Source organism: Lissotriton helveticus, chromosome 9 (assembly GCF_964261635.1).
Source record: "Lissotriton helveticus chromosome 9, aLisHel1.1, whole genome shotgun sequence".
Lineage (NCBI taxonomy): Eukaryota > Metazoa > Chordata > Amphibia > Caudata > Salamandridae > Lissotriton > Lissotriton helveticus.
In genome coordinates, this window is record NC_136070.1 from 556108114 (window position 1) to 556180202 (window position 72089).

Sequence of the window (72089 nt, forward strand, 5' to 3'; positions counted from 1 at the left end):
CAGAGCACTTAGCAGCCCTGTACCTGCTCGGGGGTGGGGGAGGGGGGCGCGCGGACGCTGCATTAGCTTCCCGCTGTGAAAACTCGCTCTCTGGTAATTCAGGGGCCATGGCCTGCTCCTTGACTGTGCGACCCCAGGCCAGAACGTCAAGCTTAGCAGCTGGTGACAGGGCAAAACGATGTCAAAAGCGAAGGGTAATGTGGGAAACAAACGGAGACCTCGAGCTAAGAGAAAGGGAGGGAGTAGAGACGGATGTGCCCACGGGACTGACCGATTCACAGAGGAAACAAGCATTGGTAACGCCAACAGGTCTGGTTTTACAAGAATGTGGTATGGCAATTTAAAGCATGACAAGGAAATAGCATGGGAATGAATATGTATTTGTGTGGAAGCAAAGAACTGTAGAATACTATTAGTGGCAGGCGCGCAACACCCATTGGGCTCACCGGGCTTCAGCCCCCCCCCCCCCGTCGCCTCCTCTGCCCGGGCTAAGATGACACGCACTGAAATCATTAACTAACCCTGCGCATCGGAGCCGAGAATGTGATTTTTATTATGCATTCTGAGAGGCCCAGCAGCCCGAGCAGACAGCCAGCCTCTGGACAGTTTCCTCGAGTGAACCCTCTTGTTTTCCTTTAGAGTGGCGCAGAGGTGAAATCCTTGCCTGAAGGCAGGGATTCACCTAAGCACTTGATGGGTTATAAGCATGGGGTGTGAAGTGCACAGCAGGGAGGAAGGCATGGCCAGTGCAGATGACGCTTTTCTTTTGTATGGGAATTTCTGCTGGCGTCATAGCCCAGGGTGTGCTGTCTGTGCACTTGTAAGGATGTGTATTCCATACAAGTGCACAGACAGCAAACCCTGGGCTAAGACACCAGCAGAAATTAATTTTCAAAGGAAAAGCATCACCTGCACTGCCATCCCTTTCACCCTGCTGTCTGTGCACTTGGATGGAATTCACATCCACCGCACTGCTCACCAGATAAATGGTGAACAGGGCCATGGATCTTTCTATGTTCACATCCAAGGGCAGCAGCGAAGAAGCAGAGGGGACCCAGGCAAGGAGAATCCAGTAGACCTATCTACTCTGAGACCTTCGAGGGGCTGGATGCCAGGATGCAGTGCTGCTGAGCAGCCCGACTCCACAGTATAGTATCAGAGGAGCAGTCAGAAGTTTTTTATGTAAGTTCCAGTAACTTTAATGCATTTTTCAGCACATCATTACCTTTTGGGGGTGCTAGTGGGTAACTTTAGAGTTCAGAGTGGGTGTGGGTTTTAGGGAGCCAGTGAGTAATTTTATGGTTCATGGTGGGTTACAAATTGGGGTGCCAGGGTTTAATTTTAGGGTTCTGAGCGGGTATGGGTTTTGGGGTTCCAGGAGGCAATTTTAGGGTTTAGGGTGGGTATGGGTTTTGGGGTGCCAGGGGTCATTTTAGGGTTCAGCGTGGGTATGTGTTTTGGTGTGCCAGGGGTAATTTTAGGGTTCAGGGAAGGTGTGGGTTTTGGGGTGTCAGCGGGCAATTTTAGGGTTCAGGGTGGGTATGGGTTATGGGGTGCCGGGGGAATTTATGGTTCAGCATGGGTATGGGTTTTTGGGTGCCAGAGGGTAATTTTAGGGTGTGGGGTGGGTATGGGTTTTGGGGTGCCAGGGGTGGGGGGGATACTTTTAGGGTTCAGGGTGGGTGTGGGTTTTGGGGTGCCATGGGATTAATTTTAGGGTTCAGCGTGGGTATGTGTTTTATAGTGCCAGGGGTAATTTTAGGGTTTAGGGCAGGTGTGGGTTTTGGGATGTTAGGGGGCTATTTTAGGGTTCAGGGTGGTTATGGGGTGCCAGAGGGGAATTTATGGTTCTGCATGGGTATGGGTTTTGGGGTGCCTGGGGTAATTTTAAGGTTCAGGGTGGGTATGGGGTTTGGAGGCCAATGAGGGAATTTATGGTTCAGCATGGGTATGGTTTCTGGGGTGCCAGGGGTAATTTAAGGTTCAGGGTGGTAATGGGTTTTGGGGTGCCAGGGGGTAATTTTAGGGTGTGGGGTGGGTATGGGTTTTGGGGTGCCAGGGGGGGATACTTTTAGGGTTCAGGGTGGGTGTGGGTTTTGGGGTGCCATGGGATTAATTTTAGGGTTCAGCGTGGGTATGGGTTTTGGGGCTCCAGGGGGGTGATTTTAGGGTTCAGGGTGGTAATGGGTTTTGGAGTGTCAGGGGGCAATTTTAGGGTTCAGGTTGGGTATGGGTTATGGGGTGCCGGGGGGAATTTATGGTTCAGCATGGGAATGGGTTTTGGGGTGCCAGGGGTAAATTTAGGGTTCAGGGCGGGTATGGGTTTTGGGGCTTCAGGGGGGTGATTTTAGGATTCAGGGTGGTAATGGGTTTTGGGGTGCCAGGGGGTAATTTTAGGGTGTGGGGTGGGTATGGGTCTTGGGGTGCCGGGGGGATAATTTTAGGGATCGGTATGGGTTTTGGGGTGCCAGGGGTAATTTTAGGGTTCAGGGCGGGTATGGGTTTTAGGGTGTGAGGGGGTTAATGTTAGGGTTCAGCGTGGGTATGTGTTTTGGTGTGTCAGGGGTAATTTTAAGATCCAGGGTGAGTATGGGTTTTGGGGGGCAAGGGTGTAATTTTAGGGATCACTGCGGGTATGGGTTTTGGGGTGCCAGAGGTCATTTTAGGGTTCAGGGTGGGTATGGGTTTTGGGGTGCCAGGGGGGTGATTTTAGGGTTCAGGATGGTAATGGGTTTTGGGGTGCCAGGGGGTAATTTTAGGGTGTGGGGTGGGTATGGGTCTTGGGGTGCCGGATGGATAATTTTAGGGATCGGTATGGGTTTTGGGGTGCCAGGGGTAAATTTAGGGTTCAGGGCGGGTATGGGTTTTAGGGTGTGAGGGGGTTAATGTTAGGGTTCAGCGTGGGTATGTGTTTTGGTGTGTCAGGGGTAATTTTAAGATTCAGGGTGAGTATGGGTTTTGGGGGGCAAGGGTGTAATTTTAGGGATCACTGCGGGTATGGGTTTTGGGGTGCCAGGGGTCATTTTAGGGTTCAGGGTGGGTATGGGTTTTGGGGTGCCAGGGGTAATTTAAGGGTTCAGGGCGGGTATGGGCTTTGGGGCTCCAGGGGGGTGATTTTAGGGTTCAGGGTGGTAATGGGTTTTGGGGTGCCAGGGGGTAATTTTAGGGTGTGGGGTGAGTATGGGTTTTGGGGTGCCAGGGGGGGGATAATTTTAGGGATCAGGATGGGTATGGGTTTTGGGGTGCCGGGGTAATTTTAGAGTTCAGGGCGGGTATGGGTTTTAAGGTGTGAGGGGGCATTAACTGATCCTGATTATCTGCCATTTTAGCTCCGCCCCATTGATTAACATTAGCCACGCCCCTTCTTTTGCCATGTTAGCCCCCCCGAAATGAAGACCTAGTTGCGCCCCTGATTAGTGGGGTGCAATACTAGGAAATATTTAACATTACTAAGCGAGTCTGGACTGGAATTAATGATTCCCAAAGCAATTCCACATTTATAAGGCGACCCTCAGGACCACAGTTGTAATCCCGAACAAATGTAGCCTCCCCTAACCCCTAGGGTTTACTAATGCCCTTGTTATCAGTATCTCTGGGAATGATAGAGTTACTGAGAGGGAAAAGGAGGTTTTTGTAATGAAACCCACCATGGTGCTCAGTACCATCGTACTGTATCCCAGCAATGATCATCTTGCAATGGCATTTCCTGGGAATCCCTTTGGTGCCTTATAAGATGAGTGAACATTTTCAACACACCCAATGGAACATTATGAGAGTCAGATTCAGGATGCATGTCCAAAACATCGCACCAGTTGCTATTTTATATGAGGCAATTGCACTAGCTAAAGGCACCAAGCCGGGGAGTACAGTCCCACTCTTGCTAGGTAATATGGCAAAAGAGACACTCTACATCAAAATAAGAGACAAGTGTCCTTTCAGGAATCAAATACCAAAATGCCAATAAGGTGGATCATTGCATTTAACTTTCACTTACTGTATTTGATTGGCAGGTCACGAGTTTGAATTTCATCCTGATCCATCATATGGAGTTTAGTAAATTGAATATCATTACATAGGTGATTTTAGCACCTGTTATAACAGTGTGTTGAATGACCGAAATAAGCTATGAAGCACTAAATAAAAAAACACATTTTTATTATAAAGTGAGTATACATGTTGTTGTTATTGTGCGGATTTTATCATAGTTTGTCAGGACAATGCCATTAATACATTTGGAACGCTTTCTAGAAACAATATTGAAGAAGAAGCCATGCTTTTCCCACTTTGGTTCTATCAATATGGAGCTAAACCCACAGAAGTGAAAATCATTTCTACTTTTTCGTTATTTCGTAAATAACTTAAAAGGGTTTTTGCTGTGTGATTTGGATTCATACATTCAACCAAGATAGTGTATTTTCTTGTCTGCTTCCCAACTGCAGAAAGACTCTTTGGGGTAATGCTGTGCTGTTTATAAAAGTTACAAAGCATGACCAAACGCTTAAAATAGAACATTTCTCAAGGCTCCATGAACACATTTGAAAACTTTTTCCAAGCCTGAATTTTAGAGTGTCAGGATTTGTGTGCAAAATGTTTAGGAACTATTATCCCAGGAGACATCTTTAAAATGTGCACCATAAACCTAGAGCCCATCAAGTCTCAAAAAAGCCACATTTCTAAAATCATGGAACTAGATGTTTCGAGCCTTTGAGGAAAAGTTTAATGAAAAGAAAAGCAGGCAAAAAAGGTCACGGGCCCACAGAATGCCAAAAGGCCTTTGACACCCTGAAAGAGGCAATGTGCTCAGCATCTGTCCTTGAAGACACCACACTATGGAAAGGAGTACACTGCCCAAACCGATGCTTCTGAACATTGGGTTGGGGCAGTGTTGTCACAAACAAATGATGAGGGCCAGTATCAACCAGCTGCCTATATCATCAGGCAACTCCTCCCTAGAGAGCAGAGTAAGAGTGCCACTGAGATGTAAGACTTTGCTGTGGTTTGGTCACTGAAGAAGCTGAGACCATACGTCATATCTGCCAACTTACAGCATATTTTTACAGTGTGAGGAGTGGGTGGGGCCTTGGAGGGGCGGCCCTATTGCCGAGAGCTGAAAGGCACTCTGATCCTCATTAAATCCTAAGCCACTCCTCCCACAAAAAAAAACAAAGGGTCATCGAGGCTGTTGCTGATGTCCTGGGGTGTTTTCACACTTTTTATGGACATTGGTTGCTTATTACCTCAGAAAACGAGCTGGAAATACACTGTTTACAGTGGTTTTCAGCTTGTTTTCCCTGCCACCATGGGGTTTCAGTTCCCCACAGGAGGACTGTGTGAAGGGAGCCAAAATCGTGTGACACTTGGTGGCACCGTTTGAGTAGGCAGGTTGGATACTTGTTTGGGACTGAATTCAAAGTTGAAACCGACCACTGGCCCCTCAGATGGCTGATGAAGATGAGAGGAGAAAACTCCAAGTTGTTGAGGTGGTCCATTTCCCTACAGGGTGTGGAATTTTCAGTGGAACACAGACCATGGACTGACCATACCAATGTAAATGGCCTTTCTAGGTTTTCCCACTTAGATGATGAGAGATACCAGGTATTAGGTTAGTTGATGATCACATTTCGTCTGGGGGGGGTGCGGTCATGTATGAAAGAACCCTTTTTGTGGTCACCCTCCACGTTTTGCCCCAGTGCTGATGGTTATGACTCTGAAAGTGCATTGGATCCTGCTCACCAGACATCAGTTCCAGTGCTTAGGCCCAAAAACTGATACATGTGAACTAGTAACCCCAATTGGCAAGGACGTTAACCTGATTATAAGTCCCTGGTAAATGATACCAGTGGTACCCATGGCGTGGGAGTTTAAGGGGTCACCAAGGCCTGAACCACTGTGTGTACCACCCTGAGTTACCCAGGTAAACAGAAGACAGCAGCCCTGCCATTGAAGAAAGCATGAGCAGTGCAAACTGCTCGAACTCTGAAGGAGCCAAATAATATACTAATGGTCTATACTTACCAATTGCCCATATATCTCATTCGTCAATAACAAGTCAGTCGACAATGGAGAAGGTTCAATCATTTATTCTCAAAATACAAACCCTGACAGGGGAGCCCCAGTCTGCACAACCCTCAAAGGTGCACAGAGGAGACTGACTTCACACATACAGTACAAAGCATATATACGTTTCACACATAGCACAATGTCACCCTAGATGGAAAGATACAACTTGTCGAGGAGCCAACAGGAATACCCATATAAGGCACAATTGATTGCTAGTAGCTTGGCCTAAGCTATTCCGGGGGCAGGTCAGTAAGGTGCCTCCCCTTTCTATCTGAAGCTCGGGGAGGACAAGAACGGGCTCTGCTAGAATGTGCGCATCCCACTAAAAGGGCAGGTGTGACCTTGGGCTTCCCTGAGCTACAAACTAACAAGTGGAGCAGACAGCTATGTTTGCCATCATGGTTTCGTGCAGAAAACTTAATCACGTGACTTCAGGGAAATGATACTAGAAACGGAGAAATGAAACAGCAGGGCTCTGATCACACCAATAGGCTTGGATAAGCAGGGAGTGAATTGTTCCTAACTATAATAATGATGCGACTAATGCAAGGCTAATGTAAGGCTATAAGGTTATATTGTATATACTAGGCCAACAACATGTATTTATTGTATTTATATCCCATCAGACGGCCCTTTTGGCCTACTATAGCCAATATAACTAGATTTATTCTACAAACACCCCCTCATCAATCTGCATCAGATCCGACACCTCCTTCTGTATCATTTGTTTGTCGGCTTTGGCTTGTCTTGAGATGTTTAAGGCAGACGTTATTCTAGCTGCAGAGAAAGAACAACAGGCTGGGCCGCAATGGAGACATAGGCAGCAAGTAAATATTACTCCAAAGGCTCCAGCCAGGACCATAAATATCTTCCAACCCCAAGTAGCCAAGAGACCCCAAAACCAACCACTAAAGGACCAAGTACCATTTTCCACATGTGCTTCACTAGCTAATCGATGTCATTTCTGTATTGTAAGATGAATGGTAGGGGCCGAATCAGGAATGAACACACAGCAAGAGCTGCCAATCACGCGGCAAGCTCCGCCCCTATCTGCGAGGATGACGTCAAGAACCATTCGGTTCTGAAGCGAAACAAGCCTCGTCGCCTGAAGCTCAACAGTAATGTTGGTCAGGATCCCAGTTGTGGTTTGAACCACATTTTCCACTATTCTTGACAAACGTCTTATACTACGGCTATTAAAAATAGATCCCCAAAAAGGAGTAAGACCTTTAGCAAAATCCTCGAATTGTTGCAGGGAGGTGTCGGTCTGGTCAGCACCCTCAGTATGTATTTTGTATGTATTTTATACTTCTTAAGCGCAGCTGTCACCCAAAGGGTATCCTGGCGCTGAGACCATATCTTTCCATCAGATGAAGCACACTACATTGCTCTTGGAAACAGGTGGGTCTTAAGATCCCTCTTGAAGGAAGTCAGATCTTGTCTACTCCTCAGCGCCAGAGGTAGGGTATTCCATAACGTGGCGGCCGTGAAACTAAAGGCACGGCCACCCATCCTCACTCTGTTAATCCTGGGAACCGTCACCAGGAACGCTGAGGAAGACCCCAAAAGTCTAGCAGCTTGATACCATGACAAAAGATTTTGAAGCGGTATCGGTCCCAGTCCATGCAGAGCCCTGAAAACAAGGCATAAGGCCTTAAAGGCAATCCTCTGCTGGACAGGTAGCCAATGAAGATCAGCCAGTGCTGTAGATGAAGAAGCAGAACGTGAACGAGATAGAGCCAATTTGGTAGCCATATTTTGAATCCTCTGCAACTTTAGGATCAAGGTCTTAGGGGCTCCCAGAAGTAGTGCGTTGCAGTAGTCTAACCTACTGAGAATAGAACTACGCACTACCTCTGTTCTGGCTCCCAGGGGAAGTAACGGCAAGATCTTACGTAGGGCACGAAGCAAGCCCATACAAGTCGCCGCGGTCCTATTAACAGAGACGTCAAGCTGCAGATTAGGCTCAAACAGAACTCCCAAATTGCGGGCCGATACTGCGGCCTCCACCGTGCCCGGGATGGAAGTTGGCCAGAAGTCATCCGGTAGTGGGCGGGGGAGTCGGTCTAGGGAGCAATGGAGAACCTCCGTTTTTGACCCATTAAATTGAAGCGAGTTAGCTCGCAGCCATTCTGCTGTTGCCGACATACAACGGTGAAAGGTGTCCCTCGACACTGTCTCTGTACCCTCAAATGAAAAAATCAGTTGAGTGTCATCGGCATAATTGATGACTGATATGCCAAATGACTTTATCAGGTCTACCAGGGGTCGAAGATATAGATTGAAAAGGATCAGACTGATCGCTGACCCCTGGGGGACACCCTGATTCACCTGTCGTGTGGCTGATCGAAATGGTGGTAACGCCACAACTTGCTGTCTGTTGCAAAGATAAGATGTTAACCATCTTAAAGCCAGGCCAGTTACTCCCACGCTCCGAAGGCGGCCCAGTAGAACCGCATGGTCCACCGTGTCGAACGCGGCCGACATGTCAAGCAGCACTAAAAATGCTGACTTACCCCTGTCGACACGCGTTCGTAGATCATCCAACACGGTAACCAATGCGGTCTCGGTACCATGGGCCGGCCTGAAGCCGAATTGGGCTGCATCCAGGCAGGAGTTGGTTTCCAGGAAGTTGGACAAGGCTCTCGTGACCAACTTCTCGATTATTTTTATCGCAAATGGTAAAAGCGAAATGGGCCTATAATTGGCCGGACATAAAGGATCCAGAGAAGCCTTTTTTAGCAATGGTGTTACTATTGCCAACTTCCAACTGTCTGGAACTGATGCTGTGGTCAGTGACTGGCAGCAGATGGAATAGAGCGGGGGAAACAGCTCGTCTTGGAATGACTTCCAGATCTTGTGTGGCATTGGGTCAAGCGGTGATCCTGAGGACACGCCATTGGCCAGGACGCAAAATTCCTCCAGCGAAGGGATAGGAAAACAGGACAGCTGGGGGAGCTCTTCCTTGTTGTCATCCCACTCAGAGCTCGAGTGGTGGGGGAATTCTGAGGAGGAGGATAAAGATAACGCGGACTGCCCAGAAACCCGGAGTCCATTCAAAATTGTCCTGAGTATCAAAACTCCTAATGCTTCGATTAGCTGCTACCTCTCTTCGAACCAACTGATGGGTCCTGTGGTAATCAGGTGGGGCAATATAAACTGGGGGATAAAGGAATGAGAGGTAGCAACGCCCTGCCCATCCCCTTAGGAGCCAAGTATACGCGTTTTCTCCACACACAAAATATACATCGGGAGGAGTGATCATAGGAGGAGTACTATATGTCTGCAAGGTGAAAGTGTAATTACATTTACTCTTCCCTACCTTAACATGACCCCGTCCCTGTATGCAAAAGGGGGAGGTAGTGTTAATGATAGGGATTGGCAGGGCTTTGTCATTCGTGACATTTCGTTCTTTAAAATGCTGAAAATACATGGTGTAGTTGAAAAGCTCAAACTCCTGCATCTCCTCTTGTAACAAGTAACATTTTTATAATCAGTATATACATTCATGTAAGCATTTGGATCCAAAGATCCTTCTCCTCCATTTCCCTCGGCATCAAATCCTTGATGCTGTTCTATATACTTCAGAATGGCCTCATAATCCCTTTCAGTATATATCTTAGGTTCAGCTACATAATGAGAATACATCAATGACAATAATTGGAACCAGGCCTCACAGCTAGCTAGGTAAGATAATGGTAGGGAAATAAACAATTCATGTTGATGCATAACTGACGGAAGTAACCCACAAACCCAACAGTTTGTTTTGTTCGTGGTGCTGTGGGTCTGATGTAGCATTTCAATAAAATCATTCTTCACATAAGTTTCCCTATGCTGAGCCTTATGAGGAGGTAAGGAATAAAAGAGGTGTTCTTCCGGGGCAGGGGTAGTTCCTAACAGTTTCTGTACAGGGTGCTGAAATTCTAAATATGCAAATACACACATTAAAATCACTGTGATTATAACAATAAAAGCAACGAATGCCACCTTGACTCTGGTGGGCCATCCGGAAAACAAATGCATGTTATCAACATAACGTCGAGGGGCAAGTGGTCGTTTGTCCTCCATCGCAAATCAGGCAAAAGGAAACATGCTCTCTATAAGTCCAAATCAACTCGGTCCCTCTCTATGAGTCCAAATCTAATCTTTGTATCCACAAAGCACGCACACTACCAGAGGGTTCTTCTTCTTACTAAGGGATCTTCTCCCTGTGTCCGTTAGAGTCTCACAGGTAGACTCCTATCGTTCATCAAAAGAACCAACATGTATATTCCAGTAGTACAACCGCGACCCTTAACTCAGTCTTTCTTTCTGAACAGAGCTATTTAACACAATGTTCCAAGCTCTCAACGGGTTCAGTCCAGTGTCTCGCTCAGTACCCCAGTAGCTCTATCCAATATTCCTCAACTCAGGTCTCTGTCTAGCTCCTACCATGGGGAGCTGGGGTACCGCGCTGTTTTCGGGGCCGCAGGTCGTAATTACAACAGCCAGGTTGCTCTTGGTCAGAAAACAACTCTGTTGCAAAAATTTCTGATGCATTCGAAACATGTGGTGCCCTAGAAACAACAGTTTCTGCTGGTTGAACTGTCGCACTTTCCACGGTGGGCAACACCTCACGTGGTTGCCCTATTTCTTGGGCATCCGAAAAGGGCATAAAGCTTTGATTCAGCTCTCCTTCCTGACTCGGAATTCCTTCTCGATTCCTGAGATCAAATGGCAAGGGCAGCGGGAGACGTTTCAAATGACTGACGTGGATCCAGTGTTTTCTGCCATGCACCTTCACCGCGGTTCTGGTCACCAAGATGATTTGATAGGGTTCGGTCCACCTCGGCTCCAGACTCGATTTCCGTTGAAAATTCCTCACCATCACCCACTGGCCGGGCTCCAAGCGATGTCCAGGATCCTCCGGTGGCGGCTGCAGTGTGTCCGATACCTGTTGATGAATAGAACGTAAATCTTTAGTCAAAGCGTACAGATAGTCTGTCATCAATGGGTAATAAATGTCCCTAAACGATCGGGGTCTGGGGACTCCCCATACATTGGCGGGCCGGCCAAAAATAACTTCATAAGGGGCCAGCCCGGTTCTAGTATGTGGGGTCGTTCTTAGGGACAGTAGTGCCAATGGAAGGGCATCAGGCCACTTTAATCCAGTACTCTCACAGATTTTGGCCATTTTCAATTTTAGTGTACCATTATATTTTTCAACTAATCCAGCCGACTGAGGATGCCTAGCAGCATGGAACTTTTGCTTAATCTGCAACCCTTCACACACACTCTGGACTAGCTGGGCATTAAAATGTGGCCCGTTGTCGGACCAAATAATGCGGGGCAAACAATACCGGGGCAGATACTCCTTAATCAGAGCTTTTGCGGTTGCAACTGCGGTGGCTTCCTTGGTGGCGTAGGCTTCAACCCATTTACTGAAAGCAAATACCACCACAATACATACTTCAAGTTATTCACTCTTTCCATTTGTATATAATCAATTTGCATTACCTCAAAAGGCAAGGATGGCGGGGCAAAACTTCCACTCAAAACGGATTCTCTACCTCCTGGATTCTAACGCAAACACACTGGACAATATTTTACTATGTGTGCTGCAGTTTTGGAAATATTCAGGTTGTTCCATACTGGGTCCAACACAGCACAAATACCTTTCGTGCCTATGTGGGCCGGACCATGGGCCATGGTCACTACTGCATACACCAATGCATTAGGCAGTAACCATCGCTGTTTCTCGGAGAGGTCTATCCAACAATCATTCTTATCTAGTTTCCCTACTTCCTGTTCCCACCTCTGTACTTCATCTAGCGTGGCTTCCTTCTGCAATTCTTTCACACTTTCAATAGTGTTATCAAACAGGGATGTCTCTGCTACCCATCGGGCCGATGTACTTGGGAACATGGTATTAGTTCTAATCTGTGCAGTTTCCTTCGCTACTGAATCAGCAAAAGCATTTCCCTTTCCAGTAGAATCAACAGTTTTATTGTGGGCACTACACTTAATGATGGCCACTTTCTTTGGCAACTTTAAGGCAAGTAACAATCGATCAATTAAAGGACCATGTTGAATTTTCTGACCATGTGTGGTAAAGAAACCCCTTTCCCTCCACAGCCTCCCAAAGCTATGGGCCACGCCAAAGGCGTACAGGCTGTCCGTAAAAATGTTCACCCTCAACCCTTCAATCAATTCACATGCTCTTAACAAGGCTATTAGCTCAGCTGCTTGAGCCGAATGCTGAGAAATCCTTGCTGTTTCTACCACTGTCATTAATGTCGTAATTGCATAGGCAGCTGTCGCAGTGCCATCTGGTAACTTAAAACAAGAGCCATCCACATACAAGTTGACAACTCCCCCTGGGGATCAGACAAAGGGGTGTCAGAAAGATCTACACACCCCTTTGTTTCTTCTTCAGTTCTGAATATACAGTCATGGACATCATCCTGTACATTATTAGAAGGAAGGGGCAGCAATGTGGCTGGGTTCAAAGTGGCACATCTTTTAATCGTGATATGGGGTGCAAACAAGGTCAGCTCATATCCTGTTAATCTGGCACTCGTAAGGTGCTGGGTCTTAGTTCTATTCAAAAGAATATCCACAGCATGCGGTACCATGACTGTGAGATCCGTATTCAGGACTATTCCCTCTGATTGCCGGATGGCCATCGCTACTGCAGCAGGGGCCCTCAGGCAACTCGGGAGGGCTCGAGCAACAATATCCAAGACTGATGAAAAGAAAGCACAGGGTCTCTGTTTTCTGCCAAAACACTGTGTTAACACTGAAAGTGAGCAACCGTCCACCTCGTGCACATAAAGTGAAAAAGGTTTCCGGTAATATGGAGTACCTAAGACAGGTGCAGAACATAGAGCAGACTTTAAAGAATCAAAGGCTTCTTGACAGTCATCCGTCCAGGGTAGGGGTTCATGCACATCTTTGGTTGTCAAGTACAACAAGGGTTTAGAGAGAAGTGAATAGTTAGGAATCCACTGTCGACAGTAAGAGGTTATGCCCAGGAAAGCACGAACATCACGTTGAGTACGAGGAACAGACATGTTAGTAATTACAGATATTCGCTTGGGGGTCAATCGCCTCCCCGCTTTCGACAGCAAGTGGCCAAGGTAGGTCACTTCCTGTCGACAATACTGAAATTTAGAAAGGGACACTTTATTCCCTTTGTGAGCCAAATGATTCAACAATTTAACAGTGGCCTCCTTACAACCTCCCTCTGTATCGGAGGCCACTAGGATATCATCCACATACTGAATGATAGAGTTTCCTGGGGGCAAAAGTAATTCATCAAGAACAGTTTTTAAAGCGTGACTATAAATGCTAGGACTTTCTGTATAGCCTTGGGGGGCGCGTGTAAATCTAAAGCTTCGGCCAGCCAATGAGAATCCGAAGATATGTCTGCTATCAGGATGAATTGGAATGCTGAAGAACGCGTTCTTTAAATCTATTACCGAGAAATACTGAGCTGTAGGGGGAATCATAGTCAAAATTGCAGTGATGTCAGGCACCACCGGATATTGCGGAACCACAATCTTGTTTACCTCTCTAAGGTCAATTACAAAACGATATGTATCTTTATAATCCGGGGCACCATCAATTGGTGTTTTCTTCAGGATCGGCAAAATCGGACTGTTACAGACATTGGCAGCTGTTTCTTCCACTACCCCCCTTTTAACGAGATCTCGAATAATGAGCAGCAAGGCCTGGTCACCTTCTGGTGATATCTTATACTGGGGAATGCGAGGCAGCTGGGCATTAGGTTTCAAGGTTATTGAGATGGGAGCTATTCTTAACAGGCCAACATCAGTGTCTCCCGTGGCCCATAATGTAGAAGGAATAGTAGAGAACTCAGGAGGGAGGTTTTCATTTTTAGCAAAATACTGAGTTGCATTTAAAGGGGGTTTTTGCATTGTCAAGTAAACACCATCAGGGGAACAATACATTCGCGCATTTAACCTTTTCAGTATGTCTAGGCCCAAGAGATTTTCTCCACAATTAGAAGTCAACAAAAAGGGCGATTGTAGAGAAATAGGACCCACAGTAAAAGACAGAGGCTTAGATACGGGGCTCACCACAGGTATTCCAGAGAATCCTACTGAGACATTATTTTGGCCAGACAGAGCAGCCCCTGGGACCAACGTATGGGCAACCGAACTATTCATTGCCCCAGTATCCAATAGGAATTTTCCTGACGCTCCCAACAGTTCTCCTTTAACATAAGGTCCCTCTTGGTCGACTGGTACTGTAATGTGGCCCCCGCTCTGTCCGTGGCTGTCTCATGCATAATCCTGTCCATCATATCCATCATCCCTATAGGTCTCATTGTAATACTGCCGATTCTTGGGATTATCGAAATAATTCTTTTGAGAGCCCTCATGTTGCATTTCTTCCCGTCGCATACTATTTCGGTCTACATTTCCTCGACCTCTTCCTCGTCCTCTTATAGGACCCTTTCTGGCTAGCAATAGAGGGCAATCTGCTCTCCAGTGTCCTTCTTGTTTGCAATATGAACACTGATTTATGCCAATGTTCGGGGTACCTCCTCTACCTCTTCCCATCACTGCACCCCTTTGGAAAGAACCACAAACTCCCCGTCCAGCATTCTGACCTCTACTAACTTGTTGCAACAAAACTCTAGTTTTTAAGTCTACAGCCTTCTTCTCTGATTTTTCTTTACTTTCATTCTCCCGATGTTCATAATATTGGGCCATACTAAGAATCACGGACGGAGCAGCCGTAGTCCACATGCTCTCGGCTGCTTGGAGGCGGGACATCACTTCGGGGAGCAAATTTGTAACAAACCTGTAAACAAACAATCGTATTCCCCCTTCCGTAGACAGATCTTGCCCACTAAAATCTATAAAGACTTTCTCAAACCTAGTAAAGAAGTCCGATACACTTTCATCCTTCTTCTGTTTGCAAGCCGTTAATTTATCCCAATCAACTTTCCTAGGAGGTAGGAGGGTTTGCATATAAGTAACAATTTTAGCTGGTACAGCCAATACCTCGTCTCTAGGCTTTTCCCCGGGTTTTCGCTCCTTGTCCCATGCTTTCAATTGTTCCCATGTTCCTCCTAATTCGGGGGCATGGTCAGTATCATGTATCTGTCTCCAAATATCCACCGGGATCAAAAGACCAAAGAATAGCTCGATGTCAGGTATTGTCATGATAGCAGAATTAGCGGCCTCTGGCAGTTCTTTGTAATAGGCCGTAGGATTTTTACGAGGATCAGGGAGCTGAGCCTTTAAAGCACAGCTTTCCAAACTTTTCATGTTGGTGACACACCATTTAGACAATCTTCATCTTGCGACACGGTAATGTGAGCAAGTGCAGAGAGTGAGCCCGAACCACCTAAGGGGGGCTCGGGGTTTTCCCCTCTGAGAAAGTTCTGAAAAAATATGGGCAAATGGTGCATTTTCAAGCAAATTTGAGAAAGCAGGAAGGTTAATAAAGCAATTGTGAATCTGTTCTAACAAAGACAGTGACTGGCAAAACTGGGTGTAAGCAAGGTTAGGTTTGGGCCTGAAACAAAAATATAATCATGCACACATTGACACATGCCCCAGTTGTTTACGGCACAAAAACAAAATCGCCACCTCAGTTCAGACCTAGCTATATGACAATGAATTTACACTGGAAGAGTAAGCAGTAAACAAAGAGCTGGAATCTCAACCAATTTTGAAAGTCATAAATATAAACAAAGAATTTACTAAAGCAAAAAAAAACAACCAGCTTGCTTGAAGCGTGGCTTTCGGAATGTACAGACAACCAGAGTTGGAGGGTCGGAAAAATACCTACAGAACTGTCTTGCTATTTGACATGCAGAGCGAAGGAAGCACACCTGCATGCACAAGAAGCTGGTATATACCTGCCAGGAGGAGTGGCATGATCCAAGAAAGACCCAGCTGACATGATGGAATATCATGAGGACAGCTCAAGGAATTGAGACAGCCCAGGACCAAGAAGGCCACCCTATCCCGGCTGCATCAACTCTTGAAGACCCCACCCTTGTTCTTTTTTTTGTCTAAATTAGGGAAGGGATAATTGTTTTACTAAGTACAGAAGCCAAACTGAGGCAGCTTGCTTCTGTGACTACATGATTCACATTAATGGGAAAGTATCTTCTGAAATTTGGAGTAGTCTGGTCAGACAGCGGTAGCAGCAGTTCAGGCCCCCTGAAACAGAAAGCGCACAGCCGTCCAGGATCTGCTCACTATACTACAGCGTATGCAGCTGTTGTGCGAGAGAAAGAGAAACAGGCACACACCCACCCAGGATGTAGCTACTATAGGAGCAGCAAGTGCAGTGACACCATTGACCCCTGATAACTGCTGTATTTCTCTTAATCAACAGCAGTTAAAGGGTCAATTGTCCCTGGTTTCATCAGGGTCCGTGGCATCGCTGCTACACATAGGTAGTAACAGTAAAAACATCCCTGACACACAGCAGTGATGGATGCAGTGTTGGTTTATCCGAAATAGTTTTAAGTCGTTTCAGTTTGTGGCTCCAAAGATTCACAGGCTATCTTGTAAAATATTTTGTCTGACAGCCAGATGCCCTGAGGCCTGGTCTCTGTTCAATGGCTTTAAAACTGTGGGGCGCCCTACAGGAGGGTGCAGATGGGTGTCAAGGGTGGGCGCGATTCTGGCACAGAAGAGCACGTAGCTTGTCCCAGATGGGCACAGACCATGTGCATCATTTTGGTAAAGAGTAATGTCATATTATGAACGTAGACAACGTGTCATTGAGCAGAAATTAACAACTTTTTGTCACTCATGCCCTGCTGGGAGTAGGTGTCAAGGAAAGGATTCCAGATGACCTCTAAACTCCCACCACTTCTGTTCAGATTAAGGATCATAGTGTGACTATTTTATGGTAAAATTTTACCCAAGCGCCTGTTGGAAATAATGTATTAAATTATGCTTTAAAAAAAGATAACTGAACTTAACCTCAGTATCCGAAATATTAAAAAATGCACAGTTCCTAAGTGGCCCCATGTCTGGTGCAACAAAATAAGTTACTTCTGGCATTTTAGTAAACCGCTTATTGCATTTTGTGTTTAGATTTGTAAATATGGACTCAAAAATCCCAGCAGGCATTGTGCTTTTGGTTGGACTGGCTAAATGTGGCACTCAGTTGCTGGTTGCGCCCCTCCCCTCTCATCCCGTTCATACTCTAATTTTATCCCTCCAGGGTTCCGCCCAAACTGTATGAACTGTACTTGCTGTACAGCGCTCCAACGCCCCTGCAGCATGTTCAGCGCTATTGAAAAAGAACTCTCTAAATACGTGAAAGCAATTACCAAATATGTAAAATAAAGCACGTACAGCCACAGAATTTTCCATGTTGCCCCTTGAGGGTAAGTACACATCTTGCCATTGCCTGTCTCTGCAACGCGTGCTTTAAACACAGGAAATGAACATGTCACAACCGTGTGCCTTTCATTCAGAGCATACATACAGTGTCTGTCTTCTTTCCTTTATGTAAAGTGCACGCACTCGTGTAATGGCCCTTTGCATAAACTACACATTGCCATTCTTTGCTTGGTTCGGCAGTGCACCAAACAGAATACACTCGGCGCTCTCTTGGCCTCTTCTAAGCTGCTGCCTTCACAATATAGTGTGGCCTAATGGCCTGAACGGCCGACCTGGGAGTTGGGGAACCGGGTTCGAGTCTGGGCAAATCACTTCATCTCTCGGTGCCTAACACAATTAATGTGCCCGTCTGTAACGCAACTGATGCGCTCATGTAAAGAGCTCTGATTCCTTCGGGTCTACTTCAGCCCTATATATACAAAAATAAAAATAGCACTTTAGGCCCCCAAAGTCAGATATTACAGGCAGAGGAGGTGGTTTCCACGAATGCCGCATATCAAGAATAGGATCGGCTCTGTTGGTTCTGTATTTTTTTCTACCACTAGTTCTTGTATAAAGAATACAGCCGCCTGAGTTGAAGCAGTTGTATTTGTTCTTGAAAATTATATCTATATAGCGCTTGCTACTCGTGACGAGTTATTGAAGCGCTTTGCAGCGAGCTACATAACAAATTCCCATTTTACACTCCTGGGCAGGTCGTGTAACTAGATACGAATATGGTGTACTTAGGTCACGTTTCTTGCACACAAACACACACAATATGCACGACAGCGGTAGCAGCAGTTCAGGCCTCCTGAAACAGAGAGCGCACAGCCGTCCAAGATCTGCTCACTATACTACAGCATATGCAGTTGTAGTATATCGCGCGACACACCCACACATGGCAGGTGACACACTACTGTGTCTCGACACAGAGTTTGGAAAGCTCTGCTTTAAAGTGAGAACCTTGCTTCGTTTCCAAGGGGTATAAACCCATTGTTCCTGAAGTCTAGCATCAACACGAGCCCTAGTTACTGTATTATTGGCATCTCTTAATTCTGGTAATTCAGGATAAAAGAGGGGATGTACCTCTCTCTGAGTTCCCCAATCAGCACACTTTTGGTGCATTCGTTCACGATAATGTACCAACATTTCTACATTCTGATACACTTCATCAGTCTGTAATTGGAATTTATGGGCTCGATCTCTTATATCACGCAGTATCTGAGGAGGAAACCCTTCCTCGAAACACTGTTCCCATAGTGAAATTAATCCAATCGCCATGTTCTCCAAAGCCAGTTTCTGCGCAACCGGTTCGAAGTCTTTCATGGTACTCCAAATATCTTCCAAAGTGTAAATGGCATTTCGCATCCACTGGGACGCCTGAATTACTATAGCTCTGACCTTAAGCAAGTTTCAGTTGACTATCGTTTTCTCTTTGAGCTCTGGACATCAAAATATCTTCACACTGACCATACCTCTGCCAAGGGTTGTTGGTGGGCAACCCGGCTACCACCACCTTCACTTGACCCTGTAAAAAGAGGTAACTCCACAGCACCTTCAACTGAGCACCTCAGTGGTCCAGTAGTCAACGTTTTGCCTCCATTTCCTTACCAGCACTGTTTAAGTGGTAAAACCAGCTCCCCCGTGGTTCGATCGTCAGCACCAGGGACAGTCAGAGCAAGTCTGCACCGAGGCCCTACGAGTCTGGTGAAATTCAACTGACTGTATGGCCTGGTTCTGGGACCTAGCCATTTTGACTGATGCCCGGTGGAGCTACAACGCGAGCTAAAGGGGAGATGGGTTACGGATTCCCTCCTTGACCATCACCTACCCAGCCGGTCTGTGGGCAAACCCACCTGTGTCTCTCCTGACCTTTTCTCCCTCCTCCCCCTAACCCTCTCCACTCTACTCTTCTCCACTTTCCTGCTACTGACCTTTGCCCTCACCTGTCCTGGCCCTTAGCCCCCACCTTGTTCATCTGTGAATTTTCCCTCGACAATTGAGACCTGGATATTTTGTCTGATGCCCGATGGAGCTACCTGGTTTAGCTAAATGGGAGACGGGCCGGGGATTCCCTCCTTGGACGTCACCTACCCAGTCAGTCTTTAGACAGACTTCCTTTCGTCTCTCCTGTCGTCTCTTTCCCACTTCCTCCCTCTATTTTTGTCTCTCCTGCTCTCCTCTCTCAATGTATTGCTTATTGTTTGACATAATGTGTAATTGTTTTCATTTTCTATTACATTGTGGAACCTGATGTAAAGCGCTCTGATATCTTCGGGTCTAGCCAGCGCTATATAAAACTCTTTAAATAAATAAATACCCCCCAGTGGGTTCCACGCAACTCGGCCTGCAAGTGATCGATTCTCACTAGTGCTTTTTACCATTAACCACAATGCTAACATTTTGCTCTGCATTGATTTCTTATTTTTATCATTTGATCTTGAATTTTTTTCAAGTTGTGTCAATTACTTACCATCCTCGTTGGTTCTCTGAAATGCTTGACACATATTCCTCTAGTAAAGCCTGACTGCTCTGTGCCACACTACTGGGCTACAGACTTATTAGTGTCAATTCAAAGGACCTATTTTGGAGCGTTGTGAGAGTATTGCATAGTGAAGCCTGACCTGCCACACTGCATAATACTTTTTTTTTTTTCTTTTTTGTCCTCATTTCACCAAGGTGAGTGCAAATGAACACTAGCATCCCCATGCCGTCCTGGGCGCCCAGGGGTGAAGTTCTTGCTTTACCTGGGCCGACCCAGCCTGCCCCTTTTTGTTCCGAGGCATGGTGTAATCATAGGACAGTTTAAGACATCATATCATATCAGCCTCATTTCTTTCCCCCATTCCATTAAAGGTGCCCAAACAATACTATTTACATTGAGTGCCATGATAGATTCAAATTGTGCTATTCTGAGTGCAGCTTGAAGCCAACTTTCGTACAAGGGAGGACTAGTATCCTTCCATACCTTCCATATCTCCCTACGTGCAATAATAATACAATTAAAAAATAAAGCCACCTGTGCCACCCTAAGTAAGCAAATAAGATCAGCATCTAAACAGAATATCACTCTAACTGTATTTAAGGTAAGTCCAATCTTGAAAATACTCTCCATTGCCTTCTCCACACTTGACCAGTAGGGGCCAAAGTATATTTCCAAATTTAAATATATTCAACTTTGCTCATGGTATTCTGCTGAGAAGGATAACATTGGCGGCAATTGGGATATTGAGCTCGCCCTTCAAACTCCTGGGTATAAAAAGAAGGAAGTGGGTTTCTGGTACAAAAAAACCCTAGAGGCAGAGGAAACCCATGCCCCGCCACTCTATCTGGTTTGGAGCTTGTCATCTTTGGAGGCCGCCTCAGTCACCTTGTATGATACATCTCTCCAATATTTGTATAAATATGTTAGATCTGCCTCACTTAAGAAGAACCATTTTTATGTTATCAATAGGCTATATTATACGCCAAAAAAAATTGCGAAATTTGTTAGCCCGCCCCCGGGGTGCCCAAGATATGGTTTAATCAAGGCAGATGACATCCATATTTTTTATGGCCACACTGCATAATACTACACTTTCCTAAAAGCAATCATAACATTGCATAAGAAGAAGGCAAGATGCCACAGTCAAAGTTTTTTTGTATTTTTAAAAATACACACAAACATGGAAATAGGATTGAGGACTATGCATGAGGACCTTCTGCACGGAAACAGAGATTGATCTGGAGATTTCTTTGGAAGTGAGCTGCGCACAGTTAGTGGTCTTCTCCAACACCACAGCACCAAGTGAAATGCATTGTTTGTACAGAAACAAACAATGAGCGACCTGATCCGTATATCCATTGAAAAGCATTGTAGCAAAATACAAGGCGCTAACCAACTCCCATTCAAATTGATTAGGGAGAAGTCAGGGTCTGTTGCAGCTTCCACTGAAATGCACTGGTCGTCAGTTACAAATAGTGAGAAATCTGCTGTAAATCTTTTTAAATCATTGTGGCGCGACATGAGGCATTCATCGATTACCATACAAATGCTTTCAGGTTCTGGTCTAAAACCCGCAGAAGTGCACTGGACATTATAGTAAAAGAAAACAGGGATGAACCTTCTAGAGATCCCATATGCGAGACTTTCTTTCTTTGGGGTTTATTGGGTGCAGTGTAGGTCTGTTCCATCTCATACAAAAAGACGTGGAGCTGGTCTACCTCAACATTGAAATGTTGCACAGCACCAAAGCGCCATCTCTGTGCTACTTGCAACCTCTGTGTTTTCAGTAATGGCTTTTTCTCTCATAAAAAAATCATGGGTGTTGGAATATGAATGATTCATCTGGTTAAACATACATACATAGAGAGAGCTTCCACCAGCTCTTACTTTCGGTAAAGTGGGCTTGGAGGCTGCCTGAAGCGATGATCAATCCGTGTGATGAAGAGTGGAATGGAAGCAAGACACTTTCCGAGGCCTCCCTCGCACCGCCCCCCTGGCCTGGCGATGTCTGGGATTATACAGGCACAATCTGTGGGTGGCACAACAACTGGCGACGAGAGAGGCGGACCTGGGAGGCAGACGCTGCGCAGATGGGGCTAGTCCAATCAGGACACGCACGAGCTCACATCTGTCTGAAATGATCTGGTGCGCCCAGCTCGCTTCCCTAGTGTGCCAGTGTTCACATTAAAAAGGAACACATCTTCTCACAGCGACACACTGGCTGGAATCCCGGGGATTGCGCGACATTCAAGCTGGGCGATTGCTGGGCCATGAGATGAAGTTGTGGACACCTAGGAAACTATATACAATATGAGATTAAGTTGTAAAGATGCTCTTACTATATTATTCTACGTCAAAACAAGCACACACGGTGTCAGTCTGGTACTTTCTTTTTAAAAGAGTTGCATTCTTTGTACTTTAGTCTGATTTGTTCAATTGAGCCAAGTCTATAACGACCAGAATGCAAAAGACAGATGAATGAAAAAAGAACTGTCACATGGGACTGCCAGTGAACAGGTGTCATTTGCTGGCCTTCTTTGAAAAGCCCTCAAAGAAGTTTAGACAGGTTTTAGAAATCGAGACTTAGAATGTCTGCTCACCGTTAGGAAATCAACTGTTTGATTGATATGATTACTATCCATATTTCTTTACAATATTCGCTGGCTTTGCCAAACTTGCAGTACCTCCTTTTCTTGTGTCACTTTCATATTTACATGGCCTTCACTCCTTTTCCCTGTTTAAAATTTATGGACCCCCAAATTGTGTTTCTACTGGATATCTATCTGGATTTAATGTTGACACAGTTATGGCTTCCTATTTCTGGTTCATGTTTACAGAGAACCCGTGTGTTAATAAGTGCTTGACTTTTTGTTTCAGTTTTGTATTTAAGGGTCTATGTTTCCTATTTCTGTTAGTTTACAGAGCTTTCTTTATTTTTATTTCTTATTTTTTGTTGGGTACTTTTCTTGGCTCAGGGCACAACGATTTCTTACTCTACAACACGGTCATGCAACATCATCTTCATGTCTAATGTTTACAGCACGTATTTTTTATACACTATCCCCCAGTTCCTGACTCCTTTTAATATTTAATGTGCCTCTATTTCATATATTTATTATATTGTTATTTGGCCTCCATCTCCAGGTTCTGTTTAATATAGCTAGAATTGCAATTCATATTTATGCTACATATGTTTTGACCCTACACAGTTTGTTTAATGTGAGCAGGGTTTCTACTTCCTGTTCTAATTTGGGAGTACCCTTATCCTGTATTTTCTATTTTTCTGTATCTACTGTATGCCTACTCCGCCTCCATTATTCCATTTCCCTTTTATCTTACATCTTTAGTTAGTTTTGGTTTCTGTCACTGCATATTTAGGCCTCAATTTTCATCTTGCATTGACCTTCTCAGTCCTACTGGGGCTCACCGTGATTAGCTTCTCTCGGATTTCAATTTCTTTAACTCTGTTGCAGCAGAGAAGGTATTGTGAGCCACTTGAGTAAGATTTTGGGCAAATGGGATTTTTTTATAGACACATTTTAGATGTACTCCTAAACATTTCATAACGGTTTATCAGCAACATCACCAGAAAAGAGATTGCTACAATAAATATGCCTAATAAAATATAATTCAAGCGGGTTGATAGATCTGGGTGTTCCGCATATCTCTAGCTCGAGAAGTTTATAGCTACATCAACTGGTGTGTTCTTTTGTAGTCCGATTTTCAATTTTACTATTACTTGGTTGTGAAAAACACAACAGGATAATTTATATTTAAGAATAAGTATTGGCAAAGCCAATAGGTCTCCCCTACGCAAGAGCATTTGGCTTTGCCAATGTGTTTTCGCCATGTTGGACACCAGAGTGACAGATGTTCAGCATGAATAAAACTTTGTTGCATAGAGGAGAGTGGCAAGGAGTGCCTAAGTGGGCTGATGAAGAATGGAGTAGCGTGAAGTAGAGTGTCGTAGAGTGGAGTGTATCGAGTGTAGTCAAGTGGAGTAGAGTGGAGGGGTGGAGAGTGGAGACTGGAGTAAAGTGTTGTGAAGTGGAATTAGGTAGAGTGGAGTAGAGTCATAGAGTGGAGTACAATCATATAGTAGAGTAGTGTAGAGTGGAGTAGAGTCATAAGAGTGGACTAGAGTTAAGTGGCATAGAGTGGAGTATAGTGGGGCAGAGTGTCATAGAGTGGAGTGGCGTAGAGTGACATAGGTTGGAGGGGCATAGAGTGAAGTAGAGTTGAATAAAGTAGAGTGTCAGAGTGGAAGGGCATATATGTAAGGGGTATACAGTGGAGTAAAGTGTTGTAGAGTGAAGTGGCATAGAGAGGAGTGCCGTAGAGTGAGTGAAGTGGTGTAGAGGGGAGTGACGTAGTGTAGAAAGCAGTAAAATGCCATAGAGTTGAGTGGCGTAGCATGGAGTGATGTAGAGTGAGGTAAAGTGACATTGATTGTCATAGAATGGAGTAGAGTGGCATAGAGTGTTGTGGAGTGTCGTTGAGTGGAGTGATGTAAAGTGGCGTAGAGTGGAGTAAAGTGTCATGGAATAGAGTGTGGTGGAGTGGAGTAGAGTGGAGAGTTGTGTCATCGAGTGGAGTGTCATGGAGTGGAAAAGAGTGTCGTACAGTGCAGAGAAGTGGGGTAGAGTGTCATAGAGTGAAGTGTTGTAGAGTGGAGTGGGACAGGATAGGGTGGAGTGGAATAGAGTGGAGTGGGGTAGAGTGGGTTAGAGTGGAGTGGCTTAGAGTGTAGTATGCATGGTGTGTTAGCGCACTGCCATTATAGACAGCACATTTTCTATTGAAATAAGACCATTACATTTGCACAAACAGTTTTATTGATAAAACTATACAGCACACAAATGATAATATAAAGAAGTGGGATCGCCTAGTGCACTGATTGGTTTTGATCGTATTAAAATATTTGTTTCCACCACACTTCCAAATTCCTCCCAGAATTGCTTCATTTGTACTTTACTAATTCTTATATATTCTGAAATATTTGCACGGTTCATTTACAGACATTTAAATTTTGTTGTGTGCGAGAAAAAAATAATTTCTTCCCAGTACCCATCAAGTTCGTCACATAAATTCACTCACTATGAATTCAGAGAAAGAAAATTAAACACCAAGCTCCCTTAGAAGGCGGAGCCTGGCATTTGACCATTGTGTTTGAACGCACTGCAAATGTGACAAAGTAACATGTTATAGGCCTGTTTACAGAAAAAGAGGACTTGTGGAAGGATACAAGGAGCAACGGTGAACAAGCTTAGCTGCAAGGAAGGGACAAAGACATGCTGGGCAGAATAAAGCAAATAAAGCCAGCAAATAGAAAGTCAGAAAAGGTGACTTACAAACCACAAAGCCAATGGTAAGCAATGGATGGAATTCATTCCCAGGGAAGCTTTCAGAATATCCACAAGAAGTCTTTTAAAAATAGGACATTTTCTAACAGGCACAGGGCTGAGGTAGAGTCAGTCATATGTCACACTTTTTTAGCCATAGTCCTATGACCTGATTCTTAAGAGAAGAGTTGGCCTTTGGTCAGGCCAAAGTGGCAATTCTGCAACTCTGGCAGTTCCCAAGTAGGCTGCAGGCCTGGGGACTGCTTTCACAGAAAGATGGCCTGCTAAGACCAAAACATGCCACCCATCTAGTTGTGACCTACATTTCTATCTAGATTCATTGTTGCTTGCTGTCGGGCCCTGCCTTCGATCATTAAAAAAGATTTGTAGACTTTTGGATTGTGGAAATGTTTACTATTTTCCCATGACTTGCAACTGCTTTCTAAGCTGGCCTTGTCTCTGTTTGGAGGACAGCTATACCCTTTCACACTTTGACGTTCATCTTATTTGGCAGAGGTCTGGGACTTAAACATCTGGGCATCCTGGGGGAGGGGTTGGTAACTAGATTAAAAGGGGAAGTGGTCAATTATTAATTATTTTCGTCCACGAAAAGAAAGAAAAAATGGGCCGCTAAATTATTCATAAGAGCAGAGGACGCCGTAGCCCCTCCCCAACCCCAAGAGTTATTTCTGGAAATGGCTCTCACATAACATGATGAGCCTTGGAGGTTGAGCAGTGAATCGGAAGACATCTTCTGTTTGAGAAGTGACGTGCTTTGCTTGAGTTGCTGTTTCTCCAGCAGGTCTTTTCCATACCAGTGACTCAGCCGTTGTCCTGTCTCGTTTAACTTCAACATGCACCCGCAAGCAAAACATTTACACCAGCATGGAAGGCGTTTTTTGACATTTCTGAGCAACACGTAAGGCAGAATCGTCAGGAGCAACGTGGGAGGTATCGTCCTTAACTCTCAATTCATGCATTTCTGCGAAAAGGAGAATGTCTACCAGGTTCTTGAAATTCAATCCAAGAAAGAGTAAGGCACTGATAACTCATCCTGCATGGGCGTCATCAAGGGGTCACAGTGGGACGCAGCTGCGACCTCTGGTTATCCCCGTGCGACCCCTGGCACTGTCATTGCGACCGCTGGCCTAAGAGATGGCAAACTGAGTGTCAGGGACACAATTGGAGCTCTTCCTTATGGACGTCAGTTAGTGCTCCACTTTCCTAGTTTTCTGTCATTTTTTTTATGATGCTAACATTGAAGAATATTATATCATTCACTATTAGTGTTATAAAAAATGGAGTACAATTAGCTGGAATGTGACCCTAACTGGCAGCTGAGGTGAGTAAAATGCTTTTAAATATGTATTGTGTGCATGCTTGTAGTGGTGTGTGTTTATGTGAGAGAAAGTGGGTGTATGAGTGAATGTGTGTGTATAAGCATATGTGAATGTGAGTGAAAGTAGAGGTCAAAAGGCATATGATGTCACTTCCGCTACCCTTGGCATTTTGGTGAATTGACTTCCATGCCACCCTGTTCTGACTACTACTCATTTGCCACAGTCAGCAAAAAACGTGGATTAAAGTCAGATCTGTTGAAGGGGGGTGAATGTTTGCATTGTTCAGTATTCTGTCCATCATCTGTTCTTTTTGCAGTGCAGTCGGTGGCACCTCTCCTCGGCACATTGGAAAGGCTGGAACCTATGGTCACTTGGTAGACATTCAGGGTTGAACATTCTTCACAGTTGCTTCTAACAACTATGACAGCATAGGGCATGTTTTGTTTTGCTTCTCCTGTCTCTTAAATTACTTTAGCAAATGTTTTTGACTGATTGAGGCCGGAAAAGATCAATAGCATGTATATTTGGCCTTCAGCCAGAGCTTGGGCGGCTTCAGCTTGTTGAAAATCCCATTATTTTTGGGTTTATAAACTAATGACCAAATAACATGAACCTGAACATCCATTCGATGGCTACCATAAGGAAAATAATGCTCTTCAAGTGTCTGACACATATAATGTTTCATACATTATCTCTAGTTTCTGGCAACCAAAGTTTATTATATATAGATACTCTCAGGTCGTCCAACATTTAGAATTTCCACCTTCATAAGCACTATTTCACCAAGTTAGGATGGAGTTTGCTGAGAATTTGTGTTTTGAGATACTGGACCACAATCTTCTCGGTTCTGAAGGAAGGCATCCAACTATCAGAAATTAAGAAAATTCAGCAAATTCACGCCCTAGTTGATAACTTGCACTTTGTTATCTTCCTAGCTTTATACTTTTCATCTTAATAACACCACGAAACTTTGGCATAGGAATCAAAATGTAGCATAACAAAGGAGCTGTTCAAGCTGCCAATGCATCTCTTACACGGTCAGATGCAAATAGCACAGGTCGAATGGATCTTGTCGTTCCAGAATTTCTGATAGGCCACAGAGGCTAAGGCCTGGCCTGAATCTGTGGCATGTGGATATGTCCATCTAAGTGAAAGACTTGTGACTGAATCTTTTGGATGTTATCTCTGTTCCATTTCCCAGGTGGATTTAGGATTGGTGGTTCCTTTCCTGCAATAAATGTGGGCACTTGAATTCCCGTTGGAAGTCCTTAGCTTAGATAACATATTTCCCATAAGAACATGGGACAGCTGTGGCCAACCAGTCCAGTGAAGTGTAAGTCAAATTGTGCCTTTATATTGAAAGAGATGTTGGACTGCAAACTATGGTGCAATTTTGGGTAGGTAGCAAGAGTGCTTGCCTTGATATCTAGTGGCGGGTCTGTGTCTAACAACTGTGGTCCCTCTGATACTATGCTTTCTGCTTCAAGACTTTGTTAGATATGTATGTTGGAGCAGAATGGAAAAGAGCCCTTTGCCACCAAAATTAAAAATGTTAATTTGAGGCTAACAGTCTCCTAGTCAACTAATCTTTAGGACCTAGGAACAGGGCCATCTTAAGGACGGTGCATCCTGTGCAGCTTGCACCTGGAGCTGAGCTGTGGGGATGCTGCGTTCAGAAATAATTTATGGTTTTAAAACCACCTGCTGCATAGTTCCTTTTTATATCCAGCAGTTTTCAAGGCAACAATAAAAATGTCAAGATAACTCTGCAGATTAATGTTACTGCTGAAGAGAGATCAGAGTATTGTCTAGTGGCAGTTTCAGACTCACCATAAAGTAGCACAGAGGGTTTGTATGCTGCTGCAAAAAATGTGTACCTGGCAGCTCACAGAACTGTATTTGTGTGGATAGATCAGTGGATTGCCTTTGTCTCAGACATCCTTATGTTACTTGCAGTTCACAAATTATAATCCTAATGTAGCACAGTGACCTATGAACTATCATCAAAGAGCTGCATGTAAACTGCATGGTATAGGTTAGAATATTCTGTTTTTCCCCCCAGTCTTTCATTGCTTTCCTAATGTTGCTAAAAAGGGTTTTTGGTTAAAACTACATTATTAGTAAAGCCAACCCCAACTACTGTGGTACGTTTTTAGTTCTGAGTTTGAGATTCTCCAGACCAAACGTTCTTAAAATATAGTGCCTACTCGTATGGATGATATGTGATTCCTACACCTTGTAATCCTGATTGCCTTATGTCACATCTCCTATAGACTGATATATGTATGGTTATATATTTTTATTATATTTTTATATATTTATTTTTTATATATATATTTTGGATGTTATCTCTGTTCCATTTCCCAGGTGGATTTAGGATTTTCATGGTGGTTATATATATATATTTGGATCATGTGAGAGAGGCGAAATGAGGGGCACAGTTGGAGGGTGGTAGTGAGGGAATCCGTGGAGGATATCACTGGGAGTAGGTGGCATAAAAAAATATTGCCCCACTGGGCACCAAAAGTCCTGAGGCCGGCCCTGCCTAGGAAGACAGAAATAAACAATTCAAGATAATTGTAATAGCATTTATATAGCGCTTACTACCCCTGACGTGGCGTTAAAGTGCTTTTCGACGAGTTGCACATTACTCCAGAACCAAAAGAGGATTAGTGGTGAATTAGTATAAGACCCAATCAGTGAGTACATGCATTTTAGAAGCTTTTCTTCCATAACTCCATGTTGCACGACAGAAAGAAGGTTGGGCAAGTGGATGGGAGAATCCTCTAGAACCAATAAGATCTGTACCACACGTGAAACTCAACCTCAGCTCTGTGACAGCGGGCGATTACAATAAGGAGAACAATGCACTAGGTGCTAGAAAGATGAAACTGGACAGAAGAGAGCCACTAAGCCAGAATGGCCAAAAAGCTCCAAGCAAACAGAAAGTCAACTCGAGCATGATAAGCTAGCCGCTAAAAATACAAAACCGGAGTAGAAAATCAGTCATGCCGGTATGGTCCAAAAACTACTAGCAAACAGCTAGTCAAAGGGCAAAGCAACAGCTTAGAATACGCTTGCTAATACAAATTCGAAGCATATGATAACATTTGAAAGAAAACCCAATGTTATGTTATACATCGAATGCAATCAGGCCTCAAGGTCAGCGTAGTCAGGAACAGTAGGCCTTAATCGGGCTACCTGGTTCCAACATAGGACCGGACATAAGAAAAACTTGATTCAACGCCACTACAAAGTAGCCGCAGCGAATGCGTCCTCTCTATCCCTACCCAGCACCTAAATCTTTGACCCATCAACACAACTTGACAGTAATATCCCTGTCTCCTTGGGAACTCTAGTGACACAGGCCCCCCTACCAGAAGATCAGCCCAATGCCGACTCTCAAACCCAGGCCCAGAGACTCCCCTCTCAGCATGCCCCCTCCCCCTTGACCCCTCCTCGCGAGAAACTAGCCCTCTTGTCTCCTCAATCCCCACTCCCACCTCCCGACCGAACTACACCGTTCCCTCGACCAGACATTCCATCCTATTTTACATTGGAGAGAACCCGCCTCCCCAACTCAGAAAAATGCAACCGGACACGCAATTGGTTTCCGCCCCACAAACACTAAACTATCTGAGTCCCCATGGGCCGAACTCCTTCGCTATCACCTTTCCCCCCAAGCTCTCTAGCAAAGCAAAGAAACTCTTCAAACATAGATTGCTCAAACAACATCTCGAGACACTATTTGTAGACACTTACCACTGCTCCTCTGGAGGGCAGATAAAATTCGACTTCATTTTCTACACTGATAGACCTGACATCTGGTCCATCATTTTCAACCCACACCTCACCATCTCCAAAACCACCACTACATCCCACAGCCGCAAATTGACAACCTCTCTTTCCAATCGCCAGTCGTTGAGAGGCAATATCTCCTTAACCATCTTCGCCAATGGCGCAGTCCTGATACAGGCTAAGAGCGCTCACGTTGAAGTCTTCAACTCCCTATTCCCTTCATTAAAAGAGGCCACAGGATACATCTCATGATCAAGACTGACCGCATCCCTTCCCCTAGTGAGCCTTTCAAGTCAAGGGAGACACAGGACCCCTCTCTCTTCCACCTCAAGATCCACCTCCCCACCACCTCAAGACTCCTACTGTAACGCTGTACCCCCGAACAACGATCTTTCCCCCTTTGGCAGATGACACGCACACCCCTGCCCCCCCTCCGTTCCCATACCGACCACTGGGATCGAGAATTATCCCCTGGATCTACCCCTCCACAGCCCCCCCGTCCTCTTGCCACACGAGAACTGACACTAGTCACGAGGCATCACTCCCTCTACCCAGGAGCCCTCCCTTAATCATGCAAGGATGCCCCTCCCCCAACAACCTCCAGAATCGGGACACACACACCTTTGTTATCAACCATCTCGACAGGGATCCGTCCCCCTACCCAGAGGGCAATACTACCCCAGACACCCTCCCTCCCTCCTTGGACCGTCCCCCCTCACCCAAGGGCACTGTTACTCCAGACACCCCCCCCCCCCTCCCTCCCTGGAAATCATGACGCAACGCCTCACCATCCTAGAAACTCAGTTTGAAATCCTGATCTGAGGCCTGAACAATACTCTTTCCAACCTGACCTTGCTCCGAAAGCACACACAGCCACCCATCGAGCTATCCAGTCTCAATCAACCCAAACAAGACACAGTTCCACCCCTCAGCGAGCCTCTTAGTCCCCACAGTCCCCGACTCTGGTTCAATAGAGAAGGGATTGATAAGTGTTACGAAAGGTCCAGAAGAGCATCAACCTCACTTTCGCCCCTGGAAGTGACTCAACTAGTCTCATGCTACGACCCCGACTAAATCCTCCGCCAAATCCTCGATCCAAGTAATTACGGGATTTAGAGGTGAACACCCCTCCTTTAAGAGTCCCTAGACCCCCAGCGCACCTAGCCTTCCTACCTAGAGCCCAAGCCAATGACTAAAGGAGCAAAGAAAGCCTGCCCATCAACTGCATGCTTCTTAACTGCAGATCAGCCTCTAAACATGCAACGGAGCTAGTAGAAAATATCCTCTCACGTGATATAGGCATAGCTTTCATAACAGAGACCTGGCTCAATATTCTCTCTTACCCCAGCATGGACATGCTGGGGCCTTCGGGATTCACAATGATTAACAAAGACAGGCAAGTAAAAAGAGGAGGGGGCATAGCAATTATCCACAAGAACAGCATCTCCATCACGGAAACCTCCTCCTGCTTGTACAGCTCCTTTGAATGTCTCTCTGTCATCATCAAAACACACAACACTAGGCCTACTCTCTGCCACCTTCTATACCCCCCCCAGGCAACTCCTCAGAATTTGGGGTTCACCTTGCCGACCTGATTGCCCATTGCGCACTTGACAACTCCAACAGTATAATTCTGGGCGACCTCAATCTAAGATGGAAAAACCCGCTCCTTCAAACCCTAAACAACTTATTACTAGAAAACAATCAGACCCAACATTGAGTAGATGAAATTCATCATCGAGGAGCAATCCTAGACGCAATTATAGCTGTAAGCAATGTAATCTCCATCGACCACATCCTCCCCGTCGACTGGTCCGATCACCACATAGTCCTTTTTCACATCAATCATGCGATCTTGCCCAATCTAATCCCTAAGTTAGACCCCCCAAATGGGTCAGGAACACAGCCCAGATCCCTTGAGCTGACCTAGAAGAAAGAATAAGCTTGCTCCTACCCAACACCACTGACCATCTCTCAACTACCGAACTCACCTCTCTTAACAACTCTAATTTGACATGCACCCTGGATCACCTTGCCCCCATGAAACACAAAAATTCAAGGACCATTCCCTCCAGATCATGGTTCTCCTCTGACATCAAAGAGGAAAGAAGACAACTAAGAGCCGCAGGAAGAATCTGGAGGAACAATCCCTCCGCCCTACATCGCGATCAACTCCAAGAAGCCCGTAGGATGTTCAAAAAGCACATCAGGACCACGAAGACCGTTTTCTTCTGTTCTGCGCTAGACACGGCAAAAAAACGTCCCAAAGAGCTTTTCAATATCATCAGGAATCAAACCTCTAAACCTATACCCTCCTCAAAGCAGGCATCCAAAGAACGCTGCGACAACTTTGCCATCTTTTTCAATGACAACATCGCCTAGATCGATCTCTCACTCGGCTCCAATCCTATCCCCTCCACCGAGATTGAATCAACCGAAACTCTTGTTAACACCGCCTTAAACCCCTCAAAACATTGGTTCGCCTTCATTCCCATCCAAGAAGCAGAGATAGTCCAACTAATCTCCGATCTCAAACCATCATCACACGCTCTGGATCAGCTTCCCCCTCACCTGACTAAAGACCTGAAGCATGTCCTAGCCCCGCTATGGTGCTGGATCATTAACAGCTCATTGAGCTCTGGAACCTTTCCTGTATGCCTCAAAGTAGGCCAAGTCACGCCACTGCTAAAAAAAAACAGGGCTAGACACTGAGGATTTGAATAACTTCAGACCTGTATAGAACCTACCTCTTTTGTCTAAGATCCTAGAAAGATGTGTACTCCCTCAGTTAACCCAACACCTGGATAACATCAATCTCCTAGACCCCCATCAATCGGGCTTCAGAAAAGGCTGCAGTACCGAATCCGCAATCCTCAATGTCATTGACGATCTACTCAAGTCTCGGACCACTGCTGCCTTCTCATCCTCCTAAATTTATCGGCCGCATTCAATACAGTAGACCACAAATTGCTCATTAAGGTTTTACAACAAAGGGCCGGTCTTCAAAGGAGACGGTCCTCCGCTGGTTCTCTTAATTTCTCCACAACCGTTCCCAAAGAATGAAAACTTCGAGTCCGACCTCCACCCTGTCACCAGGGGTGTTCCACAATGGTCAGTGCTCTCCCCTCAGCGTTTCAACATCTACATCGAACCCCTTACCACTCTACTCTGGAAATCCAACATCCCTTTTCACTTATATGCTGAAGACACGCAGCTCTATCTGGAAACCACTTCAATCGACGACATCCAGAGACTTAATAACACGCTTAAGGAGGTTCAACACTGGCTCACAAGTAATCACCTGAAACTTAGCTAAGAGAAAACAGAAATACTCCTCTTCTCCAACAAAGAGGAAACCCCCAAATCGAAGAATGGCTCAAAGCAATTGACACCCTCAATGGCAACCTCACCTTAGCAGAGTCGGTAAAATCTCTAGGGATCACCCTTGACCCAAAACTGGACATGAAGAAATATATTACAAGATCAGCCAAAAATGCCTTTCTCAATCTAAAACTATTATACAAAATAAAACCCTTCCTTCCACCCAAGGACCTTCAACAAGCCACCCAAGCACTGGTACTCTCCAGAATATACTATGGGATTGCTGCCCTGACAGGGACAGCAAAATCTCACCTCGCGCCCCTGAAGACAACCTTCAATGCAGCTGCCAGAATGGTTACGGGAACTAAGAAATTCAAACACATCTATCCTGCTCTTAGAGAACTTAAATGGCTCCCAGTCGAGGCGGGAGCCAGCTTTAGAACAGCCTGTCTCACTCACAAAGCCCTGCACACAGGCAAACCAGAATACCTGGCCGCCAAACTCAAAAGGGCCGGCTAGTCCAGAAACCTCAGGAGCTCCAACTCTCTTCTACTCATCCCCCTAAAAACTCGCAAACAGAAAACCGCAACCAAATCATTTGCTGGAAACGCACCAAAAATCTGGAACTCCATTCCCCCCATCAGAACAACCTCCTTGTTTCCTAAATTCAAGGCATTACTCAAAGCCCTCTTCCTCGACCACTCTCGAACTAACTGAGAGAGCCAAGGCAGTTCCTAGTCAACTCCCCTCCTGAACTTTATCTGGGACCAACTACACTGATTCAGATTAAGAAAACTTTATGTGTACGAACTAATTGAACAATGTCTACGCTCAGACGATCGTCAGGTTATCTTGCTCCCTACTCCCCTCTGCCCCTTCGCTCAGGTATATGTTCCCTTCCAGATGAGATCCCCCTTGCTCTCCCAATTTCCTGTACCGTATATTTGCACATAACTGTATATGCTGTAAAGCGCTCTGATACCCCTGGGTCCAGCCAGCGCTATATAAAACTCTTCAAATAAATAAATAAATAAAAGCGTGTGCCGTCGTTATAAAGTGAGATGATATGCACGGGCACAGTGTTTTTCTTTAGAATATGTGCATATGGGATGTGCTTTTTATGAGTGACGTCATGGCACTGACTGTAGTTGAACAACGAACGACATCCCTTGATACCATGTGAAAATATGAAAGGAAAGTCCACCATTATGATGTGTTAGTTCTTGCAAACAAAAATATACTATCTTGACAAAATCAATGTAGGATGCTGGCAACCCAAGTACAATACGGAGCTCTTCCTAGACCCTAGAAAGGGGTAAGCTAATATACCCTTTCTGCATATTTGCTTTTTCCCCCAACTGTAAGCCACCAGGCACTACAGCAGACCTGAATCTAAGGTACTTCTTGAGGGTGTGATATCTCTCTAGACCATGGCCTGCCTGTTAACTGATGCTGAGCGAGTTCGTTCTGCATGCCCATTCAGCACACATGAAAATAGCAAAATTCCATGGTTTGTTTATGTACAGGAAGGTGTCCCTTCCTACACATAAACAAACCTAAAATGCCGTTTAGTAACTTACATGTGTGCTGCTTCATGCAGCAAGTTACAAAACGGCATCTCTTAAAAGATTTGTTTATGTACAGGAAGGGACACCTTCCTGTACACAAACAAAATCATGACATGTTGCTATTTCCATGTGTGCTGCACATGGCAGCACACATGGAAATAGCAACAAGCATTTGCAATGCAATAGGTCTCGCATTATGAAAGTTTGAGCTATGGTCTTGTGAATGACAAATTTTTTATTTATGTGTTGGTTTTGAAAATAGCGAAAATAATAGCTTTGCCATTTACAATGCCAATACTTTTATCGTTTGCAAATGTGACACCTATAGCATTTGTAATGCAACATGTTTTGTATTTACGTGACTTAGATGTATTGATATTACAAATAACAATGGCTTTTAATTTTTCTAAATAATTAATACTTAAATAAAAGTTATTGTAATTTATAATGGCAATAGCTTAAACTTTTGTAAATATCTTTTGTGAAGATTATGTTCAGTGTATTTTATTGTGATGAAAATCCAAGAACAGAAGTGAAATATTAACATCTTTTTATGACATTTGTAATAAAGCTTGAAACATTGAGAGAAAATATTTGAACCAGTTGTTGTTGAATGGTTGCACAGATTGATACTGTATTGGCGCTGAGTGATGTTGTGGTGGCGACGAGTGATGCTGTGGCGTTCAGTGATGCTGTGGTAGCGCATAGTGATGTTGTGGTGCCCCTGAGTGATGCTGTAGTACCCCTGAGTGATGCTGTGGTGATGCTATAGATAGAGTGAGTGCGATAGATAGCAGATGGAGGGCAAAAGATAGCTAGAGGGAGGGCGATAGATGTAATGTAATGTAATGTAAAAATCACTTATATAGCGCAAAAACTGTCACCCTACGGGTATCCTGGCGCTTTTAGAAATGGTGATGGTCAGCACATTACCAGCCCGTAATAGGCAGTGAAAGAACTAGTTTTCCAACCTAGGAAACAACCAGGTTTTCAGATTCTTTCTGAAACAGGTCCATGAACTGGCTTGTCTGATGGTGTGGGGCAGCTAGAGGGAGGGCGAAAGATAGATAGAGTGAGGGCGAAAGATAGATAGAGTGAGGGCGAAAGATAGATAGATAGAGTGAGGGCGAAAGATAGATAGATAGAGTGAGGGCGAAAGATAGATAGATAGAGTGAGGGCGATAGATAGATAGAGTGAGGGCGATAGATAGATAGCGTGAGGGCGATAGATAGAGTGAGGGCGATAGATAGATGTGTGTGGTTGTGTGTGTGTGTGGTTGTGTGTGTGTGGGGTTGTGTGGGGTTGTGTGGGGTTGTGTGTGTGGTTGGGTGTGTGGTTGGTTGGGTGTGGGGTTGGGTGTGGGGTTGGGTGTGGGGTTGGGTGTGGGGTTGGGTGTGTGGTTGGGTGTGTGGTTGGGTGTGTGGTTGGGTGTGTGGTTGGGTGTGGTTGTCTGTGTGTATGGTTGTATGTGTGGCTGTGCGTGTGGCTGTGCGTGTGGCTGTGTGTGTGGCTGTGCGTGTGGTTGAGCGTGTGGTTGAGCATGTGGTTGAGCGTGTGGTTGAGCGTGTGGTTAAACGTGTGGTTGAGCGTGTGGTTGAGCGTGTGGTTGTGCATGTGGTTGTGCGTGTAGTTGTGCGTGTAGTTGTGCGTGTAGTTGTGCGTGTAGTTGTGCGTGGGGTGATGTTTGTGTGTGGGGTGATGTGTGTGTGGTTGTGTGGTTGTGTGTGTGTGGTTGTGTGTGTGTGGTTGTGTGTGTGTGTGTGTGCGTGGTTGTATGTATGTGTGTGTGCGGTTACAGAAGGATGTATGTGGAAGAGAGCAGCAGATTAGCACAGGAGAAGAGAACATGGAGTTAAAGAAGGAGGCGGCGTGGAAGAAAGCAGCAGATCAGCAAAAGAGAACAGAGAGTTAAAGAAGGAGGCGGTGGAAGAGAACAGCAGATCAGCACAGGAGAAGAGAAGAGAACAGGGAGTTAGAGAAGGAGGTGGGTGGAAGAGAGGGAGAGCGATAGATGGAGGGGGAGGGCGATAGACAGAAGGAGGGCGATAGATAGAAGGAGGGCAATAGATAGAAGGAGGGCAATAGATAGAAGGAGGGCAATAGATAGAGGGAGGGCGATAGATAGAAGGAGGGAGGGCGATAGATAGAAGGAGGGAGGGCGATAGATAGAAGGAGGGAGGGCGATAGATAGAAGGAGGGAGGGCGATAGATAGAAGGAGGGAGGGCGATAGATAGAGGGAGGGAGGGCGATAGATAGAGGGAGGGAGGGCGATAGATAGAAGGAGGGCTATCGATAGAGGGAGGGCGATAGATACATAGAGTGAGGGAGGGCGATAGATAGATAGAGGTAGGGCAATAGAGCGAGTGAGGGCGGTAGAGTGAGGGCGGTAGAGTGGGTGAGGGCGGTAGAGTGAGTGAGGGCGGTAGAGTGAGTGAGGGCAGTAGAGTGAGTGAGGGCGGTAGAGTGTGTGAGGGCGGCTGAGTGCGGGCGGTAGAGTGAGTGAGGGCGGTAGAGTGAGTGAGGGCAGTAGAGTGGTAGAGTGAGGGCGGTAGAGTGAGGGCGGTAGAGTGGTAGAGTGAGGGGGTGAGGGGGTGAGGGGGTGGGGGGGTGTGAGGGTGAGGGGGTGGGTGAGGGTGAGGGGGTGGGTGAGGGGGTGTGAGGTAGTGTGAGGGTCAGGGAGGGTCAGGGGAGGTGATTGGGTTGGTGAGAGGATGAGGGGGTGTGTGAGGATGAGGGGGTGTGTGAGGATGAGGGGGTGTGTGAGGATGAGGGGGTGTGTGAGGATGAGGGGGTGTGTGAGGATGAGGGGCTGTGCGAGAATGAGGGGGTGTGCGAGGATGAGGGGGTGTGCGAGGATGAGGGGGTGTGCGAGGATGAGGGGGTGTGTGAGGATGAGGGGGTGTGTGAGGGTGTGTGTGAGGGTGAGGGTGTGTGTGTGAGGGTGAGGTGGTGTCTGAGGGGGTGTCTGAGGGTGAGGGGGTGTCTGAGGGTGAGGGGTGTCTGAGGGGGTGTCCGAGGGTGAGGGGGTGTCTGAGGGGGTATCCGAGGGGGTGTCCGAGGGTGAGGGGGTGTCCGAGGGTGAGGGGGTGTCCGAGGGTGAGGGGGTGTGGGGTGTGAGGGTGAGTGAGGGGCATGAGGGAGAGTGAGGAGTGTGAGGGTTAGGGGGTGAGAGGGTGTGTGAGGGTGAGATTGTGTGTGAGGGTGAGAGGGTGTGTGAGGGTGAGAGGGTGTGTGAGGGTGAGAGGGTGTGTGAGGCTGAGAGGGTGTGAGGGTGTGTGAGGGTGTGAGGGGGTAAGTGAGGGTGAGAGGGGGTGTGAGGGTGAGAGGGGTGTGAGGGTGAGAGGGGGTGCGAGGGTGACAGTGTGAGTGAGGGTGTGTGAGGGTAAGGGTGAGGGGGTGTGAGGGTAAGGGTGAGGGGGGTGAGGGTATGTGAGGGTGAGGGGGTATGTGGGTGAGGGTATGAAGGGTGGGGGGTGTGAGGGTGTGTGAGGGTGAGGATGAGGGTGTGTGAGGGTGGGGGGGGTGAGGGGGTGTGCGGGTGTGTGAGGGTGAGAGGGTGTGTGAGGGTGAGAGGGTGTGTGAGGGTGAGAGGGTGTGTGAGGGTGAGAGGGTGGGTGAGGGTGAGAGGGTGGGTGTGGGTGAGGGTGAGAGGGTGGGTGAGGGTGAGAGGGTGTGTGAGGGGCTGTGTGAGGGGCTGTGAGGGTGAGAGGGGGTGTGAGGGTGAAAGGGGGTGTGAGGGTGAGAGGGGGTGTGAGGGTGAGAGGGGGTGAGAGTGTGTGTGAGGGTGAGAGAGTGTGAGTGAGGGTGAGAGAGTGTGGGTGAGAGAGTGTGAGTGAGGATGAGAGAGTGTGAGTGAGGGTGAGAGAGTGTGAGTGAGGGTGTGTGACGGTGGGTGAGGGTAAGGGTGATGGGGTGTGAGGGGTGATGGGTTGTGAGGGGTGATGGGTTGTGAGGGGATGTGGGGTGTGAGGGTATGTGAGGGTGAGGAGGTGTGAGGTTGAGGGGGTGTGTGGGTATGTGAGGGTGAGGGGGTGTGAGGTTGAGGGGGTGTGAAGTTGAGGGTGTGTGAGGGTGAGTGAGGGTGTGTGGGTGAGTGAGGGTGAGGGGGCTGAGGGTGTGTGAGGGTGTGAGAGGGCGTGTGAGGGTGCTGAAGGGACGTGAAATAACGTGTCCCATCTGTAATGTACTGGTCAGTGAAATAACGTGTTCTGCGAGTGCTGAAGGGGAAGAGGTAGGTGAAATAACGGGTTGATGTATTCTGAAGGGGTCGAGTACGGTGAAATAATGCGTCCGATGTGCACAGAGGAGACGAGTACGGTGAAAAACTGAGCCTTTGCTGGGACTTTTCTGGTAAAATACTTGATGAGAACCCAGGCCTGTATAATGCTGTCTTCTGCGTGCAAGTCTGTGCAGTCATGGTGTATTCGGCAGTGGTGCGCGCAAAAACACTTAACGGCTCGTAACTGTTATAAAAAAAAAAGCCCGCGGCATGGCTGTGGCGGGGGAGGGGGGAGAGGCGGGGGAGCTGCAGCCTTTGAAGACTGATGCCTAGGGCTAGGCACAGACAAAAGGTGGTGCGCGATATGCACGCAGGGGGGGGGGGCGGGGGAGCGGTAGCCTTTGATGTCTGATGCCTTGAGGCTCAGACAAAGGGTGTGTGTGATGTGGCTTGCATGCAAATGGCAATTGCGTGGGTGCGAGGCGGCTCGGGGAGCAAATGGCAAGCGCGTGCACGGGCACTGTGTGTAATTCGCCTGCCAAAGCCCCATGATCAGCCTTCCTGATCCACCTCTATATGTCTCGAGCTGCAATGCGCTTGCGCATTCATGGCCGGTCGAGACCTAAAAATAAGTGGATGCAGTGCAACTTATTTGTTTGCCTTCTTGTGGATCCCTTCTTGGTTTTTGTAAAATCCTCTTTATATCGGAGACATCTTGCGAGGCCAATAAAAGTCTGCAGACATCGAATCTGACCCACGTGTCAGTGATGGGGAAGTAAAATTTTATTTTGTCTAGGGCGACAAAGACCCCTCTGCCTATGAATGGCCTTGCTGCTCCCAGTTTCACATACACTCGGCTCTTACTTGCATATATTTTTACACATAGATTTTTCCCTCTTCCGTAATGTTTTATAACTTCTGAAGCAAGAGAGGGTGTAGAAGCTACAAGAAGGAATTTTAGAAATTCATTAAGGTAGGACAGTTCGCAGACTTTTCGTTTGACCGGTGCTCTGTTCCCCAAACTCTTGAGTTTCCTTGGGGAATGTAGACAAACGCCATTTTCCAGATCATTTTACTGCGGTGTCATAGAACCACAAATTGGAAATCTAGATTGTCAAACCGTGGCTACAAACCCCCCTCTCCTTCGGCTGGCTCGTCTCTCCTCCTGACAGCAGCAGGACTGATGAAGGGACGCTTTGGGGTCATCCCCTGACGGTGCGCAGAGCTGAACTCTGGAACAAACTCGTCACATCGATTAATACAAGCTGAAGAGGGAACTACTTTCCAAAATATATGAAAAGTTTTGCATTGAGTCTGCATTTTTCTAGAACCTATGGAGGGAAAACAGATCTACAGCTAAAATCAGATGTGGATAAGAGGGAACAGCGAATGAATGAAAGAGTACAGAGTGCAAACTATCACCTCACTAAGGTATACTGCGCTAAAAAAAAGTGGTCAATGTGGAGATTCATTTCACAGCTGAAAAAGTAAATCCCAAATCTTTGCAGAAGTAGTTATGACGAGAGATTTGACGCAGAGGGAGAAACCGAGAATTCCGCACTTTAGAAGTCATTAAGGAGAAGCCCCCCTCCTCGCCGTAAGTGTGTAATAAGAAACACCGGAAGCAGGTGGTCATGGTAGATCAAAGAGAGAGAGCAGGCACACACCGAATGAAACAGGAACACAAATAAAGGTAAACACCTGAAGCATGTGGCCCATGGACGATCAAAGAGGGAGAGCAGGCGTAAACCGAATGAAAGAGGAATACAAATAAAAGGAAATGCTTTAAGCCAGAAGGCAATGGAAGATCAAAGAGAGAAAACAGGCACATACGGAACCGAACGGGAATACAAATAAAATGAAACACCTGAAGCAGGTGGTCCACAGAATATCAAAAAGAGAGAGCAGGCACATATAAAATTAAACAGGAATAGAAATAAAAGTAAACACCTGAAGCACGTGGCCATGAAAGATCAAAGCGAGTGAGCATGCACATACCTAATAAATCAGGAATACAAATAAAAGGAAACACTTGAAGCCAGAGGCCATAGAAGAACAAGGAGAGAAAGCAGGCACATAGGGAATGAAACAGGAATACAAATAAGAGGAAACAGCTGAAGCAGGTGGCCACGGAAGATGAAAGAGAAGGAGCAGGCACATATACAAAGAAACACGAATACAAATAAAAGGAAACACCTGAAGCAGTGAGCCACGGACAATCAAAGAGAAAACAGGCACATACCGAATAAAACAGAAATACAGATAAAAAGAAACACCTTATGCAGATGGCCCACGGAAAATGAGAGAGAGAGAGAGCAGGCCCATACTGAATGAAATGGGAATACAAATAAAAGGAAACACCTGAAGCAGGTGGGTCACGGAAGAACAAAGACAGAGCAGGCACACACCGAATGAAACAGGAACACAAATAAAGGTTAACACCTGAAGCATGTGGGGTGGTTGGCAGTATGCGGGGATCGTGAGGGTGTGTAGTAGGGTGCGAGTGGAGGCAGGGAGTCTACGGTACAACAGGCTTCGTGGCACAGTCTATCTCGATGGTGGAGCAGGTTGTAAAAAAAATTTGTGGGAAGGGGGGCAGTGCATACAATGAGGATGGCACAGGGTCCTGTATGACTTTACAACTTGTACATTTGCACAAAAAATTCCTGTTTGTATCTTTTATGTAACTCATGTAATCCTAAATCCTTATGTATCACAACTGGTTCTTTTGTAAAGCGCTCTGACACCTTCGGGTAATTTTCGCGCTGTAGAAAATCACATTAAATAAATAAATACCCTCCGGCGAAGTCGCGGTCCGTCTTACCTCCCGGGGCAGGTCGTGCATTCTGGTGGGTCTAAGCTCGGGAGAGGATCCATGCAGTGCCGGCCGGGCCCCGCTTCACTCCCACGGGCTCTCTCTTCCACCTGTTGCCCCGCAGCAGGACCCCACGGGACTCTTCACACGGGTCGCGGGGAGGGAGGAGAGTTCACCCAAGAACATCCAAAGTGTTCACCAGTCGCACTCCGAGTGACACGGCTCAGCCTGCACTCTTTCCTCGCCCCGCGGTACTCCAGTGTGGCCCGTCAAAGCGGCGACTGTCACCAGCGCCGGGAGTCCAGCCTAAGTTCACACCGCGGCAGAGCGGAGAAGGGCATGTCCAGCTCCGGCTGCAGCTGAGGACGGAATATGCTCCAGTCTCGGCTTGTTTACAATTTTGTCACGTTAACAACTTTTTAAAATTAAAAAAAATATGTTTGCTCTTCGTTCCACACATTTTTCTGCTCAAGACAGACAGATTAGTAACAAGCGAAGGATAATGGTGCGAGCATGCGCCTCAGCTGTACGGGCGCACACTCAAAGTCACGCTGTGCGCGTTTCCGTGTACCGTGAGCGTGCACATCGGACGTCTAGGAAACTCGTCATCCGCGAAGCCAGCCGGAAGATTTGCGGTGCGTGATCATGGAGAGCCCCGACTGCTGTCAAGCCTGCGCCGCTGACACACACCTGAGGAGGAAAGACCGGCCTGGAGAGCAGCGGGGGAGTACTGAGTGAGCCCGGTGAGTAGGGGGACGTGTTTTTGGTGCATCAGGCTAGCGAGACAGGAGATGGGCACTTCGAGTGTATGGATGTGCGTGTGTGACTGTGTGTGAGTGTGCGCGTGAGCAGGGGGGGGCGCCTGTGTGTGTGTGAGCGTGTGTGTATACAGTGTGTGTGTGTGTGTGTGTGTGTGTGCGCGCGCGCGACTGAGAGGCATGGCTGACTGACTGAGATGTGCACGGCTCGGGAGGCGGGGCTGGGCATGCACGTCCACGAGGTGCAATCGGCGCTCGTGCCCCGGTCTGTGGTCCCTTCAGAGCTGACTAGGCAGCAATAGGTCTTTCGCTGACGCGAGACCTAAAAATGAGGAGAAATTAGGCATTTATCCTCGTTTTGCCACCTTAAGGAAGTTCGGCGCTGCCACCTATTATTGCCGCCCTTGATAATAGGTGGCAGCATCAAATTCAATGGGTGTGTCAGTGGTACGCCCACCGCAACACTACACACCTCCTTTCACACTAAGTTTAGCGTGAAGGGGGCCTTATACTCAAGGCAGCGTTAAGCCACTTAACGTTTCCTTGAGAATAGGGCCCTATAGCCAAAGGAACGTAAAAAAAAGTGACGTTCCTGTGGCGATAGGGGCTTGAGAATATGCCCAGCAGCTTTTAATGCTTTCCTGAACTTGCTGTAGTCAGGGAAAGTTCGGACAAAAAGGCAGTTTATTCCAGAAAGTGGGAGCCAAATAGGAGAAGGCTCTACCACCACCTCTAGGTCGGCAAATGTGTGGGACCACTAGAAGCTTCTTATCACTGGAATGCAAATTCCTAGTGGAGTGATAGCGTTTAAACTTATGACAGAGGTACTGGGACCCTTAACCCCGCAGACCTTTGTAGGTTACGCAGCATATTTAAAAAACAATTATTTTCTTTACTGGCAGCCAGTGTAAAGATTGTAGAAGAGGAGTAGAGGTTGTTCTAAGAGGCCAGTTGCAGATCAGCCGCCTGGCCATATTTTGCACTATTTGACCTTTAGACAGAAGTGACTCTTTGACAGAAGCCAGCTATTCGTTTCCGTAATCCAGCTGACTTACATCAAGGGCCTGTACCAAGGTATTTCTGGCTGGCAAAAGAAGACATTTCAGGCTTTCTTTAGTAGATGTGACATGGAAAAAAGTACTAGTGGTGGATAGAACTTGTTCTGTCATATTGGGTTCCTGATCTACCTTGACTCTGAGGTTTTTTGCTACCTTACTAGGGGTGGCAGCCTTGCCTAACTCTGGAGACCACCAATCCAGAGTCCCCAGATCATTTTCCCTGGATTTAGCTGAAGAAAGTTATCTAACAAAGAAGAACATGCGTTGTATTTATAATTATTGTAAAACGGATCCAATCACATAAGTAGTGTAGCAAGGGTTTCTCCGGGGCTAATTTTTGGCACAGGTTTAAATTCAGGGTGTGGGAATTTAGAGTAGTTTGCTTTCGGGGAATTACGAGAAAGGTTTGGACAAGTAGGCAAATTAGGCGTAATTAGACATAATGCAAATCTGGCATTTAGCTCTATATTTTAGAACAAACCATTCCCTTGCATTCATTTTTGATGCAAGGACAAATGCAGCGCATAAAAAAGTGTGCAAAACACAAGTGCCGCGAACAAGAACCACTTGTGTTCTAATTGTTTGCATTGCTCCAAGGTTAGAATTTTGCCATGGACGCCGGAGTAACTATGTAACATGGCATACTATCATAATATAAGGAATTTCACATAACAACCTGTACATGAAATTCGGGAAATTACTCTGGCATAGTTTAAATTTCACCTGTGCCTGCTTCAAACATATGGTCATTTAAGCACATTAAATTCAAAAGCTGATTTTCAGTATTGAAATGAATGGAGTATTTTTTCGGACTTTGTCGACAAAATCTCATCATTGAAAATCCTAATTGCCTTTTTCCTATCTTTAACTGCTTTTTATTTTATTTATTTTTAGCACAGGACCATAAACTGTTTTTTTTAAACATAAGGAGGTCTGGTGGTGCAAAAAGCTGATATTAGCTAATATCGTTAGTTAGTGAGGCAGAGGAGCAGTCTGACAGAAAAATGTATGTTCCGACTGGATACATAGGGAAAAAATACTACAAGCCTTGTTACAGCCAAGTGGAGACCCCATCCGGCTTAGAGCATAGATGGAAATGTGGCCTAACAGCCACAACTGCCAACTTTGGAATTGGGGAACCAGGTACGAGTCCCAGTCTCAGCTCAACATACTGTAAATCTGGCCCGTAACTTAACTTCTTGTGACTAAAACAGATTGTGTAATCCAATCTGGTGCTCATATAAATCATTCTAATGCCCTTGCCCAAGGTAGCCTTTTGAAACTGAAATAAATAAAATAAATGCCTGTTAGGAGCTCCCCTTAGAGGCTCCAGATTTCTTGCTACTGGATGACAGTTTGTTTTGCAGAGACAGGCAGTTGACTCCCTAAATTTGAGAGAGCAGGCTGATTTGAACCACAGCTCCCTCTATTAGTATGTAACACTAGACCCTGAAGACTTTGCCAACTACTGTCCGATCACTCGTCTACCATTTATCGACATAATAATTGAAAAAGCAGCCTATTTTCAACTCCAAGATCATATCAGTGATAACCGTCTCCTGCCCGACTACCAGTCTGGTTTCCGATCATGCTGCAGCATGGAGACTTCTACCATACACATCTTAGAGGATACCCACACGCGAAGATGATCCCTGTTTCCTGACTGGTGGACCTCTCACCTGCTTCAACACTGTCACACATTCCATCCTCTTACGCATCCTGGAGTCTTGAACTGCAATCATCTGTAATGTCCTTCACAGGGTCTCCTTCTACCTTACCAACCAACGCCAGTTTGTTTCCATGGGCCTCCAGCTCACAAAAGATTCCTACACCCTGTGGCATCACCGAGGGTCCCATACTGTCTTCTGTCAAACTTTTACATCGGGTTGCTGCATCAAGAATCAGTGATATGCCAATGATACACTACTCTAATTGAAAATGTCCCCTGCTTCAGATCTCCAATGCTTCAAACACTGCTTGCACATCATCCAGACCTGGATGTCCAGCACCTACCTGAAGCTCATCCCAACAAAGATAGAATTCTTGTTGTTTTCAAATACAAGAAACAACATAGAGTATAAGCCAAGCTCATTGATAACCTTGATGGCTTTGTCTTCCAACTGAATGCCAAGTCACTTGGATTCGCCCTGCACATGAACCTCCTCCTCAAGTAACTCATTGCTCAAAGAAACTAAGACGGCGTGGTACCAGCTCATTAGCTGAAAGAAAGTCAAATTCAGGACTTCTGTTCAAGCCCTGGTACTCTCACATCTGGATGGTGATACTGGCTTTCCAGATTCTAACCTGGCAACCCTCTAGGGCAGGGGTACTCATAGTACGGCCCGCGGGTCGCTGGCGGCCCGGCAAGCCTTACCTGGCGGCCCGCGGACCGTCTAAACATCGTACCCATGTTTTAATGTATATATATTTTTTTAAGAGTGTCATCAAAAACCCCTGCGGCAGCACGAGTCAAGAGACTGCTGCTCTGTGGGGGCCGGGGCCGGGCGATTCCGTGGAGCTGCAGGGGCCTACGAGGTGAACAAAGCCTCATTAACATGGGAATGGTCTTTTAAAGACCTGTCAATTGCTCGGGTGCGACTGTGTGTGTGTGTGCCCGGAAGCTGTCTCAGCCCGGGCACACACAGGCAGGATGAGGTGAAGAGGGTGACAGAGGGAGAGGGAGGGAGGAAGAGAGGGAGAGAGACAGAGGCAGACAGAGGGAGAGCGAGGGAGGGAGACAGAGGCACTGAGCGAATCACATGTATTGCACAGATATGTGCATGCCATGTCACAGCATATGCATTATTGATACAAGCTGTCCACCACTATGGTAATCCTACGGATCCTGATGTGCTCATACCTGTTTGAGCTGAGCTTTGCTGCTCCCCTCAAAGCTGCTCTAAAAGGCTGGGGCTTAGGACAGATACACATCTCCTTTCCCCTGACATACACTGGGGTGAGTGTTGGGGGGCTTAGGACATACACACATCTCCCTCCCTGAGGGAGAGCGAGGGAGAGGCAGAAAGAGGGAGAGCGAGGGTGAGCGTGGGAGAGCGCGGTAGAGTGATGGAGAGCGAGGGAGCGAGACAGAGGCAGACAGAGGGAGAGCGAGGGAGGGAGAGTGAGGGAGAGTGAGGGAGTGGGAGAGCGAGGGAGAGGCAGACAGAGGGAGAGCGAGGGAGGGACACAGAGGCCGAGGGAGGGAGACAGAGGCAGACAGAGGGAGAGAGAGGGAGAGCGAGGGAGAGCGAGGAAGGGAGACAGAGGCAGAAAGAGGTAGAGCGAGGGAGAGGCAGACAGAGGGAGAGCGAGGGAGAGTGATGGAGAGCGAGGGAGAGCGAGCGAGGGAGACAGAGGCAGATAGAGGGAGAGCGAGGGAGAGGCAGACAGAGGGAGAGCGAGGGAGGGAGAGCAAGGAAGATCCAGACAGAGGGAGAGCGAAGGAGGGAGACAGAGGCTGAGGGAGGGAGAGCGAGGGAGAGTGATGGAGAGTGAGGGAGAGCGAGGGAGGGAGACAGAGGCAGACAGAGGGAGAGCGAGGGAGAGGCAGACAGAGGGAGAGCGAGGGAGGGAGAGCAAGGAAGATCCAGACAGAGGGAGAGCGAAGGAGGGAGACAGAGGCCGAGGGAGGGAGATAGAGGCAGACAGAGGGAGAGCATGGGAGAGCGAGGGAGGGAGACAGAGGCAGACAGAGGGAGAGCGAGGGAGAGGCAGACAGAGGGAGAGCGAGGGAGGGAAGCAGAGCGAGGGAGGGAGACAGAGCGAGGGAGGGAGACAGAGCGAGGGAGGGAGACCTCAGAGTGAGGGAGGGAGAAGGAGAGAGAGGGAGACAGAGTAAAGGAGGGAGAGGGAAGGAGACAGAGGGAGACAGAGGGAAGGAGGGAGAGGGAAGGAGAGAGGGAGACAGAGGGAAGGAGGGAGAGGGAAACAGAGTGAAGGAGAGGGGAACAGAGTGAGGAGAGGGAAACAGAGTGAAGGAGAGGGAAACAGAGAGAGGGAGAGGGTAACAGGGAGAGGGAAACAGAGACAGAGAGGGAGACAGAGAGAGAGTGAGACAGTCAGAGTGAGTGAGACAGAGGGAGAGAGGGAGTGAGACAGTCAGAGTGAGTGAGACAGAGGGAGAGAGGGAGTGAGACAGTCAGAGTGAGTGAGACAGAGGGAGACAGAGAGGGAGAGAGAGGTAGAAAGAGGGATGAAGAGGGACAGAGAGAGGGAGGGACACAGAGAGAGAGAGAGACTGAGAAAGAACGAGAGAGATAGAGAGATGTGTGTATGTCGGGTCTGGTGGCTCAGTGGACGAAGGCGTCCACTGCAGGGACCAGTGATCAACCTCATGGTACCAGTTTTTTTGTTGCTCGAGCCCCGCCCCCTCCCCCACTGACCCCGCCCCCACCGGTGTGGCTCTCGGCCACAAACCACACTGTAAATTTGGTCCCCGAGAGAAAGTTTGTGAGTACCCATGCTCTAGGGCATCCTATGCACTGCAGTGTGTCTCAACTAGGGCTTGAAAGACATATGATCATCATATCACCCCCCCTCCCCCCCCCATCATGATGGAAATCCATTGGCTCTCCTTACCGGCCGGCACCATCCTCAAAATCAACTGCATGATTTACAAAGCCATTACAACCAGCACCCTCCCTTATCTTGCAGGCAAAATCACAATATCTTGTGGTATTTGACACACCCACAGCCAGAATAATAAACAAAGAAGTGTGAAAACAAACAGCAAACTTTTACATCTGTGCTCCCAGGATCTGGAACAACATTCCCGTACCTGTCAGGATCACATAACGTGGCTGCAATTACTAAGAGATTTGAAGACTCACCTCTGTCATGTTATTTAGATTTGTAAAGCACAGCTTATTGCCCAAAGGATATCCAGGCACTAGAGCAGGTGAATAGGTCATCCACTGGGTATTAGTTGAAGAGCCAGATCTTCAGCTTCTTGTGAAATTCCAGCAGAGAGGAGGAGTCTTTTATGTGTAGAGGGAGGTTGTTCCAATTTCTGGGTGTGGGGTAGAAAACGGCTAGGGCTCTTGTTCTGCTTTTGCAGATGCAAGGGTTTTGGTTATGTTAGATTGATTTGTATAGTGCATTATCATCCCAGAGAGTGACCAGGTGCTTGGGCATGTGTGTTGGTTTGTGGTCCTTAGGGTGCTTATAAGAAGATCCATGTCTTCAGCTTCTTGCAGAACTCAAGAAGTGAGGATGAGGCTCTGATGTGTTGAGGGGTGTTGGTTCTGGTTGTGGTTGTCTTGTCAGTCAGGGAGAGGATGAGTTGGGTGTCACTTGAGTATTCGATGAATCGATAATGTTGGCGAGCGGTGCCATTTATATGTTGAAAAGGGTGGGGCTGAGGGATGATCTCTGTGGGATTCCGCATATCAGTTTCTTGGCCTCTGATGTGAAAGGTGGCAACCTGACCCTTTGGGATCTTCCCATGAGGAAGTAACAGATCCATTTGAGAGTGGATCTTTGTATGCTCATCTCATGGAATATTTTGATGAGGGTGTTATGTGAAATAGTGTCAAAGGCTGCATAGAAGTCAAGCAGAATGCAGGAGCTGCTTTTTTCCTCAGTCCAGGATGATCCAAATATCGTCGAAGAGTGCTGATTCGGTGCAGTGGTTCTTTCTGAATCCCGATTGAGTGTTACCTAGAAGATGGTGATTTCTGAGGTGAGTTCTGAGTTGCTTGTTGATACCTTTCTCAATCACTTTGGTTGGATAGGAGAGCAGGGAGATGGGTCGGAAGTTGCTCAGTTCATCGGGTCGACTCTGGCCTTCCTCAGGAGGGCAGTGATTTCTGCAAGTTTCCATTCATCCAGGAAAGTGGTGACATGATAGAGGTGTTGCTGATGTGAGTCAGGGTGGTGTTGTTCCTAGGGTGTAGATGTAGTCGCAGCATGGATTCTTTGGGGACCCTGAGCTGATGGTTCAGCTTGATTGCTGCATGTCGTTTCTTGTGAGGGTTGTCTATTTGGTCAGGTAACCATCTTTGTTCGTGGAGAGTAGGTTTGCAACAAGTTCTCTAGGGTTGGGTTGGCGTGTAAAGTTGCTGTAGATGTTTGCAATTTTGTTGTGGAAGAATGTGGATAGGGGTCACCGTTGCTGGCAGGCAGCAATGTTGTTGACAGTAGCTGAGGGAGAGATGAAATTCTTAATAATCATGAAGATCTCATAGAATCTTTTGCAGAGTCCTTCAATGCAGTCCACCAGTGCTTTATTGTTGGTGTCTCTTACTTGTTGGTGATAGCATCTGAGTGCAGCCTTTTTGGTAGATCTATCAAATTGTGTCATGCCTAGCTCTCCATTTCTGTTGTAGCTGTTTACAGTGCTAGTTGGTGTCGCACAAGTCTTTTGTGTACCAGCTGGTCTGCTTTTTTGATCAGCTATGCTTGTTGGGTGCGGAAGAGTCCACACAGTTGTTGATCCAGTTGTCGAAGTTGTTGATGTCCTGGTCGACGTTGTCTGTGGGGTCAGGTTGATCCATGCTGAGGGTGCTGAGCCAGTCTGCTTCTGTGGTTTTTCCCCACTGCAACTTGGAATACTGAACCTGATACAGTTGTTAAGACTTATGGTATGTTGATTTGGAAGTAGGGTTGAGTAGAGTGGTTGGTCCATGTGTGCGGTGAGGTGGTGATGTATTTGATGCTGTCGCTTATGGTGAAAATTAGGTCCTCTGTGTGTTCTGCAGAGTGTTTTGGTTCTTGAACAAAGTGGGTGAGTTCAATGTTGCTCAAGATTTTGAGAAGTGCTGTGGAGCAGGGGCCGTTTTGGTCCTCCAAGTGAAAGTTGAGTTAACTGAGAAGAATGTAGGCTATGGAGTTGATGGTGAGTAGAGCGACAAAGTTGGTGATGTGGTTAGAAAGGGTGACTTATGGTCCAGGTGGTTGGTAGGTGAGGGTTCCTTTCAGGGTGAAGTTTTCGGAGGTTTGCAGCTTGAAGTGCAGGTGTTCAATGAATGGGGTGGAATTCTCTGTGGATGTTGTGCATTTGATGGATTCCTTGTAGATGATAGCGAGTCGTCCTAGCTTGTGGAGGTGGTCCAGTCGAAGGATTTTGTAGCCCGCAGTTACTGCTATTGCAATGTCGGGACACATTGAGGGGTTGAGATAGGTTTCTGTCATTGAAATTGTGTGTTTGAAAAGGGATCTCTAGTTGGCAGTGGTTTTCACAATGTCCAAGTAGGGACCCTCACTCTACTCAGTATAAGGGAGTGACACAGCTATGATAACCCGTGCTCACCCCTTGGTAGCTTGGCATGACCAGGCAGGCTTATCTGAGAGTCTCAGAGGTAATGTGTAAAGTATATGTATATGCACACATACACACACCCATGCGCGCGCACACACACACAGTAACACAGTGAAAACAATACAAAAGGAGTCCACATCAGTTTAGAAAAACAGCTAAAATGTATCTGAATGAAACAAGAACAAAACTGCAAAAATACAACATAGACAAGTCGAAAAAATATATACTTTTAGAAGATTAAGCAAGTTTAGTCCATAGAAATAAATGGATTTGTTACTTTTAGGACAAAGTACCTTCAATGCATCAAAAATCAAAGATAGTGCAAGGCGCAGGGGAGGTGAGGCACCGGAAAAACAAAGCGATGCAGTGGTTCCTTACTATGCAGGGGAGGTGATGCCTTGGTTCCTTACTAGCAGGGGAGTTGATGCGTTGTTTCATTACTGCTATGCAGGGGAGGTGATGCGTCGGTTCCTTACTGGCAAGGGAGGTGATGGGTCAGTTACTTACTGGCAGGGGAGGTGATGCGTCGGTTTCCAGACACACGGCCTTGGATGCTTACTGCGGTTCAGTGTCAATGATGAATCAGCAGCCAGGGATGTTGCGTCAAAAATCCTGACGCGCTGTGTTGCAGCAGAGATGCAGTCCCTGTGTCGATTTCTCAGCTGCGAAGCAGGCACTGCAGGTGTCATGGACGTCAGTGACACATGGCTTGAGACTCATGCTGCAATGATTCTTCTGATATGCTGCAACGGACAGTTGGCGCCTGTGATGAAAGCTGTGATTGATGCTTCAAGCGGGAATCATGATTATAGGCAGGCAGCAGTGATGCGTTGACATTTGCAGCAATGGTAAAACAGGCACTGATAGTCGATGTGTGGATTTTCTCCTTAAGATCACCATGTTACACTTCCAAGAGTCCAGGAACTGGATTTGGCACCACTTGGCAAGTCACAACTCTCAGCAGAAGAGCCCAGGCACTGGTAGATGAAGTATGAAATGGCCCTGATACTTCGTAACAGGAGGCAAGCTCAACTCAAGCCCTTGGAGAACCTTGGAAGCAGGATACAGAAAGCAAAGTACAGTTCCTTCACTCCTAGGAACAGAAGCAGCAAGCAGCATGCAAGCACAACAAAGCAACAGGCAGAGTGGCAGTCCCTCCTACAGCATCCAGTTCTTCTTTTTGGCAGAATGTCCTCAGTCCAGAAATGTTCTGATTTTAGGGTGTCAGAGGTCCAATACATATACCCTTTCTGCCTAAAGGAAGTCTTTGTAGTGCACAAGAAAGACCTTGCCTTTCCCTGACCTGGCTCCAGACACACTACAAGGGGTGGAGACAACTTTGTGTAAGGACAGGCACAGCCATAGTCAGTGATTGCCCATCGTGATATGTTAGGCACACCTCAGCTCCCTTTGTTTGACTGTCTAGAGTGAATGCACAAGTACCAAAATGTCAGCCAACCCAGACATGTCTACAGACAGGCAGAGGCACAGATTAGTTAAGCAAGTAGATACCCACTTTCTAAAAGTGCCATTTTCAAACATGCAGTTTAAAAACCAACTTCACTAAAAAGAAGTATTTTTAAATTATGAGTTCAGAGAGTTCAGAGACCCCCCCAAAACTCCAAATCGCTATCTGTTCCACATGGGAAATTATACTTAAAAGATATTTCAAGGCAATCCCCATGTTACCCTATGGGAGAGACAGTCCTTGCACTAGTGAAAAACAAAATTAGCAGCATTTCACTATTCACACCAGTACATGTCCTACCTTTAAAATACATAGAACAACCGGCTGCCTTGGGCCTAACTTACGGATGACTTATATGTAGTAAAAGGGCAGGTTTGGGCCTGGCAAATGGTTGCCCTTGTTAAGTTGAAATGGCAGATTAAAACTGCACAGACAGTGCAGTGGCAGGTCTGAGATATGTTTGCAGGGCTACTCATGTGAGCGGCACAACCAATGTTGCAGGCCCACTAGTAGCATTTGATATACAGGCCCTGGGCACACCTGGTGCACTTTGTTAGGGAATTACTAGTGAATCAAATGTGCCTATCAGGGATAAACCAATCACCAATACAAATTAGACAGGAAGTGTATGTACTTTAAGCCTGGTTAGCAGTGGTAAAGTGCCCAGAGTTCCAAAACCAACAAAAACTGGTCAGAAGAATAGGAGGAAGCAGGCAAACAGTTTGAGGATAACCTTGCAAAAAGGGCCAAGTCCAATAAAGATGATGTTGGGTATTTGCTGTGTGATTAAAAGCATGCATGCAAGTGAGTGTTGATGTGCGGGTCTGCTGTGGCATGTGTTGTAGGGTGGGAATGTAGACGCTGTTGGTGCTTGTGCCGCGTGTGTTTTGGGAGGGGGTGTCAACAGCGTTGTTATTATTTGTGTGGGGATGTGAAAGGGTGGCTCCTGGAGAACCGGCAGTGGGTGCAGGTAAAAGCCCTTACCGGGGTGTGAGGCACCGCAGTCCCCGGTAGCTTGTCTCCTTTCTGGTGAAGAATTGGCTTGGTAGTTTGGTCTGCCCTGTTCCCATGATGCACTGGGCCAGGGACAGACTAATTTGCATATAGCCAGGTTCTGAGCTGGGATGGGGCAGTGAGATAAATAACGGTGATGGATCAAGCCCTGATCTTTGGACTGGGTAAGAGTGGTCTGCTTAATTCAGACACTCTGTTCATCACCACCCCCTTTTCTGTATCGTTTTTGGCCACTATAGGTGTGGCAGGGTATACTCAGACATGAGTCCCTTTCTCACTGCTCCATCAGGATTCAAGCAAGCCGGGCCGAAGAGGCTGAAATGCCAGAAACCGGTCCCCGGTAGCTTGTCTCCTTTCTGGTGAAGAATTGGCTTGGTAGTTTGGTCTGCCCTGTTCCCATGATGCACTGGGCCAGGGACAGACTAATTTGCATATAGCCAGGTTCTGAGCTGGGATGGGGCAGTGAGATAAATAACGGTGATGGATCAAGCCCTGATCTTTGGACTGGGTAAGAGTGGTCTGCTTAATTCAGACACTCTGTTCATCACCACCCCCTTTTCTGTATCGTTTTTGGCCACTATAGGTGTGGCAGGGTATACTCAGACATGAGTCCCTTTCTCACTGCTCCATCAGGATTCAAGCAAGCCGGGCCGAAGAGGCTGAAATGCCAGAAACCGGTCCCCGGTAGCTTGTCTCCTTTCTGGTGAAGAATTGGCTTGGTAGTTTGGTCTGCCCTGTTCCCATGATGCACTGGGCCAGGGACAGACTAATTTGCATATAGCCAGGTTCTGAGCTGGGATGGGGCAGTGAGATAAATAACGGTGATGGATCAAGCCCTGATCTTTGGACTGGGTAAGAGTGGTCTGCTTAATTCAGACACTCTGTTCATCACCACCCCCTTTTCTGTATCGTTTTTGGCCACTATAGGTGTGGCAGGGTATACTCAGACATGAGTCCCTTTCTCACTACTCCATCAGGATTCAAGCAAGCCGGGCCGAAGAGGCTGAAATGCCAGAAACCGGTCCCCGGTAGCTTGTCTCCTTTCTGGTGAAGAATTGGCTTGGTAGTTTGGTCTGCCCTGTTCCCATGATGCACTGGGCCAGGGACAGACTAATTTGCATATAGCCAGGTTCTGAGCTGGGATGGGGCAGTGAGATAAATAACGGTGATGGATCAAGCCCTGATCTTTGGACTGGGTAAGAGTGGTCTGCTTAATTCAGACACTCTGTTCATCACCACCCCCTTTTCTGTACCGCAGCAGTTGTGGGAATGGCATTTGGGGTCTAGTAGCCTAAAGAGTGCTGAAGATTATCGTTGAGGTGTGATCACACCAGGTTCCCTGACACTGGGTGAAGTCCAGCCTCGGACGTGTGCAGACAAGCTTGCTTTTAGTGCGCCAGGGGGTGTGTGCGAGAGAGAAAGAGGCAGAGCGTAGGTGTCTGGTGGGATGGTTGATGTGGAAGTGGCAGTTGAGATAAGCTGGTCCTATTTTGTGCAATGCCTTGTCTTTTTTTTTGTAAACCTTTTTATTGGATTTTACAGTTACCGTACAGGTTATTCAACAGTTATTAGTGTTCATCGTCGCATAATATTAATTGTCTTCATTTCCATAGTGAATAACTGTGCGTCTATTGAGAGGGGGTGCCACTCTGCGTGTGTGAGGCACGTCTAGATGTATGCCTGTAGGGGAATGTCGGGATTGTGCTATGCCTTGAATGCATGTGTGGGTAGTTTGAATTGGCAGCGTTTGTGTATTAGCAGCCAGTGGAGTTCTCTGAGGTGAGGTGTGATGTGGGTGCTCTGTGGGAGGTCCAAGATGAGTCTGGCTACGGCTTTTTCGATGGTCTGGAATTGATGGAGGAGGTGGTTGGGAATTCCGCCATATAGCGTGCTGTCGTAGTCTAGTCTTTAAAGAACACTACTTCACAATGTATCAACTGTCCATAACCTAGCTTCCTCTCCTGTTACTTGTTGACTTTCTGCTTGTCTGTGACCATATACAGCATTCCGCTGAATTTTTATTAGGTTTACACTATATATATTCCATGAGCATACTTGCATACAGTACGTAATCTTTACGGGTCAGGAGGGGCCTTGTTTCCCATGTGGCTGTATGGCTCACAAGCCTTTCATGGAGTATCTTATTTGACTCTTTGTATCTGTATACATAGGAATGTAGAATGGCTGGAGTCCCGGTGTCTGTGGGCTGTATGCCTTTGAGAGTAAGGCTGTTTCTGTAAGAGAGGTTCATGTTGAGAAACATGCTGGTGGACTTCATGTGATCATATCTCAGGCAGCTTGTTGAATGTCCTGCATCCGTAAGGCTGCATGTCTCAGAGGGCCAACCTGGTTAGGTTAATGGGATATTTAAGGCTCTATACCTGTCAGATGAAGGCTAAATAGATTTTCAGGATAGGTATGGCCAGATAGTCATGAGGGACAAGGTAAATTAGATTCCTTGTACCAGTATGGTGGCCAGTGGCGGCTGCTTAAAAAGAAAATCACTTCCCTGCCGGCTGGCCGGCCTCCACCTCTCCTCTGTCCTCTACCTGGCTTCTTCTGTGCAAACAGGAAGTAGGTAGCACCCAGGCTCCCCGTAGCCAATCACAACCCTGCAATGCAGCGTTGTGATTGGTCTGTGCGCCGTAGTTCGGTGCTCAGCCAGGTATTGGAGCCTGGGCATGTTCTCCACCCAGGCTATAATACAGCCTTGATGGAGAACATGCAAAGTAAGCATGACTGTGGGCCAGCCAAACAGTCATTGCGCACTCACAGAGTGCCCATCACTCCTTCTGCCTACTCTGAGAGCAGCACAAGTCCGCCCCGCCCCTACAAGACGCCGCAGCAGGAACAAATAAAATAATCATAACGTCAAGTTATTACCATTTTCTTGTTCCTTTTTTTACACTGTGAAAAGCAGTGGGGCCGCCTCTCCGCCTTAGCAAAGGAGCCTCCACTGATGGTGGCATTCCCTAGAGGAACAGGCTGGCAGGTTTCCCTGTGTCTGCATGGCCATATGCCTGGAAAGGCAGGCTTTCAGGGCTTTGGGTTCCTGTATCTGTATGGTTGAGACCTTTAGTTCCTGTAGCTATAGGCCTGTTTGGTGGCAGCCTAGTTCGATTCCCTGTATAAGTGTGGTTGCATAGCTGGGAGGGGAAGGCTGGTTAGAGTCCTTTTATTATTTGTATATCCGCCTGCCAGGGACGTGCAGGTCGGTTTGGGCTTGGTGTCCCAGTATCTGTTTGTTTTTGAGTCCCTATATTTGTATGGCAGCATGCCTGAAAGGGACAAGCTGGTTTGTTTCCTAGTATCTGTGTGGCCGCTTCCCTTCTACAGGCAGACAGGTTTGGAATTGAGTCATTTTCTCTTAATTCCTCATGCCTGGGAGCGGGAGGCTGGTTGTTGCCCTAAGCCCTTGTTTAGGTTAGGCCGCGTGCCACGCACAGACAGGTTGTTACTAATCCCTATATCGGTATGGCCTCATGCCGGGGAGGAACAGGCTGGTTAAGTTCTCCGTAAGGATACGGCTGCATGCGACAGGCTGTTTATATTTCCTGTATCCGTAATAACTTTCGGTCTGGAACTGCGGTCTCCTGTGCTCATTTTAGACTGCATCATGGCCGAGTCGACGGCTCCTCGTTTACTACCAGAACGCTGTAGAAAGCGGACCTTTCGCAGCCACCTTCTGGGTGGGATGGGTTTCCGTTCACAGCCCTGCACCAGTGCATTTCTTGTACACACGAGGCCTTACCCTAACCTTAGTTGTGCACAAGACTTCCTAATTCCAATTCTAAAAATATAAATGGTGGCGCACTAATGTTACTTTAGTGATGACGGTTTCATCGATTTAAAAATTGAGGTCAAAACGTTCACAATTGAGTCACAAATTAATGCCGTTTATATTTATATGAGGACATTACTTGCAACTGTGACTCTGTTCTTTCTTGTTTTTCTTTGTATTGTGTGGTTGTATCTGTATTTTTCATTCACCTTTTTTGTGCTCCTTGATGTCACGCGTGGCTTGCACCTTAAGTAGCTGTTACCATATTAATCTGTATTTGCTATGAATATCTACAAATACACTGGGCCCGATTCACAAAAGTAAAATGAGACGAAAAGCCTTTTTTTAATATCAAAAGTTGCACTTAATGACTTTTGGTATTCACAAAGTGCATACTCGTAAATGCCTTTGAGAATACCGCAAGTCGTAAAGTTAGACATTCATCCCATTTTACGCTTATGTATCGGGCCCATTGTCTTTTGTGTTATATATTTATACGTGACAGTGGTGTGTGAATTTCTATAATATCCTACGAGCACTACACATTAATCGAGTCACATTAAAATTGTCCACAATGCTATTCAGATCACTTTTTTTTCTCCTGAAAACAGGCCCAAGGGAATATTTTTCTTTATTTCACATGTGCCCGGAAGCAGCAGGCTGGTCGTTGCCTTGAGGCGTCTTTATTTCTAGAGCTACATGCCTGGAGTTGCAGCTGGCTTGATTCCAAGCATCTGCCTGAGATGGACAGATGGGTTATATAGTCTCTGTATTTGTGGGTTGCATGCCTGGGAAGGACACTCTGGTAAGATTAATTGTAACAGTATTTCAACATGCATGGGAAGGACAAGCTGGTACGATTTCCTGTATCTGTCTGTCCACATTTATGGAAGGGGCATGTTGGTTAGATGGTCAGAGGTCTATATTTGATTGGCCCGATAACTGGGAGGGAGGCTGGTAAGAGTCACTATGTTTGTATAACCATGTTTTGAAAGGTGCAGGCTGGTTAGAGTTTTCGGGACCTGCATAAGTACAGCTACAAGTCTAAAAGGATCAGGCCGGTTAGATTCCCTGTATAGATATGGCTAAATGTCGCGCTTTAAATGAGCCGGTGCTCACTGGTTCTGAGTACCGGCACTTTTCAATTTTCTTTCTAGGAGTACTGGAGCTACTCCCTAGCCTGCGTGAGTACTGGCACTCACAAGGGAACAACAGCAGTGCAGATGTTAGGTCCTCCTGGGCTCTGATTAACCCCTTCCCTTCTCATGACGGAACCACACCGTCATGAGCCAGGGGCGGCGTTTGCTCATGGCGGCATGGTTCAGTCATGCTGCGCCCACTCCGCCCACGCGACACTGATTCCCCCACTGTGCGGGTGAATTAGTGAGTGGGTGGAGTCATGACGGAACCCGGCCGTCATGAGCACAGCTCGCCCGTGGCTCATGATGGCATAGTTCCATCACGAACATGGCGGCGCTGCGCTCACCTCCCCTCCCCCCAGTGCCGCGGCGGAATTAGCGCCGCGGCCATGGGCTTAAGCAGTAGGTCACCTGTTGGGAAACAGAGAGCTACCTCTGCTGCGTGCAAACAACTGCAGCAAATCAGTAAATTTATTGTGTGTGGCCAGTCAGTTCCATGTTCAAGCGCAAAGCAGATTGGGAAATGTATAACCTGATATACATAAAAGAATACAAGGGGGGTCAAAGGGAATATTTAACGACCTTGCATTGTTATCAACCCTTACCACTATGAATACCAACAAATAGGATAACAATGGGTCAAAAAGCCAACTATCCCAAAAATTATCTGTGTGTTAAAGGGTACAACCGCGAAATCCACTACTGAAGGGTATGATTTACGTTTAATCCCATATGACATCAGACATGTATTAATTTTCAGTTACTTTAACGGCCCTTATTGATTCATGTTAACACTATGTTCGATCGTACTGCATATGTACGTACTACCACAGCTCCCAGTGTCCCGTTTTTTCCGATTTTTCCATCATCTGCAATCTGATTTTACAGTTATGCCAACTGCAAAAATGTGAATTATGATTTGCTGTAAATACCGTGTTTCATTAGAGTATATACATATTCATGATTAGAGCTCCCGGTGCAGTGACCGGCAATTTCACTGCAGCAGCTCGCGGTTACAGCGAACGTGGGAACTACAACTCCCAGACACATCTGACGCTGTTACGCATGATCACGTGTCACGCGATAGGGGATACTAATGGCGGCTTCCTGTCCGGTCAGGTACCTCCCTACTAGACAGCCTAGACGGATGTCTGGAGTACCGACTGACAGGTAAGCGCCGAATTTGTACTTTTTGCTTTTGGGTACTTAAGGAATAAACCCAGAAACCAAGCATGGTCACCTTACAGGACGGAGTCCGAATTATTTTTATAAAAAAAGAACCCAGTCCTTGCGGTTAGTTGGTTCCGTTAAACAAAATGCAGGTATCTTCTCGCCCTCAGCTTCTAGAAACTTGCAAGCTAGACCTCCTTAGCGAAGCACACGAGATGGCGCCGCGTTTTCAACAGGACGCAGACTCCACCGATGTGTTTTTGTTTGACCCTTTGGACACTTAGGCTTAAGCCCAATGCACTTTGTTAAGTACTATGAGGCACGGCATAATTAACAGCATAGGGCCATTTGTGGTACATCCAGTGTGTTATCAAACACACCAATTGGAGCCCTGTTAAAGACGTACTACACCGCAGTACTCAAACAATAGAATATGACTATACGCAGCTTCTAGTCCTTCCCTGATTTTACTTTCTTCTTCCCCTCCATAGAGCGGTGCTCCGTTTTACCTGAGCTGTAGCCAGGTGAGGTGGGGCTTGCATTCCCTATAAAGCTAGGTGAGTGGAAACCATAAACAAAAATTTTTTTTCTTGCCTGACCAGTAAAATGGCATTTAACAGGTTACTTTGATAGAATCATTGACCAAAAAAAAGGAGTTGGCAATTGTAATATAATACATATGTTTAGATGTATTGTAACTACCTAAATTTTCTGTGTCTCTTTTTTTAACATATTCGCTTTACTTACATTGGGTGACCTTTGGACCATCACAACAGGCGAATTTCAGATGATATTGTTGATTTCTTTTCACCTTCTTCTCACCGTTATTCACTTCACGCAGTAGCATAAACTATGGTCCTGAGGAAGCAGTAGGAGACCAATTGGCTCTGTATTCACTGCAGAAACATGTCGACCGAATATCAATTCTAGTATTTATTTGTTTGCACTACTATGCACTGTTTTTAGTTTTGAGAGCGGATAGGACCTCAATAAAATTGTTTGTCCATTTCCACTACCCAAACATTTTTTGCACTTAGCACATATTACTTTCATCACTTTTGGCACTGCTAGTCAGTTTACCCCCTGATACCATAGTACACCACACTCACATTTGAGACATCTTGTTAGACTAGGCTACCACCTGCCTAATCTACTGTGGGTGAAACCACTTTCCTTCAGGATGAAGGATCCCAAATGATGTAGGGCGGTACAGGTTGGTAATCTGATGGGAATAATTATTTCACCATGATTCACCCTTAGTGGATTTCGCGGTTGTACCCTTTAACACACAGATAATTTTTGGATAGTTGGCTTTTTAACCTGATATACCGCACAAGAGGGAGAGAAGACACTGGATAGTACTGCAAATGGAGCAGAAACAAGATTGTGTTCATTGTATTCATGAAAAAAAGCAGAATCAGATAGTTAAGGAATTCCGAGCCGCCAATCTGGCATGGGGAAAAGAGGAGGGAGGATAGAGTGATGCAGAAACAGGAGGTAGTAAGAGCTAAAGACGGGGGAAAGATATGACAGAACCTCTAGAAAGACAAGAGGAAGTGAATGAAGAGGAGCAACTGAGTGAAAGAGAGAGAAACATAGGAGAATAAGATACAGAGGAGAGTAAGATGGACAAGGCAAAGGAGAGACTGGGGACAAATATTTGGAGGGAGCAAAAGAGGTGCAAGTTGTGAGGGACAGAAATGAGGAATTGTAATTGCATTTAGATAGCGCTTACTAACCCTGAGGAGGTGTTGAAGCGCTTTTTTCGGCGAGCAGCACAATGCTCCAGAACCCATAAAGGGAGACTGGTGAATTAGTATAGTGAAATATGAAACTAATTTGAGTGGGGGATATGTTAGTCAGTTATTTGGATTGAGAAGGATAGTGGAGGAATAGAAGAGGGTAAAAGATTTGCATTTACATAGCTCTTGCTACCCCTAAGCGGCACGGGTAAGGTTTAGACATGTTAAACTGATAAAAGGCAAGGGGTGACATTATTTGGACACAGAAAAGCGGTGTTTTATAGGTAGAAGGAGGGGAAACAGCAGGTCAATGGTGAGAGGCCAGGGCAAAAGCAAGGGAAAATGTGCGTGGAAACCATGTAGCAACGCATCACAACGGGAGTCTCTAGGAAAGGATCTTTTTAGGTTAGTCTTCTAACTGCTCTAACATAACATTTAAGTGGTTCAGTATTTGAATATGAGTCCTGTAATACTTTTGTAAGGGTGCAATAAATCTATTCTAATATAGGTACCTCTCTGCAGCTCCCATTTAAATGCGGCTCTATGAACAAGTACTCAAAGCTAGGTGTAAAATCTCATTCAAATTATTCACATACTTTATTCTCAATTTCTTCATGTACGCCAGTATTTTTCCACAGGCACTTTATATGCCATGAATTATCTCTATGTGCCAGCACCTGTATTTTACCAATGGTGCCCTTTATGCCAAGAATTACCCCTAAGGAAGGTAAAAGCAATTGAACATCCTAAACAGTTCTGAACTCCTGGGTCTCACAGGGCCTGCGTTGCCTTTCCCACTTAGGCAGAATTACTTGACCTCATTCAGATTGTCATTGAAGAAGGAACTCATCAATAACATTCTGCAACCTACCAATTCCTTTGTAATTCCTCTTTTCCGCCTTTGAACTATCATTCCTCATACTAACTTGCACTGAGGCAAATTTTCAATTGCTTGTAAGATCTGCCAATCTCCTAGCTAGAAAGGGATCAAACTTTCTCATTATGCAGATTTTTTTCGCAAGTTGATCAAAGCATCAATAATTGTGTGTAGTGAATATGCCAATATCTTTCTTGCGCCTTGTGTAAACCGAACACATGAAATGTGAAAGTTACATTTAAAGTTACCCATGAGTTCGTGGATTGACAAAAAGAATACTATATTGTATTGTATTGTAAATGCATGAATAAAGCGCTGTATTATTTTGCACAGTTCCAAACCAAGAAAACCTCACAAAATGCTTGTCTCCTACCATGTCCTTAGCACCGCCCCAACCCCCACCCAGTCTGGTAATTTTGCACTTATTTGTTTCCATTGAAAGCACGGTCTGTATGCCAGAGAGGGACTAGCTGATTGAATTCTGTTCATCAGGAGGGTGCATGCGTTAGAGCAGGTACGTCGCTATTGTGTCATGGGTCCTAGTGCAAGGAAAGACATGGCCGCACTGGTAGCTGTTTGAATGGTGAAATAGAGCAATATTCAGGATTCAATGAGCCTCTCTCGGGCCACTGCCACTAAACCTGCAACACAAATCGGGGTTACACTTTTCAACTTAGAGGGTAAACTGATTTGATTCACTGCATGTGCACGGTCATATATCTGGGAGGGTAAAGCTAGTTAGAATGTCCGTATGGATATGACAGCATGATTAGGAGAAACAAGCTGGTTAGATGTTCTTCATCAGTGTAAGCAAGCTGGTTTGATGTTTTTCATCAGTATAGACAAGTTGGTTAGATGGTCTTCATCAGTAGAGACAAGCAGGTTTGTTGCTCTTCATCTGTATAGACAAGCTGGTTTGTTGTTATTCATCAGTATAGACAAGCTGGTTTGATGTTCTTCATCAGTATAAGCAAGCTGGTTTGATGTTCTTCATCAGTATAGGCAAGCTGGTTTGATGTTCTTCATCAGTATGGACAAGCTGGTTTGTTATTCTTCATCAGTATAGACAAGCTGATTTGTTGTTCTTCATCAGTATAGACCAGCTGGTTTGTTGTTATTCATCAGTATAGACAAGCTGGTTTGATGTTCTTCATCAGTAGAAGCAAGTTGGTTCAATGTTCTTCATCAGCATAGACAAGCTGGTTTGTTTTTATTCATCAGTCTATACAAGCTGGTTTGTTGTTCTTCCTTGGTATAGACAAGCTGGTTTGTTGTTATTCATCAGTATAGACAAGCTGGTTTAAATTTCTTCATCAGTATAGACAAGCTGGTTTGTTGTTCTTCATTGGTATAGACAAGCTGGTTTGTTGTTATTCATCAGTATAGACAAGCTGGTTTGAATTTCTTCATCAGTATAGACAAGCTGGTTTGATGTGCTTCATCAGTATAGACACGCTGGTTTGAATTTCTTCATCAGCATAGGCAAGCTGGTTTGTTTTTATTCATCAGTCTAGACAAGCTGGTTTGTTGTTATTCATCAGTATAGACAAGCTGGTTTGTTTTTATTCATCAGTCTAGACAAGCTGGTTTGTTGTTCTTTATCAGTATTGACAAGCTGGTTTGAATTTCTTCATCAGTATAGACAAGCTGGTTCGATATTCTTCATCAGTATAGACACGCTGGTTTGAGTCCTCGTTATTTCTTTGGCACCATGTCTGCAAGGAACAACCGGTTAGATTCACTTTATCTATTTGGCGCAACGCCTGGGGAAGACAAGTTGGTTGGAATCCCTTCATCTGTATGGTCCTGTGCCTTGGAATGACAAGGTAATAAGGTTCCCTGTTATAGTATGACTGCATAGCTAGCCGGGACAAACTCATTAAAATCCCGGAATCAGTAAAGCCACATACCTGGTAGGGCAAGGATTTTAAAAACCATGTATCAGTGTGGATGCACACAGTGGAGCAGAGGTCTTCAAACTGGGGGCTGGCCCTCTTGGGGGGCCTTAATTGATCGGGTGGGGGGGGGCAGACTCTGAGCAGGAGAAGCATTTTACTGATTAAAGTGCTTTGTTTCAAGTGGAAAAATAGTATCAGTAAGCCACTCTGTAATGGGCCATCACGAACACCTTTTGTCATTTAAATACTGCCTGGGAGTAGATGTCAAAAGAGAAGGGTCTGCAAATATTCATTAAACTTCCACCTCCCACTATTACTGATAATGAACTGTGGATACTTTTACACTTTAGTAAGGCCTGGCTGACCAGAATAATATGTTTGGCAATCGTGTATTTGATTGCATTTTTAAAAAGGGTAACATAACTTGACTACAATATTTAAATATGTTTAGACATATTTAAACATTGCAAATTTATTAGAATAATTGTTTTTAATTATAGGGGGGCCTGATGATTTTTTTATGGGGTGCCCGGCATTAAAATGTTTAAAGACCATTGGCTTGGAGGAACACGCTAGTTAGGTTTTCTTTCCTTTATGGCTGCATGCCTGACCTGAGAGGGACTTACTAGTTAGATATCCTGTATCTGTATTGCAGCATCTGAGGAGGGTGCAAGCAGACCAGATTCCCTGTATCAGTTTGGGCAAATGCTCCGGGCGACAAACTGGTGAAGGTTCCCATACATGGGCTGGGTGTGCCAGGGAGCAGCAGGCGTGCTGTTCAGGGATGGCCTGATCTTTTCAGTGTTTTGTAGATATTTATAGATCATTTTGGCACCAAAATCAAACACAAAGTACACACTTGAGCATATGGGTAACCACAGCTTAGCACACACTGTCTGTTTGGCGTGATTACCTTTGGAGATCTGCAAATATACTCGTATCACGTGCACTCATGACACATCTGAGAAAATATCCTTTCACGCCCTGGAAGAGGAACCTTATAGGGACCAGGGCTTGACTCAACTTGCAGATAGGCCCTGGCTCCACTGTATAAAAAAAAGGGAGTGGGAGAACTTTGCGACCAGTCCTGTTGTGAAATGACAGTCCATTTTGCCTCACGCGGCAGCATCCCTGCCTGGGACAGAACAAGTTTACAAAGAAACCCCGTCTACCCCTCTTCATTTGTTCGTGGCCCCCTCTGCCCCTTGGTACTCTTCACTACTGACTCTGGTGACCCTTACACAAAGCTTTACCATTCCCGCCTGCCGTCTGACATTATTCTGAACTTGGCCCATACCCCCTCTGCCGTGTACCCGATCCACAGTGCACTGAGGCTACCAGCCAGCTTGCAACTCTTTACAAACACCCCAAAATAGAATTCAAAGAAAAATAAGTAAAACCCTAAACACGGTAAAGCAGTTCAACATTTACATTAGCTAATGCCTCCTAACAGCAAGCGAGCAAACAGGGAGGCGTGCTAAAATTTCACCCCAACAAATCCTTGTTGTGTAAACATCATGGCGGTGAGTTTGTAATTCTCCATATTTCTCACGCACCGGGCGCGGCCTCTGCAGAGCCGAGGTATAGATTCTGGGACCTGGGAGTGACCTTGTGTTGCCAAAGGAACATTTTGACAACAAACTTGGGAGCAAACAAGCCTTTAAGGTGAAAGTCAAACAGTGGCCTTCTCCAGAGTGTTTGCCTGCCCTTCGGCGCTGCTCTTCCCAGGCTTGTGTTGCACCAGACCGTGGTGCAGAGACACCCACCCAGCTCACAATCCGTCCACTCACCAAGATCCCCTCATTTTCCCAATCCACCCAACCACCCGTCTGTCAATCCATCAGTATGTCTGACCATCCCTCCATGCCATTAACGCAAGCACCCATGTCCATCCAGTCACCCATTAGCCCATTCACTCTCCAAGATCATCCATCCATCCTTGTGGCCAATGCCACCATCTATTCAGCCATCTTCTCTCGCACACCCCATCCGTTCAGTTCCACACTCTTCATCCGTCCATCAACCCATTGACCTGCCCATCCACCACCGTCTATCCACCCATTCATTCATCAATCTCTACACCAACCCACCTCAAACAGCAATAATAGAAACATCAACGTCCTCTAGTTAAATGAAAACCTGCTATGTAAATACAAACCTTAATCTCAAATTATATGAGAGGAAAACAGAAAAGGGAGAAAATAAATTGGAAAACCAGAATAAAAAACAAAAAAAGTAGGATAAGCATCAGGCCTGAGTTTTTTTAAAAGTTCTACAACGTTATTGTGTTCTGTTAAAAATGTCTCTTTGTTCCATTCAGTACTCGATAACATTTGATACTGCAGTGGAATCCCGTTTTGATACCTGTTCCGAATCAGGTTAAAATTGCATCACGTACCTGCCAGTGGACTAATATTAGGCTGTAAAACATAACAGTGCTAAAATTACAGACACCTGCTGCTCTTTCTTAGCTCGATAAAGGACAGCAGGCATCACGCTGAAATTACGGTTATGGGTGTTGCTGTGGGTGTTCCCAGAAACACCCATGGAATCTGAAACATTCCCAGATTTACAAGGTTTTGTAAACCACACAGCACTGCAACGCAAGCATCCTTGCACCATGGCGAAAGGGTGCCTGCATCGCTGCATGGCAGCCCATTGTGCGCCAGCGCAGGGGAAAAGAACAGGAATGTGCTGTATCTCACAGATATGAGACACAGTGGATTTGAGCCCTTTTCTTTTGACGCAGGGCAGCGCCGCAAGATTCTTTACGGCACCGCCTTGTGCCAAAACCTCGTAAATGAGGCCCTGTGTATTTTACGAATAGGTGATCACAACACCACCATCTGATCGCCAACGCCCAGTCCAATGCATACCACCATGTGCTTGCAGACCACGACTAAGGCATGGAGCGAACCGCAAAAATACACCAGGGCGTTTACACCTTCAATCATCATTATCTCACTGTATGTAGTGTTCTGACTACATCATAATTTGTGTCCTGCCTACATTATTGTCCAAATATGTATAGGCTGCATACATCTGCATAGTTTTATCTGTACCCTGCTTACATTAATATGACTGTGTTTTGTGTGTCCTGTATAAAATAATCACAGCAGAAGTTTTGTCCTTTGTACATCCTTCAAGTTGTAATTATATCCTGTTTAAATCACTACAGCTTCAATTGAACCCTGTTTATATCATCACAGTTTTAGTTGTGTTTTGTTGACATCCCCATAGGTGTATTTGTGCGCTGCTTACATCATAATGGCCATATTTACGTCCTGTTTAAATATAACGCCTAAATGTGTGATCTGCTTTCATTAATATGCTTGTATTTGCTGCAGCAGCTGCCATAAGCAAAGGGTGGTGGTGCGGTGGGGCCACACGGGAGGCGTTCTCAGGGGTGGTTCGGAAAACAATATAAAATAAAAATGAAACACCTTCAAGATGCTGGCTGCCTCCAGCGCGCGCCCTTCTCCTCCTCTTCCTTGGTGAGGTCCCAATAGCCCCTGGGACGGACTCCGATCCAATCCAGGTGCTTCAGAGCAGCACGGGGATTGGTCTGAGCAGGCAGGAAAGACGCCCTGCTCAGACAAGGGAGTCTGTGGGGTTTCTCCAGCCTGGCTGCTCAATGCAGCTGGGCTGGAGAAGACCTAAGTGCGCATGTGTGTTTTGGTCAGCCTGAGACCGGCGGCCAAAACACATATGCACACTGAGGGAATGGAGTGCACGTCGCACTCCTCCTCCCCTTCCCATACTTCAGCCACGCCCCTCCCAAGACCGCTGGCTAAGAGCCGGCAAATGTAAAATAAAATGATGCAAGAACATCGTTCTATTTTACATTTGCTGGCTCTGAGCCAGACAGTGAAGCGATGCTCCTCCGCTATTGCGGAGGAACACCCACTGTCTATTTGTAACATTCTCAAAACATAATTTAAATAGTTGTTTTCAGCTTCTCCTGGTTTCATTTCTGCATTGCGGGTTGGATCAAGGTTGGAAAATCTTGGAATCACTGTTGGCATCAGACATATTCCTTATATGCTTAATCTCAGTGAAGGAAATGGCCCGATTAGGGTCATCCGGGTCACTAATGACCACCTCTCAGCCTTCCATACTAAATGAAGAATCGGTCAGGCAGTAGAGAATACAAACCAATAACTATTAATTTATGTACACTCAGAGCACAGCTCAGTCTGCCCAGTCGCTAGGAATGCTGCAGAGGGACTGAAATTGACAAGCATAAAGATACATTATGTACACTTTGTAACTTGGGCTATAACAGGCCCACAGTAAAATTTTCCAGGCAGATGCAGCTGGACAGTGAAATAAAAAAAATATATGTTTCGATTCTCATGTCTCACACCTCCCAATTACTACCCAAGGTCGTTTTACCCTGCTCCCGCCACCAGACAAGTGGGAGAGGGCCTCTATCTAGAGAGAAAGGTATGCGTTAATAAGAACAGTCTATTCATTAGTGAGTTAAAACCTAACTTGTGAGGCAAAACCTAACTTTGCAGAAATGAAACGTAACAGAGGCCTTTTCTAAGAAACAGTAACTGATCAGTTTTGATCATGATTCTAAATGGCATCTAGATAGAAAATGGTGCCACAAATGCTAACTTATAGAAAGCAATACATAAAAACGAAAATTTCTACTCTAACAGACCCTCCTTATAGCATGAGCTAAAACATGTTCTAACAAGACCAGGAAAAACATGAAACCAAGAAAACAAAAAAACATAAACAATAATAACAAAACATTCTTAGGAGCATTCCATTTTCTCAGAATCAGGGAAGGAAACTGTGAGGAGGGAGGAAGTCTCGAAAACTCCTTCATCGATGTTCATGATATCATCTATTTCTTTTTGCACCATAACTGCGGCTTTAGTATCATGAATGGATATTTTTTGTTTAGGGGTTCAGAATTCTGGTGCAATAGGAGCAACAGAAGAGAAGGCACTGAATAAGAGCACAACAGGGCACCAATACCACATTCAAATAAATCACTTTTTCAAGAATCCAGCCCCAACCACCAAAAAGATACCAACTCCAATTCCCACTTTCCATTCCTTTGACATTGTCAAGGATGTCTAAAATGTGTTGAGTAATATTTTTCTCCATATTTGTTATCCTGACTACACACTGATCGCCGACTACCGCGCATACACCACTACTCCTAGCCAAAATGAAAAATCCACTGCATATCTACTTTGTTCAGAATATATCCACATACTCTCTAACTGAGTGGTGATGTCTCGCAAAGCTGCGACTGTAGTATTGGATAAAATTGGGAGCTTACAACCAAAATATTATCTGGTTTTCTCACCCCTAGCCATAGAAGTACCACCCAATGTCAAAATAGAGGAAAGGATGTATCCAAAAGTAATACCATTGCTGTAATTATTGACCTCTATATCTGTCACTCCCTCACAAAACTCTTTGGTCAGAGTTCTTTTAATCCATCTAACTTTAAGCTTCGCACGCATACAAGGTACACCCAAAGGCAATACCATTCCAAGGGCCACATCGTCTGTACCATTATGGACATTAGAATAAGTACCATTAAACAAAAAGAAAAATCCTGGGTGGACATAAAGTGGTCTATCATAATCCATTGCAGAATATCAGGGATTCCTCCCAAAGGTGCTAGGGTCTTACGAGTTCACTAAAGGGAACGTAGTCTTATGCAGCACTATCCCTGAACAACTTATGTACAATGAACTATCAGTACTGTTGATAATTGGACAGCAAGCAGGGTAATAACCAGCTTCTCGGGTAACTGTCAATTCCTTGTAATGCCAACCCACCAAAGTTATATTCTGTTTATCCATATAGAAATTATCACAGTATGTATTATTATTATTGCAATCGAGGTAACCCTCCCCCAATGGTTTTCTATGGTAAAGGCAAGGCCCGAGTAACGAAACCCAAACACTCCTTTTACTTCTACAAAATCAGATGGCCGAGTATATGTATAGTTCACGAGTGATAAAGGATATGCAGTCCATAGACTGGTAACAGATTCAGTGGGGGTAACAAGCAGTCCCTTCTCCAAAGAACCTCTTATGCGTCTCTAAAAATACATTGCTCCGGGCTGCTCTTTTATTTCTTGTTGGGGAGATAACCTTACTCTTACTTGGTAAAGGTACACTTTGATCATTTTCCCAAAAAGCCTGATACACCACACAATATTATTAGCTGTAAAATCACCAAAACAATACACATTTTTTCTGCTTGCGGGTCCACATCACATTATGCTGAACAACAAAAATCACTGGCTCTTCCTCGGCAACCCGTCTACCAAATGGATGCATAACGAATGATAAAAAAGGAATCAAAAATGCAAGAAGAATAAATAGGTTCCCAGTGTCCATCAGAGCATCGGTGGAATAGGCTCCATTGTCCATCAAATACGTTGGTGCTCTTGAGCACCGACGGTGGAGCTTGATCTGCCCTAAGCTCGTATCCCACGTCGATCAAGGTGGTATGCCTGCAAGGTATACTTCAATCTTCCCTATCTAATTTTCAAACAACTATAATGAATTACGCAGAATTTCCTCCCTATTCTCAGCCAATTTCGTTGGTACTGTAACTTTGGTACAACCTATCTTGCACAGTCCATCCCTAATTTCTCTTCTCCTTTAATACACTTTCCCACAGCCAAGGGCTCATATTGTACCTGGTAGCCCCAGGCACTGTATGATCGGCGAACAGAGGCTCTTGGATAGCTCGTATTTCTGCAGGAACAGCCATGTTCAGCACATCAGCATTCTCTTTATCAGTTTGTGTCCACGTAAGTTGGGCTTTGCTAAATGTGATAAACTGAGGCACCGGCTCGCACTTGGAGTCCCCGATGCCGTCCTGGACCCACTGATCGTAGGATAGAGGTAAAGTGACCCTGCAACAGTGGGTCGCATGAATCCAATTCCTTCGACCAGCAACCTTCACAACAGTGAGTGTCACCAATAGCACTTGGTCCGGCCCCTTCCAGCACGGCTCCAAACATTTCTTCCTATGAAAAGTCTTTATGAGGATAAAATCTCTGGGCTGGATATTGTGGTCAGGTCCCTCTGGTGTAGAAGGCAGAGACTCATGCACCTGTTGGTGAAAAGAAAGCAAACTTTCAGTTAACTGGGCAAGATAATCTGACAACACAATATACTCAATATCGGAAAACTTACGAGGACGCGGGACGCCCCAGACGTTTGCCGGGCTCGCAAACACGACCTCATAAGGAGACAATCCTGTACTAGAATGTGCAGTCGTTCTTGCTGACAAAAGTGCTAACTGTAAAGCATCTGGCCATTTTAACCCTGTTATCTCCTGAAGCTTTGCCAATTTCATTTTGAGAGTACCATTGTACTACTCAACCAAACCCGCTGACTGAGGATGATTAGCAGCATGAAATTTGTGTTTCACATGAAGACCCTCACAAATCAACTGGATCACTTTTGCATTAAAATGACTTCCGTTGTCACTCCAAATAACTCGGGGCAAGCCAAAACGAGGGAAGAACTCCTTCAGGAGTACCTTTGCTGTTGTAGTGGCTGTATTCTCTTTATTGGGATAAGCCTTAACCCGTTTACTGAATGCACATACAACTACCA